Genomic DNA, 72089 nt, shown 5'->3' with positions numbered 1-72089 from the left:
TTGTTTTGAAACGTTTAAGTTAACGATCTCAATTAATGTTGTTAACCCATTGTTTATTATATCTAATGAGATGTTAAATTATTATATTATCATGATATTATGATATATTAATATATCTTAATATGATATATATACATTTAAATGTCGTTACAACGATAATCGTTACATATATGTCTCGTTTCGAAATCCTTAAGTTAGTAGTCTTGTTTATATGTATATAACTCATTGTTAATATACTTATAGAGATACTTACTTATCATAATCTCATGTTAACCATATGTATATCCATATATATATCGTCATGTCGTTTTTACAAGTTTTAACGTTCGTGAATCGCCGGTCAACTTGGGTGGTCAATTGTCTATATGAAACATATTTCAATTAATCAAGTCTTAACAAGTTTGAATGCTTAACATGTTGGAAACATTTAATCATGTAAATATCAATCTCAATTAATATATATAAACATGGAAAATTTCGGGTCACTACAGTACCTACCCGTTAAATAAATTTCGTCCCGAAATTTTAAGCTGTTGAAGGTGTTGACGAATCTTCTGGAAATAGATGCGGGTATTTCTTCTTCATCTGATCTTCACGCTCCCAGGTGAACTCAGGTCCTCTACAAGCATTCCATCGAACCTTAACAATTGGTATCTTGTTTTGCTTAAGTCTTTTAACCTCACGATCCATTATTTCGAAGGGTTCTTCGATGAATTAGAGTTTTTCGTTGATTTGGATTTCATCTAATGGAATAGTGAGATCTTCTTTAGTAAAACATTTCTTCAAATTCGAGACGTGGAAAGTGTTATGTACAGCCGCGAGTTGTTGAGGTAACTCAAGTCGGTAAGCTACTGGTCCGACACGATCAATAATCTTGAATGGTCCAATATACCTTGGATTTAATTTCCCTCGTTTACCAAATCGAACAACGCCTTTCCAAGGTGCAACTTTAAGCATGACCATCTCTCCAATTTCAAATTCTATATCTTTTCTTTTAATGTCAGCGTAGCTCTTTTGTCGACTTTGGGCGGTTTTCAATCGTTGTTGAATTTGGATGATCTTCTCGGTAGTTTCTTGTATAATCTCCGGACCCGTAATCTGTCTATCCCCCACTTCACTCCAACAAATCGAAGACCTGCACTTTCTACCATAAAGTGCTTCAAACGGCGCCATCTCAATGCTTGAATGGTAGCTGTTGTTGTAGGAAAATTATGCTAACGGTAGATGTCGATCCCAACTGTTTCCGAAATCAATAACACATGCTCGTAGCATGTCTTCAAGCATTTGTATCGTCCTTTCGCTCTACCCATCAGTTTGTGGATGATAGGCAGTACTCATGTCTAGACGAGTTCCTAATGCTTGCTGTAATGTCTGCCAGAATCTTGAAATAAATCTGCCATCCCTATCAGAGATAATAGAGATTGGTATTCCATGTCTGGAGATGACTTCTTTCAAATACATTCGTGCTAACTTCTCCGTCTTGTCATCTTCTCTTATTGGCAGGAAGTGTGCTGATTTGGTGAGACGATCAACTATTACCCAAATAGTATCAAAACCACTTGCAGTCCTTGGTAATTTAGTGATGAAATCCATGGTAATGTTTTCTCATTTCCATTCTGGGATTTCGGGTTGTTGAAGTAGACCTGATGGTTTCTGATGCTCAGCTTTGACCTTAAAACACGTCAAACATTCTCCTACATATTTAGCAACATCGGCTTTCATACCCGGCCACCAAAAATGTTTCTTGAGATCCTTGTACATCTTCCTCGTTCCAGGATGTATTGAGTATCTGGTTTTATGAGCTTCTCTAAGTACCATTTCTCTCATATCTCCAAATTTTGGTACCCAAATCCTTTCAGCCCTATACCGGGTTCCGTCTTCCCGAATATTAAGATGCTACTCCGATCCTTTGGGTATTTCATCCTTTAAATTTTCTTCTTTTAAAACTCCTTGTTGCGCCTCCTTTATTTGAGTAGTAAGGTTATTATGAATCATTATATTCATAGATTTTACTCGAATGGGTTCTCTGTCCTTCCTGCTCAAGGCATCGGCTACCACATTTGCCTTCCCCGGGTGGTAACGAATCTCAAAGTCGTAATCATTCAACAATTCAATCCACCTACGCTGCCTCATATTCAGTTGTTTCTGATTAAATATGTGTTGAAGACTTTTGTGGTCGGTATATATAATACTTTTGACCCCATATAAGTAGTGCCTCCAAGTCTTTAATGCAAAAACAACCGCGCCTAATTCCAAATCATGCGTCGTATAATTTTGTTCGTGAATCTTCAATTGTCTAGACGCATAAGCAATCACCTTCATTCGTTGCATTAATACACAACCGAGACCTTGCTTTGATGCGTCACAATAAATCACAAAATCATCATTCCCTTCAGGCAATGACAATATAGCTGCCGTAGTTAGCTTTTTCTTCAATAACTGAAACGCTTTCTCTTGTTCATCATTCCATTCAAATTTCTTCCCTTTATGCGTTAATGCAGTCAAGGGTTTTGCTATTCTGGAAAAGTCTTGGATGAACCTTTTGTAGTAACCAGCTAGTCCTAAAAACTGGCATATGTGTTTCGGAGTTTTCGGGGTTTCCCACTTTTTAACAGTTTCTATCTTTGCCGGATCCACCTTAATACCTTCTTTGTTCACTATGTGACCGAGGAATTGAACTTCTTCCAACCAAAATGCACACTTTGAAAACTTAGCGTACAATTCTTCCTTCCTCAATACTTCTAACACCTTTCTCAAATGTTCACCGTGTTCTTGGTCATTCTTTGAGTAAATAAGTATGTCATCAATGAAAACAATGACAAACTTGTCAAGGTATGGTCCACACACTCGGTTCATAAGGTCCATGAATACAGCTGGTGCATTAGTTAAACCAAATGGCATGACCATAAACTCGTAATGACCGTAACGTGTTCTGAAAGCAGTCTTTGGAATATCATCTTCTTTCACCCGCATTTGATGATACCCGGAACGTAAGTCAATCTTTGAATAAACAGACGAGCCTTGTTGTTGATCAAATAAGTGGTTGATTCTCGGTAGTGGGTAGCGGTTCTTGATGGTAAGTTTGTTCAACTCTCGGTAGTCGATACACAACCTGAATGTACCATCTTTCTTCTTGACAAACAAAACAGGAGCTCCCCACGGTGATGTGCTTGGTTGAATGAAACCACGCTCTAAAAGTTCTTGTAATTGGCTTTGCAGTTCTTTCATCTCGCTGGGTGCGAGTCTGTAAGGAGCACGAGCTATTGGTGCAGCTCCTGGTACAAGATCTATTTGAAATTCAACGGATCGATGTGGGGGTAATCCCGGTAATTCTTTCGGAAATACATCGGGAAATTCTTTTGCGACGGGAACATCATTGACGCTCTTTTCTTCAGTTTGTACTTCCTCGACGTGTGCTAGAACAGCATAGCAACCTTTTCTTATTAGTTTTTGTGCCTTCAAATTACTAATAAGATGTAGCTTCGTGTTGCCCTTTTCTCCGTACACCATTAAGGGTTTTCCTTTTTCTCGTATAATGCGAATTGCATTTTTGTAACAAACGATCTCTGCTTTCACTTCTTTCAACCAGTCCATACCGATTATCACATCAAAACTCCCTAACTCTACTGGTATCAAATCAATCTTAAATGTTTTGCTAACTAGTTTAATTTCTCGATTCCGACATATATTATCTGCTGAAATTAATTTACCATTTGCTAATTTGAGTAAAAATTTACTATCCAAAGGCGTCAATGGACAACTTAATTTAGCACAAAAATCTCTACTCATATAGGTTCTATCCGCACCCGAATCAAATAAAACGTAAGCAGAATTATTGTCAATAAGAAACGTACCCGTAACAAGCTCCGGGTCTTCCTGTGCCACTGCCGCATTAATATTGAAAACTCTTCCGCGGCCTTGTCCATTCGTGTTCTCCTGGTTCGGGCAATTTCTAATAATGTGGCCCGGTTTTCCACATTTATAACAAACTACATTGGCATAACTTGCTCCGACACTACTTGCTCCGCCATTACTCGTTCCGACACCATTTGTTCCTTTCGTTCTATTAACCCCTGGTCCGTAGACCTCACACTTCACCGCGCTATGACCATTTCTTTTACACTTGTTGCAAAATTTGGTGCAGAACCCCGAGTGATACTTTTCACACCTTTGGCATAGCTGCTTCTGATTGTTGTTGTTGTTGCGGTTATTATTGTTGTTGGGATGATTGTTGTAGTTGCTGTTGTTGTTGTTGTTGTTGTTGTTGTTGTTGGGCCGTTTGTTGTAGTTGCGATTGATGTTGCGATTGTTGGGATAATTGTTGCGATTATTGTTGTAATTGCTGTTGTTGTTGTATTGGTGATTCTTATCACCGTTTTCCTCCCACTTTCTTTTGACTTGCTTCACATTGGCCTCTTCAGTAGTCTGTTCTTTAATTCTTTCTTCAATCTGGTTCACTAGTTTGTGAGCCATTCTACATGCCTGTTGTATGGAGGCGGGCTCGTGTGAACTTATATCTTCTTGGATTCTTTCCGGTAATCCTTTCACAAATGCGTCGATCTTTTCTTCCTCATCTTCGAATGCTCCCGGACACAATAGGCACTATTCTGTGAATCGTCTTTCGTACGTGGTAATATCAAATCCTTGGGTTCGTAACCCTCAAAGTTCTGTCTTGAGCTTATTGACCTCGGTTCTGGGACGGTACTTCTCGTTCATCAAGTGCTTGAATGCTGACCACGGTAGTGCGTACGCATCGTCTTGTCCCACTTGCTCTAGATAGGTATTCCACCATGTTAACGCAGAACCTGTGAAGGTATGCGTAGCGTACTTCACTTTGTCCTCTTCAGTACACTTACTTATGGCAAACACCGATTCGACTTTCTCGGTCCACCGTTTCAATCCGAGCGGTCCTTCGGTTCCATCAAATTCCAAAGGTTTGTAGGCAGTAAATTCTTTGTAGGTGCATCCTACACGATTTCCTGTACTGCTAGATCCAAGATTATTATTGGTATGTAGCGCAGCCTGTACTGCGGCTATGTTTGAAGCTAGAAAAGTACGGAATTCCTCTTCATTCATATTCACGTTGTGTCGAGTAGTCGGTGCCATTTCCTTCAAAATAGTCAACTGGAACAAGTTAATCATACAGAATATCAAGAGTAGTTAATAGTATTTCGTAGCATAATATGAACTCATTTATAAAAGCTTTTTCTTCATATTAGCGTTTTATAAGTTTAAATTCGGGTAGTACCTACCCATTAAGTTCATACTTAGTAGCTAATATATACAATTCAACTACTACAATTCTATATGAAAAACTGATTATAATAATATTCCGCGTTCAAACTTTTATACAATATTTTACAAACTTACAATACCGCTTATTTTACATAAAGCATGAAATATAGCACACAATAACTTTGATACAAGATAGTTGTGAAGATAATTCTAGCTAGTACACAAGTCGTTCAGCAAAGGCAATAAAGACACGTAATTCATACGTCCAGAAACAAGTCATGCATTCTGGTTTTACTAGGACTACTTCCCATCCTTGGTCTTGTGGAACATAACCGTTATGACCGTTGATAAGACAGCGTGTTGTAACGTCGTCAAAGGGACGAGGGTTACGTAATGACCAACAGTCTCGTAATAACCTAAAAACCTCATTTCTTACCCCAATTACCGACTCCGTCACTTGTGGGAACGTTTTGTTTAATAGCTGTAGCCCGATGTTCTTTTTCTCACTTTGGTGAGAAGCAAACATTACTAACCCGTAAGCATAGCATGCTTCTTTATGTTGCATGTTAGCCGCTTTTTCTAAATCATGAAGTCCTATATTCGGATACATTGATTCAAAATAATTTCTTAACCCGTTGCGTAAAATAGCATTTGGGTTCCCCGCAATATATGCATCAAAGTAAACACATCGTAACTTATGGGTTTCCCAATGTGATATCCCCCATCTTTCAAACGAAAGTCTCTTATAAACCAAGACATTCTTGGAACGTTCTTCGAATGTCTTACAAACTGATCTCGCCTTAAATAGTTGTGCCGAGGAATTCTGACCGACTCTAGACAAGATTTCATCAATCATGTCTCCGGGTAGGTCTCTTAAAATATTAGGTTGTCTATCCATTTTGTGTTTTTATACTGTAAAATAGACAAGAGTTAGATTCATAAAAAAAAAATACTTATTAATACAAGCAATTTTTACATATATCATAAAGCATAAGCACACTATATTACATATATTACACCACACGAATACAACTATCTTATTCTGACTCGCTTGTTTCTTCTTCTTCGGTTTTGGTTCGTTTTGCCAAGTTTCTAGGGATATATGATGTTCCCCTAATATGAGCTGTCGTTTTCCACATTGGTTTAGAAAAACCTGGTGGTTTAGAGGTTCCCGGGTCATTGTTACAACTTAAGGACTTCGGGGGTTGACGATACATATAAAGTTCATCGGGGTTGGAATTAGATTTCTCTATTTTTATGCCCTTTCCCTTATTATTTTTTTTTTGCCTTTTTAAATTCAGTTGGGGTAATTTCTATAACATCATCGGAATTCTCGTCGTAATCCGATTCTTCGGAGAATTGGTAATCCTCCCAATATTTTGCTTCCTTGGCGGAAACACCATTGACCATAATTAACCTTGGTCGGTTGGTTGAGGATTTTCTTTTACTTAACCGTTTTATTATTTCCCCCACCGGTTCTATTTCTTCATCCGGTTCCGATTCTTCTTCCGGTTCCGATTCTTCTTCCGGTTCCGACTCTTCTTCCGGTTCCTCTTCGGGAACTTGTGAATCAGTCCATGAATCATTCCAATTTACATTTGACTCTTCATTATTATTAGGTGAGTCAATGTGACTTGTTCTAGAGGTAGACATCTATCACATAATATCAAACGCGTTAAGAGATTAATATATCACATAATATACACATGTTAAAAATATATAGTTTCCAACAAAATTTGTTAAGCAATCATTTTTCAAGTAAACACGGTCGATGTCCAGACTCACTAATGCATCCTAACAAACTCGATAAGACACACTAATGCAAAATTCTGGTTCTCTAAGACCAACGCTCGGATACCAACTGAAATGTCCCGTTCTTATTGATTAAAAACGTTCCATATTAATTGATTTCGTTGCGAGGTTTTGACCTCTATATGAGACGTTTTTCAAAGACTGCATTCATTTTAAAACAAACCATAACCTTTATTTCATAAATAAAGGTTTAAAAAGCTTTATGTAGATTATCAAATAATCATAATCTAAAATATCATGTTTACACACGACCATTACATAATGGTTTACAATACAAATATGTTACATCGAAATCAGTTTCTTGAATGCAGTTTTTACACAATATCATACAAACATGGACTCCAAATCTTGTCCTTATTTTAGTATGCAACAGTGGAAGCTCTTAATATTCAACAGAGAATAAACATGCTTTAAACGTCAACAACAATGTTGGTGAGTTATAGGTTTAACCTATATATATCAAATCGTAACAATAGACCACAAGATTTCATATTTCAATACACATCCCATACATAGAGATAAAAATCATTCATATGGTGAACACCTGGTAACCGACATTAACAAGATGCATATATAAGAATATCTCCATCATTCCGGGATACCCTTCGGATATGATATAAATTTCGAAGTACTAAAGCATCCGGTACTTTGGATGGGGTTTGTTAGGCCCAATAGATCTATCTTTAGGATTCACGTCAATTAGGGTGTCTGTTCCCTAATTCTTAGATTACCAGACTTAATAAAAAGGGGCATATTCGATTTCGATAATTCAACCATAGAATGTAGTTTCACGTACTTGTGTCTATTTTGTAAATCATTTATAAAACCTGCATGTATTCTCATCCCAAAAATATTAGATTTTAAAAGTGGGACTATAACTCACTTTCACAGATTTTTACTTCGTCGAGAAGTAAGACTTGGCCACTGGTTGATTCACGAACCTATAACAATATATACATATATATCAAAGTATGTTCAAAATATATTTACAACACTTTTAATATATTTTGATGTTTTAAGTTTATTAAGTCAGCTGTCCTCGTTAGTAACCTATAACTAGTTGTCCACAGTTAGATGTACAGAAATAAATTGATAAATATTATCTTGAATCAATCCACGACCCAGTGTATACGTATCTCAGTATTGATCACAACTCAAAGTATATATATTTTGGAATCAACCTCAACCCTGTATAGCTAACTCCAACATTCACATATATAGTGTCTATGGTTGTTCCGAAATATATATAGATGTGTCGACATGATAGGTCGAAACATTGTATACGTGTCTATGGTATCTCAAGATTACATAATATACAATACAAGTTGATTAAGTTATGGTTGGAATAGATTTGTTACCAATTTTCACGTATCTAAAATGAGAAAAATTATCCAATCTTGTTTTACCCATAACTTCTTCATTTTAAATCCGTTTTGAGTGAATCAAATTGCTATGGTTTCATATTGAACTCTATTTTATGAATCTAAACAGAAAAAGTATAGGTTTATAGTCAGAAAAATAAGTTACAAGTCATTTTTGTAAAGGTAGTCATTTCAGTCGAAAGAACGACGTCTAGATGACCATTTTAGAAAACATACTTCCACTTTGAGTTTAACCATAATTTTTGGATATAGTTTCATGTTCATAATAAAAATCATTTTCTCAGAATAACAACTTTTAAATCAAAGTTTATCATAGTTTTTAGTTAACTAACCCAAAACAGCCCGCGGTGTTACTACGACGGCGTAAATCCGGTTTTACGGTGTTTTTCGTGTTTCCAGGTTTTAAATCATTAAGTTAGCATATCATATAGATATAGAACATGTGTTTAGTTAATTTTAAAAGTCAAGTTAGAAGGATTAACTTTTGTTTGCGAACAAGTTTAGAATTAACTAAACTATGTTCTAGTGATTACGAGTTTAAACCTTCGAATAAGATAGTTTTATATATATGAATCGAATGATGTTATGAACATCATTACTACCTCAAGTTTAGTAGGTAAACCCACTGGAAGTGAAAAGAAATGATCTAACTTCAAAGGATCTTGGATGGCTTGAAAGTTCTTGAAGTAGGATCATGACACAAAAACAAGTTCAAGTAAGATTTTTACTCGAATTAAGATAGTTTATAGTTATAGAAATCGAATCAAAGTTTGAATATGAATATTACCTTGAATAAGAAAGATAACCTACTGTATATAAAAAAGGTTTCTTGATCTTAGATGATTACTTGGAATGGATTAGAAAGCTTGGAAGTAAATTAGTAAACTTGAAGGGATTTTTGAAGTGTTCTTGAAGTGTTCTTCCTATGATGATTATAGCTTGATTCTTGAAGTGATTTTTGATGAAGATGATGATTAACTACTGGAAAAATACGTTCATAATAGTGTGGGTGTGTTGAGAGAGAATTAGAAAGAGAATTGGAAGTGAAATGGAGTGAATGATGAGTGGTAATTGGTGAGTGGTGAGTGGGGTTAAAAGGAGTTCTAGTTAGTTGACTAGCTCATGGTAGAAGTTAAAATTGATTAGTCATACATGACATAATCAAGAGTGGAATCCCATGCTAGTTCCTATTGGTATATACCTATAGTAAGTACGTTTTGAAGCTGTGTATAATACGAGTAAGAATACGACTAGAATTCTTGATGAAAGAAAAGAATGGGAAAGTAACTGTAACCATTTTCGTTAAGTATGAGTGTTTTGATATATGTCTTGAAGTCTTCCAAAAGTATTTTAATACATCTAAATACACTACATGTATATACATTTTAACTGAGTCGTTAAGTCATCGTTAGTCGTTACATGTAAGTGTTGTTTTAAAACCTTTAAGTTAACGATCTCAATTAATATTGTTAACCCATTGTTTATTATATCTAATGAGATGTTAAATTATTATATTATCATGATATTATGATATATTAATATATCTTAATATGATATATATACATTTAAATGTCGTTACAACGATAATCGTTACATATATGTCTCGTTTCGAAATCCTTAAGTTAGTAGTCTTGTTTATATGTATATAACTCATTGTTAATATACTTATAGAGATACTTACTTATCATAATCTCATGTTAACCATATGTATATCCATATATATATATCGTCATGTCGTTTTTACAAGTTTTAACGTTCGTGAATCGCCGGTCAACTTGGGTGGTCAATTGTCTATATGAAACATATTTCAATTAATCAAGTCTTAACAAGTTTGATTGCTTAACATGTTGGAAACATTTAATCATGTAAATATCAATCTCAATTAATATATATAAACATGGAAAAGTTCGGGTCACTACATATGGAGGTTATGGGTATGGTTCGGGAGTATTGCTCGTGAGTCAAACTAGTGTTTATCATCTCCGTTGCGTCTACGTACTTTTCCTACAATATTGAATCTCAATATTGATACGTGAGCACTCATAACTTAACTTTTATATATTATTAGTGTATCCCTGACTATTGCTCGAGTATATAGAATTATGCATGCTTATACGTCCGTTATTGTCATTAGATAGGTTATGTCGAATCTTGAATAAAATACATATGCTATTAAGATAAGGTATATGATATGCATGTCTTTGGAAAGCTAGCGAAAAATTGAGAACTTTTCATTTAGATATCGAATGGTTTCGATGAACGGTTTAGAAGTTATAGTCAATTGAATTTTTGTATTATTATTAAAAATGATTATTATTATCGTCGTTATTATCGTCGTTATAATCTAATTATTATTATTATTATTATTATTATTATTATTATTATTATTATTATTATTATTATTATTATTATTATTATTATTATTATATTATTATTATTAATATTATTATTATTATTATTATTATCATTGTCGTTATTAATAAAAGATATTGTTGTTATTTTTATTATTATTACTATCGTTATTATCGTTAAGGTTATAATTAGTATTATTATTATTATTATTATTATCATTCAAATAGTTATTAGTATTATCATTAATATTATTATTATTAGTATTATTATAATTAAAACTAATATTAGTAACATCTAATTATTATGATTACTATTATTATTATTAATATGAACGCGATATAAAAGACGACTAAAAGCTATTAAACGAAGCTATTAGGAAATAATGAGTATGAGTATCATGATGAAATTAAGATATTGATTTAAAGGAATAATATCGTTTTCATTATTTTACTATTATTATTATTATTATTAAAAGTATTATTAATATTAAAACTATCATTTTTACTAAAATTAATATTTTTAATAAAAATATCATTATTAATATGAAACATCGTTATTATTATCATTTTAGTACTATTGTTAATAAAAATTATCATTTTATCATTTTTAGAAAATATAATTATTGTTATTTTTATTAGTAGAATAATAATAATTATTACAAAATAATACAACTTTTACTTATTATTATTATTATCAATATTATTTTATCAAATAAATATGTGATACAAAGATATTTTACTACGTATAATAAAATTACATTAATAATTCCTATTATATTATTTTTATGATATTAAATGTACTTTATAAATTTTATTACTTAAGATATATAAAAGTATATTTTTATTATATAAATTTTAATATAAATTTGTATTTATTAATAAAAGAACTATATTATTTACTTTAATAAAATCTATTAAAAATATTTAAATAAATAAAACGACTATATTTAAACTATATAATAATCATGTATAAATTTTGGAAGACAATTTGCTCTATATGACTTTTGTTGACTTTTGCATATTTAGTCTCGAGCATTAGGATTGTGATACACTTCGACTTGACCTAAATTGTTAGACAGATATTGATCAAACATATAAATATATATAATTAATATAGGTTCGTGAATCCAAGGCAAACATTGCACTTGTTCAATGACGTCATATGTATTTTTACTACAAAATACAGTATTGTGAGTTATAGTCCCATTTTTTACTATCTAATATTTTTTTTGGATAAGCGAGGAAACCCTCCTATGAACGAGCACATTGGCTCCCCCATAGAAGGTAAAACCTCGGGTAATCAAGCCCCCCGAGCACGAGACCTGGTACCAGGTGAATTGCGCACTATGCTCACCCTCTAGTCATACTCCTTTTTTGAACAACTTGGCATGGCCTGGAATTGAACCCGGGTGGTGTGCTTCATTGGGCAACTCGGTGGCCACTCAGGAAAGCCTGAATGGTTACTATCTAATATTTTTGAAATGAGAATACATGCAGTTTTTTAAATGTTTTACAAAATAGACACAAGTACTTGAAACTACATTCTATGTTGGATTATGAATACCGAATATCGCCCTTTTTAGCTTGGTAACCTAAGAATTAGGGAACAGTACCCCTAATTGACGCGAATCCTAAAGATAGATCTATGGGCCTAACAAACCCCATCCGAGGTACGAATGCTTTAGTACTTCAATTTTTATACAGATGAGAGGATTCTGTTTTGGGGATATTCTATATGAATCTTGTTAATGTTGGTTACCAGGTGTTCACCATATGAATGGTTTTACCTTAATGCAGACGAGAGGATTCTGCTTGAGGATTATGTTTATGAAAAATGAAAATCTTGTGGTTTATTATATTATTGGAAATGAATTTACCTTTATGCAGACGAGAGGATTCTGCTATTGGAATTATGTTTAATAAAAATCTTGTGGTTTATTAAAATAATAGAAATGAATGATTATGATAAACTAATGAACTCACCAACCTTTTGGTTGACACTTGAAAGCATGTTTATTCTCAGGTTTGAAAAAAATCTTTCGCTGTACATTAGCTCATTTTAAGGATATTACTTGGAGTCATTCATGGCATATTTCGAAAGACGTTGCATTCGAGTCATTGAGTTCATCAAGATTATTATTAAGTCAATTATAGTTGGATGTATTATGAAATGGTATGCATGCCGTCAACTTTAGATCTGAATAAAGTTTGTTTTTTAAAAACGAATGCAATGTTTGTAAAATGTATCATATAGAGGTCAAATACCTCACGATGTAATCAACTATTGTGAATCATTTATAATGTATATGAACGAGTCCTTTCAGTAAGGTCTGTGAACCATCATCACATTCCATTAGAAATTCAGCATGACTTACTGTAATATAATCACGTTGGTCAGGTGTCATTATATTATACTAACTTATGCTTCAACTCCCAACATTTCTCCAGAAATCATTCATAATTTAAACTCAAATTTTACAGAATATAGAAACTAAAAATAGTTTATTTTATGATGTAACATAGATAGCACGAGGAGATAGATAATTTCGGACAAAGATATTTATGAAGGTATCTTCAAAAATATCGAGGATATTTATATCAATAGATAAAATGATATCTTAGAGTTTCTAAGCTTGAAAGATGATGAAGAAAATTTTTCTGCAAGATTTTAGATTAAATAAGGAACAAGGTATTCGCTAAAGATTTCATCAGATATTGAATAATCTAGATTCGGTAAGTACAGGTTTAGTTCTTGTGATTTGTCCACAACCTCCTTCATGGTTTGCTCAATCCGTTTTTCTGTTCCAAATCTGAGATTTTTCAACACACCATTATTTAGTATCAAGCTTCTGGTCATTAAGACCATCTATAGCTTTCGCTGCTTCATCAGCATTCTCATATCTGAATCATTGGTTATCAATCCAAGGTGTTTTAAGAATTTTGAAGGCTTTGAATGAAGATTTTATTTGTCAAGATACAAATGATGTTTAAGATGGAATCAAGTGGAAAACTTGAAGAAATGTTTAACTGTAAAAGATGTAACTTATTAATGATATTTTAAATCAAAATGTGTTATAATTAATATTTCCTAGTCTTTTAATACTTTTTAATTGTCCAAAGTTAGTAGTCCAATAGTCCAATATATAATCGTAGAATTAATCGACGTATTGTGTACATGTGTCCCGATTTATTTGACGATATTTAAAGTGCGTAAAATAAATAACAGTATTTAAATGACGATAATTAAAATTTAGAGTATTAAAGTTTCGATAATTAAAATGACAATAAATAAATTCTAATAAGGAAATAGTCATAACGGGTATAGGAACAGTTAGCTAGGATTTGGTTAGTATAGATTTAAGATTTTACGTAGTTAATTAATTGGTTACTAATCAATTTTATTTTGTCCATTATTTTCTTCATTATGCCACTTGTCAAATCTTGACTTGGATTCTGATTGGTAAAAATTCGTATATGAAATTGAATTGGAATGAAAATGGTTATTCGTGGATGAACGGATACGTATATCTGTGGTTGTAAGTAGGATAGTAAATGACTGTTGAATCGGATTTGAAGAATGTACAGTGTGACATATTAATGTGAAACCTAAATATTTCTCGGGTATTACCTACCCGTTAAAATATTTTCACCATTAACATTTTGTACGAAATTTTTTTTAATTACAATCTTTATGAAATATACTTACATATATATTTTCTTTAGATTAAATCATGGATTTAATGGGTTCATATAACATTAACCTCATTTGATTTACTGTTAGAACTAGAATATATAATCTCTAAAACATTAGAGATTACATAATCGCCATGTGGAACGAAGATAAATGATGTAGAACAACATGTAGAACGATGATTATGCTCAAGGTATAGATTGTGAATGTTGAGGCGTGTGATGTTGAGGCTGTTGATGTCGGTGATGCTGCTGGTGCTTGTGGTATTGAGACTTGCGATGTGGATATTGTTGGTGGTACTGGTGCTGTTGCAGGTGCTTGTAATCTTTGCACCATATTCTCCAAAGTCACTACTCGAGTGCGAAGCTCATTGACTTCTTCTATTACTCCGGGATGATTGGCGGTTTGAACAAGGGAATGAATAAGGTTTTGAATTTGAGATAGTATATAATCATGGCGAGATATTCAGGAAATGAGGATGAAAATGGTGTTTTGGACTGGTTCTCCGGTAAGTGCTTTAGGTTCTTCGCCTAGAGTGCAGGTTGTTGGGTGGAAAGGATCACCTTCTTCTTGTCCCCAATGATTAAGTAAATTACGAACCCACCCCCAATTCATCCAGAATTGATGATGGCTGATTGGTTGCTCCATCCCGGTTACACCGCCTTTGGAGTTCGAGTGGAAATCAATATCGGAATAGATATCGAAATCCGAAGAACTCGAACTGGTTGTGGGATCCATCTTGCATGGTCAGATAGAGGATTTTTCGATATGAAATGATTTTCGGATATCAGATAATATAGAATAACTATATAGTAGGGAGGGAATTAAGGAAACGTGTCAGATATGGTCTAATGTGATGGAATATGAATTCGTCTGTATACCATCTATGCAATAATTGCAATAAGACGTGTCGAGATTGAAAATGATAAGTAGATATTTTTCGATAAGGAATGATATGCAAAACTTTTGACATGCAGACAAGGTCCAAGTCTAGACTCATTAATGCATCCTAACAACTACTAGGTCGAAGTTCAGACTCACTAATGCATCCTAACAACTATCAGTTAGACACACTAATGCAAGACCTGGTTCGCTAAGACCACCGCTCTGATACCACCTGTAAAGACCCGTCCTAATCCACCAGGACGAAGTCTCCAACATTTGGTCCCATTGCGAGGTACTGACCTCTATATGCCATGAATGACTCCAAGTAATATCTTTAAATTGAGCAAATGCACAGTGGAAGATTTCTTTCGTACCTGAGAATAAACATGCTTAAAAGTGTCAACCAAAATGTTGGTGAGTTCATAGGTTTATCATAATCATTCATTTCCATAATTTTAATAGACCACAAGATTTCATTTTTCTATAAATATACATCTCATATCAGGCATTTCGCAAACTGCATAGAGATAAAAATTATTCATATGGTGAACGCTTGATAACCGAACTAACAGGATGCATATAGAATATCTCCATCATTCCAGGACTCTCATCGGATATGATAATCGAAATACTAAAGCATTCGTAACCCGAATGGGATGTGTCAAGCTCCATAGATCTATCTTTAGGATTCGCATCAATTATAGGCCATTTCCCTAATTCTTAGGCTACCAAGCTAAAAAGGGGCATATTCAATTTCGATAATCCAACCATAGAATGTAGTTTCGATTACTTGTGTCTATTACGTCAATCATTTATAAAAGCAGCGCATGTATCCTCAGTCCCAAAAATATATATTGCAAAAGCATTTTAAAAGGGAGCAAATGAAACTCACAATACGATATTTTGTAGTAAAATGTGCATACGACGGAACTGAACAACGCATGGTTGGCCTCGGATTCACGAACATATATCAAGTATATATATATATATATATATATATATATATATATATATATATATATATATATATATATATATATATATATATATATATATATATATATATATATTAACACATTTAATTGTAATCGAACAGATTTATATATTATTAGTGATATAAATGTTATCTTAATAAATTATGTGTTTCATTAATAACTTAATTAAATATATTTATTTTATATAATTTAAATAAATAATTATAAAAATACTAATATAGTTTCTATGTAATAACTATATTTTTATATAAATCTTTTGTTTGTAAAATTAATAACTATAATAATACTAAAATAATAATATTAATAATAATTATTATATTTGGTAATGATATTGAATATAATAATTTTGTTACTAATGTTAATCATTATATTTGTTTGTTAATAATAATAATAATGATAATAAATATAATACTTGATTAAGTTTTATGATTATAACTTATAACATTCCTTTTTATCATGTCTATATAATAATAATATCGTTCTGAATACTTAGTGTCTTAATTGTATCATTAAGTGTAATCATAACCATGTTACTCTTATATATGTCATCAACGTTTTCATGAGCGTATCAAGTTTATATCTATCTTTATCAATGCCTTATAATTACATTACATATGTAATTATTTTATATTCTTTTATCATATTTTACTTAATCATAAACCTAACCTTACTTATATTATTCATAATCATTAATTATAATTCATGATCATAACCATATCTACTTTCATCTTAATATTTCTTAATTTATATTTTCTTTTATATCATAATAATTAATAGTCATAATAATAATAATAATAATAATAACAATAATAATAATAATAATAATAATAATAATAATAATAATAATAATAATAATAATAATAATTAAAATAATATAATAATGTTAATAATAACAAATAGAATAATAATACTACCTCCAAGTAATGAGCTCTTAAAAAGAAAATAAACACCGCTATTCGGGCTTGAACACGTGACCTCCCGCTCACCCGAGAACTCCTCTAACCATTCAGCCATTTCTGTTTTTCTGATTTAAACCCAAGCAAATTAAATATAACTCGTATTTTCTTTTTATTGTAAATCATCATATATCATCGTGGCTAACTTCCAATTGTCATCACTTCTCCTCATCGATCATTTCGCTAACAATTCAGCCCAAAACAATAAACTAGATTTATGGCCCAACAACACAGCCCACTAATATAACAAGGTGACGGTTCAACAACAAAAACAAAAGAAAAAGAAACGGGTGGCAAATCAAATAATTAGATCATCTCGGCCCTTTGGAATATAACAGTTCACAAGGTTTGTATTACGGGTTTGCTGTACACGTTGATCACCAAACAGAAAATTCAAATGGCAGCTGAAATTACTGTTCATCGTCACTTTTATTACCATTACCTTTTATCGTAACAGTGATAACGAGTGGTTTATGGTGGTGGTTTAACTAAGAATATAAAACATCGAGCATCAATAGTATATCAAGCTTTAGTCGTATAACATGGTGATTGATAAGGGGTTTCTAAACATGAAACATAAAATCACAAAAGTAGCAGTCACTTGGTTTCGATGGCTCGTATCATCAGCCATTAGCAGACAATCAACGAGCTGTTACTTATCGACAGAACAGACAAGTAGGAGAGTGCAGTAGCGGATCGTAGCAGTGATTTTTGATTGAAACATAAAAACACAACTGCATTTTTACATTTTGGAATTTGAATCGAAATTGAGTTTTTGCCAAAACAATTGAAGAACAGAGGTATTATTGAATTTATTTCTGTGTTTTGGTTTAATTCCATTACAATCTACAGTAGGATATACGTAAGGAATGATTTTAGCTGTTAGTGGTGATTGATAAAGACTGGTAACAAAATCCCGACAGAAACAAAACTGCAAATGCTCGATGGTGAATTAAAAAAAAAAACAGATTTCGTACGAGCTTGCTGTATATATGTTGAATTTAGCAGGTAATAAAGTAGATCAGATGTTGACATAGAACAGAATATGATTCCTCATTTATTTATATATATGTAATTAATACTAAATAATATTAATACATATTAATAATAATCATTAGTAATAACACTAGTAATAAACTTAATTATAATGATATTAATAACAATAATATTAACAATAATAAATTAAATGTATCATCTTCATATTTGTATATTATAAGTTATAATAATATTAATAATACAAATAACTAATATTAATATTAATAACAATAATAAGAATAATAATAATAATAATAACATAACAATTATATTAACCTTGCATATTATTAATTATGTACACTTATTTTATACATGTAACATATTTGAATATTTAATATTTATATATTTTATATTTATTATAATATATTAATACTTATTAATAGAAATCATATATAGATTTATAATAAGACCATATATATATATATATATATATATATATATATATATATATATATATATATATATATATATATATATATATATATATATATATATATTCGTTTTAATAGTTTAATCATTCTAATTATTATTTTACATTTTTAATTCCACTTGATCAAAGTATACCTGATTAATTCAAGATGTTTATATACATATATATTTTTATTTATATTTATATATATTTACATATTTATTTACACACAATTGTTCGTGAATCGTCAGGCATAGTCAAAGGCTAATTGAATTCATATAAATAGTTAAAAAAAATTTGAGACCCATTATTACAGTCTTTGCTTATCGTGTCGGAATCATGTAAAGATTTAAGTTTAAATTTGGTCGAAAATTTTCGGGTCGTCACAGTACCTACCCGTTAAAGAAATTTTGTCCCGAAATTTGAGTGTGGTTGTCATAGTTAACAATAAATATGTTTTCATGACGAATATGACTGATAAATAGAGTTTTATTACTGTTGAGTAATATGTATAAGATAATTCGACTGCTCGAAAAGTACGAGTGAAGCTATCACAAAAGAATGAAATGAATAAATGCAAGTTCGACTTAACCGGTTATGTATTCACGGTTGATTTCCGAAAATCAAGGAATTTAGAGGAAATCTTCGTAATAAGATTTGGTTCTTCGATAATTAAGGAAATTAGGATCATCTTTGGTTAGACGCAAAAATCTGTTTTGATTTTTCTGTTGGATATTTCAATATTAATCCACTCCTTTCGTGTCCTTTATAGTTCGGAGTTCCATCCCTTTTGTTTCTTATTCTCGACTTTAAGTCAAACTAATAATGGTTCAGAATTCGTAGGTATGGAATTCGAAATGAACATAAGTAACGTTCTAAGAGAGAAATTGTAATAGCACAATCCTGATTTGTTAATTACCAGAATTCCAGAGGAAAGATAAGACTATCAAGAAAATATGTCCTTGATGTGTTTATAGATGAGATAGAATGTAAGAGTCGTGTAAAATAGCACATGATGACATTATGATCTGTGAATCATCACGTTTCATTAGAAACTCAGCATGACTTACTGTAATATAATCACGTTGATCAAGTGTCATTATATTATACTAATTCATGCATCAATTTCCAACACTACTTCAAAATCATTCATAATTCAAACTCAAATTTTAAAGAAATTTAGACAATAAAGTAGTTTCCTTTATGATGTAATATAGATAGCACGAAGAGATAAATAATTTCGGACGAGAATATTTATGAAAATATCTTAAGAAATATCGAAGATATTTATGATGATATTTTGGAATTTCTAAGTTCGGTGGTTGATGAAGAAGGATTTTTCGCAAGATTTTAACATGAGTACGAAGCAAGATATTCGTTGAAGGTTTCATCGGATCCAGAATTACCTCGATTCTTTGATTATATGGTATGGTCCTTGTATTTGGCATTGGTCTCCTTCATGGTTTGCTCAATCTGTTTTTTTTCAGTACCAAATTTTCTATCGAGCATTCCTAACACTCTCTTCTTTATCATCAAACTTTTGGCCGTTTAGTCCATCTACAATTTTCCTGTTTCCTCTGTATTTAATGCTACCATACCTGAATTATCAGTTATCAATCCGAGGTGGTTTCAAGAGAATTGTGTTTTTAGATGATTAAACGCTGATGGTAATATGGTGGAATATAAAAGGTTCTCCGGTAACGAAGGCGAAAAGACAACATATATATCAAGGTTATAATAAGGCTAGTCCGACTGAAAAAGTCAAAGTTGACTTGCTGGAGCTGTGATAAAATTGGCTACTTTAGAAAGGGGTTGCAAAGTTATTTTCGGTAATAACAATGCCAAAGGAGCTATCACAGATACTTGTTAACATTTACTCAGTTTTCGAGAGTTTTTCAGGTGCATAACTATATGCATCAATCTTTTCTTCCGTAGATGATGTGCGGTTGGTTCATCTTCTTGATTGAGGTGTTTTCAAGAATCATGAAAGGTTTGAACGCATATTGTAATCGTCAAGATACAAATGAGGTTTAGGATGAAATCAAGTGGCAAGCTTGAAGAATTGTTTAGTTTCATATGTTATAATCAGTATTTTAATTCATTTTAATTGTCCAATGTTAGTAGTCCACAGTTGATAGTCCACATTTAACAGTCCAATAATTCATATATAGCTTAATATATAATATTCGAATTAATTAATACGTATCGTGACCCGTGTACATGTCTCAGACTCGATCACAACTCAAAGTATATATATTATTGTAGAATCAACCTCAACCCTGTATAGCTAACTCAAACATTACTGCATATAGAGTGTCTATGGTTATTCCAAATAATATATATAGATGCGTCGATATGATATGTTAAAACCTTGTATACGTGTCCCGATATTTAAAGTGCGTAAAATAAATAACAGAAATTAAATGATGATAAATAAAGTGCGTAAAGTAAATAACAGAAATTAAATGACGATAAATAAAATTGCGATAACTAAATTGCGATAAATAAACTGCAATAAATTAAATATAATCAGTTAGCTAGGAATAGTTAGCTGGAAACAGTTAGCGTGGATTCTTAACAAAATTTTTCTCATAGTTAATTCGTTTGTTTCTAACAAATTTTATTTTGTCAAATGTTTTCTTTATTATGCCACTTGTTGGATTCTGATAGGTCAAAATCCAAATATGAAATTGAATAAAAATGGTTATTCTGCGGTGAACGGATACGTATATCGGTGGTTGTAAGCAGAATAGTAAATGACTTTTGAATCAGATTTGAAAGAATGTACAGTGTAACTTATTAACGTGAAATCTAAATATTCCTCGGGTATTACTTACCCGTTAAAATATTTTCACCATTAACAGTTTGTACAAAAGAATTTTTAATTACAATCTTTATGAAAATATATATACATATATATTTTCTTCAGATATAATTATGGATTTAATGAGTTAATATGCTATTAAACTCATTTGAGTTATCGTTAGAACTAGAATACATTATCTCTCAAATGATAGAGATTACATCATCGCCATGAAACACAAAGATAATGATGTAGAACGATACGTAGAACGAAGATAATACTCGAGGTACAGAATGAGATGTTGAGGCATGGATTATTGATTGTACTGGTGCTGTTACTGATGGTACTGTTGGTGCCGGTGATGTTGCTGAAGCTGGTACATTTTGCACCATATTCTCCAAATTAATTACTCGAGCGCGAAGTTCGTTGACTTCTTTCATTACTCCAGGATGATTGTCGGTCGGAACGAGCGGATGAATAAGGTTCAGAATTGTGGATAGAATATATTCATGTCGAGCTGCTCTAGAAATGAGACTGGAAATGGTGTTTCGGATAGGTTCGTCAGTAAGTACTTCAGATTCTTCGTCAAGAGGTGAATTCGGTTGGTGGAAAGGATCACCTTCTTCTCGTCTCGATTGATTAAGTCGACTACGAACCCATCAGATGAATTGAGGATGGTTGATCGGTTGATTCATTTTGGTAACGCTGCTTTCGGAGCTTAGGTGAATATCCATGTCGGAATAGCTGTCGGAATAACTATCGGAATAGCTATCGAAATCTGAGGGACTCGAACTGGTTGAGGGATTCATCTCGTACGATCAGATGAAGGATTTTCGATAAGAAATAGATTATAAGATGTAGATTAGTGCTCTGCAATACATAATTTACATATGCATTTATAATACTAAAATTTCATAAGTTACGAAGGAATCTACGAAGGCTGTCAGGCAAAGGTAACACTAACAGATACGCTAAGATATGAATTTATCTATACACTGTCTATGCAATAGAAGCAGTAAGACGTGTCTAGACTTTAAGGATGATAAGCAAATAATTTTTGACACTAAATGATAAGAAAAACTTTTGACATGCAGACACGGTCGAAGTCCAGACCCACTAATGCATCTAAACAACTATCAGTTAGACACACTAATGCAAGACCTGGTTCGCTAAGACCACCGCTCTGATACCAACTGAAAGGACCCGTCCTAATCTATCTGAATGAATACATTACATTTGGTTACATCGCGAGGTACTTGACCTCTATATGATACATTTTACAAACATTGCATTCGTTTTTAAAAGACAAACTTTCATTACATCGACATTTGACGGCATGCATACCATTTCATAATATATCCAACTATAATTGACTTAGTAATAATCTTGATGAACTCAATGACTCGAATGCAACGTCTTTTGAAATATGTCATGAATGACTCCAAGTAATATCTCTAAATGAGCAAATGCACAACGGAAGATTTCTTTCATACCTGAGAATAAACATGCTTTCAAGTGTCAACCAAAAGGTTGGTGAGTTCATAAGTTTATCGTAAACAATAAAATTCATCATTTTGATAGACCAAAAGATTTAAATACATTACACCTATCTCGTGTACAAAACCATTTTCATAAATCTTAGTAACCGTACACATATCTCATGTACAAAAATATCATACACATAACCTGTGTATAAAATAATTCTCTCGATACATAACATTCACTTTTCATTCATTGCTTGGCTTAGTAACCGACCTTAACATATAATGCGCATCAATAATATTCCCAAAACAGAATATCTAGTCTGTATAATAATAATAAACCTCGAAGTACTAAACACCACGCCCACTAGCTCTTTCGTCTAGTGAATATTCTGGGTGGGGGTGTTAAACCCGGTAGCTACCTTTAGGATTCGTGTGAATTAGGGCCATACCCGATTCTAATTCTTAGGTTACCAAGCAATAATAATTAGGGGAAATATTCACAACAATTAGTGGCAATTATCACGTCCAACTAATTCAATAATAATCCACAGAACTTCTGTCTGCATAATAATTCATTCGAGGAATGTTTTGCTTGTGTCTATCTTGTCAAACATTTATAAAATCTGCGCATGTATTCTCAGTCCCAAAAATGTAAAGAGTAAAAGGGAATCAAATGAACTCACCTAATGTATTTTGTAGTAAAAATACATATGACTATATTGAATAATGCAGGGTTGGCCTTGGATTCACGAACCTATATCATTTGTACATCTATTAATACATATAGTGTAAATCACAAAATTTCATTTATTATTATGTGTTATTTATATATTTATAGCTATATGGAATTTATGCTAAATTTCATTTTGAAACGTATACTTATATTATATTTTATATTACATTGTATATATATATATATATATATATATATATATATATATTGATTTTGTGTATATATACTTATAAGGGTTAATATTTATACATTTAGTTATATTAATATACCTATATATCTATATATGTGCTTAGTATTGTACTCATGAAATATCATTAGTTTGTTATATGAAAAATTAATATAACCCTAGTATATGTAATAAGTATATATATAATACACAAAAGATTTATTTGCTAAAATGATAGTTTCACTAGTAATGTAAAAATGATAGTTTTAGTAAAAATAATATTTTTAATGATAGTAGTAGTTTAATAATAATTTTAGTCTCATTAGATATTTTAAGAGATCATATTAGCAATAATAAAATCAGTATGATATTAGTAATAATAATGATAGTAATAATATTACTAAAAATTATAAATTGATACTAGTAATACTTAATACTAGTAATAACAATAATAATAATAATAATAATAATAATAATAATAATAATAATAATAATAATAATAATAATAATAATAATAATAATAATAATAATAATAATCCTAATCATAATAATACATATCAATATTAATAATACTAATAATAACACTAATATTACTTATTGATGGTACTTAGTAATAACAATAATATTAGTAATATCAATTATATTAATGATAATAATATTCGTATAATTAATACTAGTAATAATAATAATTTACATCACAACAACGATAATTATTAATAATGATAATAATAATCAATAACAATAACAATAATAATAATAATGATAATAATAATAATACTAATAATAATAATAATAAGAATAATAATAATAATAATAATAATAATAATAATAATAATAATAATAATAATAATAATAATAATAATAATAATAATAATAATAATAATAATAATAATAATAATAATAATAATAATAATAATAATAATAAAAATAAAAAGTTACAACCTTTGAAGAAAACAGGTTCCAAAAAAATACGCCACCGACGGGGCTCGAACCCAAAACCTCTTGTAAACCCGCTCACAACCTAGGCCATCCCTCCGTTTGTGTTCTTCTGCTTTAACTCTCCAATTTAATTTATATAACTCGTATTACTTATACCTTCTTCTTCATTTGATTAAAACTGGTCGACCAATACTTTAATTAACCAATCATCAAACTAATAAAAAGGTTTAAATTAAGTCTTCAAACTACCTGTAATTGATACACCGTTCAAATAAATAAATAAAAAAAAAATAAACAAAAAAAATGAAGAACAAGGCTGCTGTAGCGACGGGTTTAAAAATTTTTTTTTATTGATTTTGCAAACGAGAATATTATAGGCCATGAGTAAAACATAAAGTAGTTTGAAAATGTTTCATAAAAACTATTGGAACCCTCAATTCGACTTGAATCGACACGAGTAACACGAATTTGATTGAATAAAAAAGTTTGACTTTTAAAAATCAAAAGTTTGACTTCGAACTTTGAATTCGTTAGAAAGAGTTGGAACTTGAGATTTTACAGGGTGTTTGAGTGAAAGATTACAAACACAACTGCGTTTTTACATTTTGGAATTTGAATCGAAATCGAGTTTTTGCCAAAACAATTGAAGAACAGAGGTATTATTGAATTTATTTATGTGTTTTGGTTTAATTCCATTACAATCTGCAGTAGGATATATGTAAGGAATGATTTTAGCTGTTAGTGGTGATTGATAAAGACTGGTAACAAAATCCTGATAGAAACAAAACTGCAAAAGCTCGATGGTGAATTAAAAAAAACAGATTTCGTACGAGCTTGCTGTATATATGTTGAATTTAGCAGGTAATAAAGTAGATCAGATGCTGACATAGAACAGAATATGATTCCTCATTTATTTATATATATGTAATTAATACTAAAGAATATTAATACATATTAATAATAATCATTAATATTTATAACACTAAGGATAATAATAATAGAATTAATAGTAGTAATGATATCATAATAACACTAGTAATAAAATTAATTATAATGATATTAATAACAATAATATTAACAATAATAAATTAAATGTATCATCTTCATATTTGTATATTATAAGTTATAATAATATTAATAATACAAATAACTAATATTAATATTAATAACAATAATAAGAATAATAATAATAATAACATAACAATTATATTAACCTTACATATTATTAATTATGTACACTTATTTTATATATTTAAATATTTAATATTTATATATTTTATATTTATTATAATATATTAATACTTATTAATAGAAATAATATATAGATTTATAATAAGACCATATATATATATATATATATATATATATATATATATATATATATATATATATATATATATATATATATATATATATTCGTTTTAATAGTTTAATCATTCTAATTATTATTTTACATTTTTAATTCCACTTGATCAAAGTATACCTGATTAATTCAAGATATTTATATACATATATATTTTTATTTTTATTTATATATATTTACATATTTATTTATACACAATTGTTCGTGAATCGTCGGGCATAGTCAAAGGCTAATTGAATTCATATAAATAGTTAAAAAAAATTTTGAGACCCATTATTACAGACTTTGCTTATTGTGTCGGAATCATGTAAAGATTTAAGTTTAAATTTGGTCGAAAATTTTCGGGTCTTCACAGATGGTTGTGAGTGTATTGCAAACGGGAATAGATAGCAAAGGTGGTAGATTGTTTCAGGTCACGGTGGGAATCCATGCGATGGTTAATGATGGATTTTTCAGAATCAAGACAAAGAAGATAGAAGTGGTATAGTTCTGGGTTTAAGTTGATGATTGTAAAAACATAAATGGAAACTGAAGTGGTGATGTGGGAGAAGAAGAAGAAAGGTGGGTGTGATTTTAAGTGAGACAAGGAGGTGACTCGTTGGTGGTGGTGATTCCGGTGATGGTGATAGTTTACCATGATAACGGTGGTGATCGTGGTTCTCAACAGAAAAACAAAGGAGAAGCTTGAGTAAGAATGGAAGAGAGGGAGATAGAGAGATAGAGAGAGAGAGAGAGAGAGGTGGTTCGAAGGTGGTTCTATGGTGGCGGTGTTGGTTGTATCCCGGTTCTAATAAGGAGACGGCTATAGTAGTAGTTTAAAAGGGGAAATGGGAATGAGATGGCAGATGGTTCTATGATTGATTTGTGAAATGAAGTGGTGCTCTCCTTTCAAATGCATCTGTATGTGGATATTTAAAAAGCTGAAAAGTGGTAGTCTAATATGCCTAATAACATGTGTAAATATAAAATTGTTTAGTGGTGAGATGAATCATGCCACAGTATAGCCATCGTTCCTTTGTCCATATTCTATCGACATCCAATAATCGATTTAAAACATTATCAATCAACAATAGTAATATTCAATCACTAATTTCATTCGGTTATATGTTTATATCAATTGAAAACTTAAAAAAAATATTTTAATAATAATATAATAATTATAATATAATTCATAATATAAATGTGTGATAAGTTAGCCGTCGCCTCTCACGGACTGAAATTCGTACTCCGTCATTGATCAGTAGTGAATAAAACTCTCCAGAAAAATTCCAAATTTTTACCTTAAATATCTTTATTTATTTTAGTCATTATGGTATAAAATTTGGTCATTAATTATTTAAATAAAATTAAATCACTGTCCACGCTCAATCCTGGGTAAAATATAAAAAGTGTTAAAATTTAATAATTAGATCCTAAATATACTTTTAATAAGCCTATTGATAGTGCTCCAAATGAACATATATTTAGTCACAATATCATCCCAATATGTAAAGTTTTTAGTTATAACTATTCTATTTTTAAGTTGTAATCGTTTAAATAAATAAATGTGAAGACGGAGCACGAAGATTAAAGAATTGAAGAAAAAGTGCCACTAAAGCTTGAAAAATGCCACTAAAGCCATAGTGCACTTAAAAGTGCCACTAAAAGTGAGATAAAGACTTGCGCGGATTTTGGGAGTTAAGGAAAATAATTTTTTGTGCAAATTACAAATTGCAAAACACAAAGTACAAGATATCTACGGGTACGAAAGGACGTTCGAAAATCCGGAACCGAGACATAAACCCACGTTTTAAAAGCAAAATATCTGAGTACAGCTGGGCATGCGATCGCATGGCCAGGAAGTAGAAAAAGCTTGCAATCGCATGGATTCAGAATCCTGGCCCAGTCTATAAATTCAGCAATTTTTGGACGAGTTTACACACCTCTTCACACCTTCATATATTTCTTTCTCTCTTATGTAATATAAATTTATATTATAGTTTTAATTTAAGTTAATTTTAATAATAAAGTTATGGTTTAGTTGAGTTATTGTAAGAAATGTTTTACGGGTTTTAAAGTCGAAACTCTGTCCGTGTAATGCTACATTATGATTACGTACAAAGGACAATTAACTCAGAGAAATAAATTAAAATCAAAACGTCAAACATTATGATTACGGAAGTTTAAATAAGCATAATTCTTTTATTGTATTTCTCATCATACTTTTAATTATTGTGATTTAATTTATCGCAATTTTATTTTACGCATTTTAATTATCGTCATTTATTTTTACGCTTAAAATTAAAAATCGACAAACCGGTCATTAAACGGTAAAACCCCCTTTTATAATATATATATATATATATATATATATATATATATATATATATATATATATATATATATATATATATATATATATATATATATATATATATATATATATATATATATATATATATATATATATTTATTAAAAATATAGTACGTAATCACTAGCTCCTTGTGGAACGAACCGGATTTACTAAAAACTACACTACTCTACGATTAGGTACACTGCCTATAAGTGTTGTAGCAAGGTTTAGGTATATCCCATCTATATAAATAAATAAAACTTGTGTAATTTCTTCGTATTTCATAGTAAACAATAATAGTATTTCGTATACCCCACCACTGCACACATAATGTTTTTGGTGCCGCTGCCAGGGACTCGGTGAAAAATGCTATATTTCTATTTTTTTTATATATGATTTAATTTTGTAACAATATTTTGTTTTAGTAATAAGTGTTAAAAAAATTTAAAATAAGAAAAGAAAAAATATATATATTTTTAAGAATTTATCTATATAAAGTATTTTAATTTAATTTATAAAATATAAATTTATTTTTATTATATATCTATTATTTTATAAATTAAAATAAAAAAATAACAAAAAGAATAAACAAATAAATAAAATAAATATATTTCTATATATATAATTGTATAAAAAGTTTATATTTTTTAAGCCAATTTTCTATTTTTACTATAAAATTAATAAATATTTTTATTTTTAGATTTCTTAAAATATAAATATATTTAAATTAATATAAATATTTTCTATAAAAAAAAGAGCCCGAACGAATTTAAGCCTGCAAATAATCTAAACCTACACGATCATGCGATCGCATGAGCTGTACACGTTAAATCCATGCATACGCATGGATTAGGCTGACAGACCCAAAACCTCGGACGTATTAAATATGATGTAGGGTTTATAATATAATTATTTCTAATTAGGGTTTATTTATTTAATTAATTTATATTTCTAGTTTTAATATTTATTTTGTAATATTTAGTTTTATTATTATTATTAATTATATAGATTAATATTTTTATGTAATAATAATATAAAAATAATATTTTTATAAAAAGTGTAATTTTATCATCTTTAGTCTTATTTTTATATTTTGTATCTTTTTATTCATGTATTTCGTAGTTTTTATATTTGTCATTCAAAGTAATTAGTTTTAAGATTAGTTTTGCCGTAGTTAATTTTAGATTCCTTGATTTTTAGGCTTTGCCGTAAAATCCCTTAAATGCTTTTCTTTAGATTAAGATTTAGGCACCCTTTAGAATTTTGCGACGTAGTTTTTTGTGCCTAATTAAGTTATTGTCGTTTTGGATATAGAGTTCCTTTTAAGCTTTAATACCTTTAGACGCAATTTTTAATTTTTAGTTTTTACACTTTTAAGTTTCGACGTTTTCCTTTCTTATTTTTATTTTGCGACGTTTTTCGACGTTCTTTTTCTTTCTCATTTCTACGCTCTAGTTTTTAGGACATAGAATTTTCTTTATTTTTTTTAAAGTTCGACGAAAAATTATAAAAAGTGATTAAATTGATAGACATCCAAAATTTTCTGGTTCGTAGTAATAGTTGGATTTGTTAGTGGTGAATTGTGGGCTTCCGATTTAAAGGGTCCTGGCTACCTGCTGCATCTATTGGCTATTCGAAACGTGGGCAAAATAAAAAAAGTCTATTAATTTGAAAACTTTAATAATTTTTATATTTATAACTAATAGGATATTCAGTGAATGCACCGAGCAAAACGTTCACCACCTTTCATACGTGGATTAATTCGAGATATTATATATTGATTTATTTCTGTACATCTAACTGTGGACAACTAGTTGTAGGTTACTAACGAGGACTGCTGACTTAACAAACTCAAATCATTAAAACGTAATAAAAATGTTGTAAATATATTTTGATCATACTTTGATATATATGTACATATTTGTTATAGGTTCGTGAATCAACCCGTGGCTAAGTCTTACTTCCCGACGAAGTAAAAATCTGTGAAAGTGAGTTATAGTCCCAATTTTAAAAATCTAATATTTTTGGGATGAGAATACATGCAATTTTATAAATGTTTACAAAATAGACACAAGTACGTGAAACTACTTTCTATGGTTGAATGATCGAAGCCGAATATGCCCCTTTTGCTTGGTAACCTAAGAATTAGTAAACCAGTCTACTAATTGACGCAAATCCTAAAGATAGATCTATTGGGCCCAACAAACCCCATCCGTTGTAGCGGATGCTTTAGTACTTCGAGTTTTTATATCATGTCCGATGGATGTCCCGGAATGATGGGGATATTCTTATATGCATCTTGTTAATGTCGGTTACCAGGTGTTCACCATATAAATGATTTTTATCTCTATGTATGGGATGATGTTTATGAAAAATGAAAATATGAAATCTTGTGGTCTATTATTACGATTGATAAATATATAGGTTAAACCTATAACTCACCAAAATTTTTGTTGATGTTTTAAGCATGTTTATTCTCAGGTAATTGTTAAGAGCTTCCACTATTGCACACTAAATTAAGGACAAGATTTGGAGTCCATGCTTGTATAGTATTGTTTGAAAACTGCATTCGAAGACATATATTGTTGTGTAATATTATTGTAAACCATTATGTAATGGTCGTGTGAAAACGCTATAATTTTGATTATCATTTTTAAACCTTTATCGATAAAATAAAGGTTATGGTTTGTTTTAAAATCGAATACAGTCTTTGAAAAACGTCTCATATAGAGGTCAAAACCTCGCAACGAAATCAATTAATATGGAACGTTTATAATCAATATGAATGGGACATTTCAGTTGGTATCTGAGCGTTGGTCTTAGAGAAACAGAAAATTGCATTAGTGTGTCTTACCGAGTTTGTTAGGATGCATTAGTGAGTCTGGACTTCGACCGTGTTTTCTTTAAAAATGATTGCTGAACACTTTTTGTTGGAAACTATATATTATTAACATGTAAATATTATGTGATATATTAATCTCTTAACATGTTTGATATTGTGTGATAGATGTCGAACTCTAGTACAAATCCCATCGACTCACCTAATAATAATGAAGAGTCGAATATATTTTGGGAAGATTCACCAATTCCCGAGGAAGAACCAGAAGAGGAAGAACCGGAAGAGGAGGAATCGGAAGAGGAGGAACCGGAAAAAGAGGAACCGGAAGAAGAAGAGGTTTCGGAGGATGAAATATTAATACCTACAGTAAAACGATTAAATAAAAGAAGATCATCAACCAATGGACCAAAGTTAAAAATGGTCAATGGTGTTTCCTCCAAGGAAGCGAAATATTGGGAAAATTACCAATTTTCTGATGAATCGGATCCCGACGAGGATTTCTATGATGTTATAGAAATTACCCCAACTCAATTTAATAAGGCAAAAGAGAATAATAAGGGAAAGGGCATCAAAATAGAGAAACCTGATTCTGACCCCGATGAACTTTATGTGTATCGTAAACGCCCGTATTTTTTAGATTTTAACAATAATCCGGGAACATCTAGGCCACCAGGTTTTTCTAAACCATTTGTGAAAATGACAGCTCGTATTAGAGGATTACCATGTATCCCTAGGAAATTAGCCAAACGAACTAAGTCTGAAGAAGAAGAAACGAGTGAGTCGGAATAAAGAGTTGTAATCATGCTGTGTAATATATGTATTGTAGTGTGTTTGTATTTTTATGTTATATGTAAAATTGCTTGTATTATTTGTTAATTATCTTTTACGAATCTAATCCTTGTTTATTTTACAGTATAAAAACAAAAATGGACGTTAAGGATAGACAACCAAAAATTTTAGAAGACCTACCAGGGGATATGATTGATGAAATCTTGTCTAGAGTCGGGCAGAATACATCAGCATAATTATTTACAGCAAAATTAGTTTGTCGAACGTTTGAAAGACATTTCAGGCATGCCTTAGTATATAAAAGGCTTTCCTTTGAAAGATGGGGTATATCACATTGGGGAGACTTTAAGTTACGTCAAATTTTCTTTAAGGCATTTAGTGCGGGAAACCCAGATGCAATTTTACGCTACGGGTTACGAACCTATTTTGACTCAACATATCCCAACATAGGACTCCGTTCTTTAGAAAGAGCTTCTAACATGCAACATAAAGAAACATGTTATGCTTACGGGTTAATAATGTTCGCTTCTCACCAAATTGAGAAAAAGAACATTGGGTTGCACCTTTTAAATAAAACATTCCCACAAGTGACGGACTAGGTAGTTGAGGTGAGAAACAAGGTTTTTAGATTGTTACGGGGCTGTTGGGCATTACGTAACCCTTATCCTTTTGATGACATTACAACATGCAGCCTGGTCAATGGTCACAACGGTTATTTTCGACAAGATCAAGGATGGGAAATAGTCTTAGTAAAACCAGAATGCATGACTTGTTACTGGACTTATGAATTACGTGTCTTTATTGCCTTTGTTGAACGACTTGCGTATTAACTAGAATTGCCTTTATAGTTGCCGTGTAGCAAAGTTATTATGTGCTATATTTCATCCTATATGTATAATAGTGGTATTGTATATTTGTAAAATATTGTATAAAAGTTTGAACGCGAAATATTATTGTAATAAGTTTTTCATATAGAATCGTAGTAGTTGAATTGTATAGTAGCTACTAAGCATGAACTTAACGGGTAGGTACTACCCGAATTAAAACTATAAAATGCTAATATGAAGAAAAAGCTTTTATAAATAAGTTCATATTATGCTATGAAATACTATTGACTACTCTTAAATTCTATATGATTAACTCAATTATTTTGGCTATTTTTGAAGGAAATGGCACCGACGACTCGTCAGAACTTGAACATGAGTGAGGAAGACTTTTGTGTTTTCCTTGCTGCGAACATAGCCGCAGTGCAGGCCGCAATGCAAAATAACAAAAATAACTCTGGTTCTAGCAGTGGAACAAATTCCACAAGAAATCGTGTAGGATGCTCCTACAAAGAATTCACTGCCTGCAAACCTTTGGAATTTAATGGAACCGAGGGTCCAATCGGATTGAAACGGTGGACCGAGAAGGTTGAATCGGTGTTTTCCATAAGTAAATATACTGAAGAAGACAAAGTAAAGTACGCTACGCATACCTTCATAGGTACGACGTTAACATGGTGGAATACCTATCTCGAACAGGTAGGACAAGATGATGCTTATGCACTACCGTGGTCAACATTCAAGCAATTGATGTACGAGCAGTATCATCCCAGAAACGAGGTCAATAAGCTCAAGGTAGAGCTTAGAGGATTACGAACGCAAGGTTTCGATATCACCACGTACGAACGACAATTCACAGAGTTGTGCCTATTGTGTCCAAGAACGTTCGAAGACAAAGGAGAGAAGATCGACGCATTTGTAAAAGGGTTACCAAAAAGAATTCAAGAAGATGTGAGTTCACACGAGCCCGCCTCCATACAAAAGGCAAGTCGAATGGCTCACAAACTAGTGAACCAGATCGAAGGAAGGATTAAAGAGTAGGTGGCCGAAGAGGCTAACATGAAACAAGTCAAGAGAAAGTGGAAAGAAACCAGTGACAAGAGTCACCAACACAACAACAACAATCACAACCACAATCGCAATAACTATCCCAACAACCGCAACATCAATTGCAACAACAACTTAAACAAACGTCCCAACAACAACTACAATAACCATCCCGATAACAATAACAACAACAACAATAACAATCCCAACAACAATCTCAATAACAACAATGGCAACAAAAACCAAAAACAGCCATGCCAAAGGTGTGAAGAGCATCACCCAGGGTTCTGGATGTGGAAAACCGGGCCACTTTAGTAGGAATTGCCCGAATCAGGGGAATACTAATGGGTAGGGTCGCAAAAGAGTTTTCAATATTAATACGGCAGAAGCGCAGGAAGACCCGAAGCTTGTTACGGGTACATTTCTTATTGACAATAAATCTGCTTATGTTTTATTTGATTCGGGTGCGGATAGAAGATATATGAGTAGAGATTTTTGTCCTAAAATAAGTTGCCCACCGACGCCCTTGGATAATAAATTTTTACTCGAATTAGGAAACGGAAAATTAATTACAGCAGATAATATATGTCGGAATCGAGAAATTAAACTGTTAGCGAAACATTTAAGATTGACTTGATACCAGTTGAGTTAGGGAGTTTTGATGTGATAATTGGTATGGACTGGTTGAAAGAAGTGAAAGCAGAGATCATTTGTTACAAAAATGTAATTCGCATTATACGAGAAAAAGGATAACCCTTAATGGTGTATGGAGAAAAGAGCAACGCGAAGTTAAATCTTATTAGTAACCTGAAGGCGCAAAAACTAATAAGAAAAGGTTGCTATGCTGTGCTAGCACACATCCAGAAAGTCAATTCCGAAGAAAAGAACATCAATGATGTTCCCGTCGCAAAAGAATTTCCCGATATATTTCCGAAAGAATTACCGGGACTACCTCCACACCGATCTGTTGAATTTCAAATAGACCTTGTACCGGGAGCTGCACCAATAGCTCGTGCTCCATACAGACTCGCACCCAGCGAAATGAAGGAACTTCAGAGCCAATTACAAGAACTTTTAGAGCGTGGTTTCATTCGACCAAGCACATCACCGTGGGGAGCTCCTGTTTTGTTTGTCAAAAAGAAAGATGGTACATTTTGATTATGTATCAACTATAGAGAGTTGAACAAACATACCATCAAGAACCATTATCCATTACCGAGAATCGATGATTTATTTGATCAACTACAAGGATCGTCGGTTTATTCGAAGATCGATTTACGTTAAAGGTATCATCAAATGCGAGTGAAGGAGGATGACATTCCGAAGACTGCTTTTAGGACGCGTTACGGTCATTATGAGTTTAAGGTTATGACGTTTGGATTGACTAACGCACCAAATGTGTTCATGGACATCATGAACCGAGTGTGTGGGCCATATCTTGAAAGGTTTGTCATTGTTTTTATCGATGACATACTTATTTACTCGAAGAATGATCAAGAGCACGAAGAACATTTGAGAAAAGTGCAAGAATTGCTGAGAAAAGAAAAATTGTACGCTAAGTTTTCAAAGTGTGCATTTTGGTTGGAAGAAGTTCAATTCCTCGGTCATATAGTGAACAAAGAAGTTATTCAGGTGGATCCGGCAAAGATTGAAACTGTTGAAAAGTGAGAAACCCCGAAAAACCCGAAACACATACACCAATTTTTAGGGTTGGCTGGTTATTACAGGAGATTCATCCAAGATTTTTCAAAAATAGCAAAACCCTTGACTGCATTAACGCATAAAGGGAAGAAATTTGAATGGAAGGATGAGCAGGAGATAGCGTTTCAATTGTTGAAGAAAAAGTTAACTACGACACCTATATTGTCATTACCTGAAGGGAATGATGATTTTGTGATATATTGTGACGCCTCAAAGCAAGGTCTCGGTTGTGTATTAATGCAACGAACGAAGGTAATTGCTTATGCGTCTAGATAATTGAAAATTCACGAACAGAATTATACGACGCATGATTTGGAATTAGGCGCGGTTGTTTTTGCATTAAAGACTTGGAGGCACTACTTATATGGGGTCAAAAATATTATATATACCGACCATAAAAGTCTTCAACACATATTTAATCAGAAACAACTGAACATGAGGCAGCGTAGGTAGATTGAATTGTTAAATGATTATGACTTTGAGATTCGTTACCACCCGGGAAAGGCAAATGTGGTAGCCGACGCTTTGAGTAGAAAGGACAGAGAACCTATATGGGTAAAAGCCATGAATATAATTATTCGTACTAACCTTACTACTCAAATAAAGGAGGCGCAACAAGGAGTTGTAAAAGAAGGAAATTTAAAGGATGAAATACCCAAAGGATCAGAGAAACATCTTAATATTCGGGAAGACGGAACCCGGTATAGGGATGACAGAATTTGGGTACCAAAGTTTGGGGATGTGAGAGAAATGGTACTTGGGGAAGCACATAAAACGAGATATTCAATACATCCCAGAGCGGGAAAAATGTACAAAGATCTCAAGAAGCACTTTTGGTGGCCGGGTATGAAAGCCGATATTGCTAGATATGTGAGAGAATGTTTGACCTGTTCTAAGGTCAAAGCTGAACATCAAAAACCATCAGGTCTACTTCAACAACCTGAAATCCCAGAATGGAAATGGGAAAACATTACCATGGATTTCATTACTAAATTGCCAAGGACTGCAAGTGGTTATGATACTATTTGGGTAATAGTCGATCGTCTCATCAAATCAGCACATTTTCTACCAATGAGAGAAGATGACTAAATGGAGAAGTTAGCGTGATTATACTTGAAAGAAGTTGTCTCCAGACATGGAATACCAATCTCTATTATCTCTGATAGGGATGGCAGATTTGTTTCAAGGTCTTGGCAGACATTACAGCAAGCATTAGGAACTCGTCTAGACATGAGTACTGCCTATCATCCACAGACTGATGGGCAGAGCGAAAGGACGATTCAAATTCTTAAAGACATGCTACGAGCATGTGTTATTGACTTTGGAAACAGCTGGGATCGACACCTACCGTTAGCAGAATTTTCCTACAACAACAGTTATCACTCAACTATCGAGATGGCACTGTTTGAGGCACTTTATGGTAGAAAGTGCAGGTCTCCGATTTGTTGGAGTGAAGTTGGGGATAGACAAATTACGGGTCCGGAGATAATTCAAGAAACTACCGAGAAAATCATCCAAATTCAACAACGGTTGAAAATCGCTCAGAGTCGTCAAAAGAGCTACGCGGACCTTAAAAGGAAAGATATAGAATTTGAAATTAGAGAGATGGTCATGCTTAAGGTTTCGCCTTGGAAAGGCGTTGTTCGATTTGGTAAACGGGGGAAACTAAATCCAAGATACATTGGACCATTCACGATTTTAGATCGTGTCGGACCAGTAGCCTAGCGACTTGAATTACCTCAACAACTCGCCAATGTACATAATACCTTTCACGTCTCAAATCTGAAGAAGTGCTTAGCTAAAGAAGATCTCACTATTCCTTTAGACGAAATTAAAATCAACGAAAAACTACAATTCGTTGAAGAACCCGTCGAGATAATGGATCGTGAGGTTAAAAGGCTCAAGCAAAATAAGATACCAATCGTCAAGGTTCGATGGAATACTCGTAGGGGACCCGAGTTCACATGGGAGCGTGAAGATCAAATGAAGCTGAAATACCCGTACCTATTTCCAGAAGATTCGTCAACATCTTCAACAGCTTAAAATTTCGGGAAGACATTTATTTAACGGGTAGGTACTGTAGTGACCCGAACTTTTCCATGTTTATATATATATATATATATATATATAATGAAAATGGTAAAAAAGAACAAATAATTTTGGAACAAATAACACCGCCATAGTTTGTTATGGATGTGGAAAACCGGGCCACTTTAGTAGGAATTGCCCGAATCAGGGCCGCGGAAGAGTTTTCAATATTAATACGGCAGAAGCGCAGGAAGAGTTTTCAACCGTTGTTGAATTTGGATGATTTTCTCGGTAGTTTCTTGAATTATCTCCGGACCCGTAACGGGTAGGTACTGTAGTGACCCGAACTTTTCCATGTTTATATATATATATATAATGAAATTGGTATAAAAGAATGTAACAACCCAACCCGTTAACCAACCAAAAATGCGGAAATAAAAAAAATTAAAACTGGGCTGACCAGATGAGGTGCACGGCGTGCACACTCACCTGTGCGCGGCGCGCACAGGGCCTGGCAGCCCGCTGTCCAAAAATTCCGTTTTACGCGAAAAGATCTTCGACTTCCCGACACATTTAGACCAAACGCTTTTCACAACATTTTATATTAGTTAAAACTAACACGTTCCAATAATAAAATGAGTTTTACGAGACCGGGTCCACATCGACCGTTTTACGACTTTCGTACAAAATACAAGTTTTCGACCACACAACTTCTAATACAAAATAAAGCCGAGCATGGCGATTGGGGATACGCTACCCAATCCTAATCAATCCAAAAGCAAGATCTTCTAAAGCAACTATGCGAGTCCACTAGTCCCCACGCTTGCCCGAGCCACCGTCTCCAAGCAAATCTATAAAAATGTAAACAACGAGAGGGTAAGCTAACGCTTAGTGAGTGAAAATATACTACATACATATATATGCATAAAATGGACACGCCACACAAATAATCAAATAGCGCATACCGAAGCATCCAAGCATAAAGGCAAGCTAGTCTAAGCATACCGTACGATCACAAAGTAACAAGCAAAATATGCATCAACAAACATAAGTTCACCAACGACGATGTGAACAACGCCAAGAAGCTACACCCGGAGGGTTAGCTACATCACGACAATACAACAATATATATATATATATATATATATATATATATATATATATATATATATATATATATATATATATATATATATATATATATATATATATATATATATATAAACGAATAAGGGTAACCCCTTAACCCATTACCGAATACCAAACACCACAATGAAGATTGGCCGAACAACCCGAGCCTTAGTGAATTCGCACAACCCGATATTCACTTCTTCACCAATTCAACATCCAAGGTTGGCCGAACTACCCGAGCCTTGGTGAATTTGCACAACCCGAGATTCACTACCTCATCACAAGATGACCGAACAACCCGAGTCATCATGAATCCGCACTACCCGAGATTCACTTCTCAACATCAAACCCACGGTCACGGGATTATAAAATCCACCACATCGGGGTTATCCACATCACAACAATATCAACCCTTCGCCTTTGGGGTTATAACATCCAAATCACAACCACGTGTGATAACGTACACACAAACGTGTACCTCGCCAAAGGTAATCAACCAAAACGCACAACCTTGCCAATTGGACCTATACACAAGTCCATCAAATCCACCTATATGTGAAGTGAGCTCTATAACCGAGAACCACTTCACCCGACCCGCACCCATCCTACACATACATATGCATATAGGATATTAACACTCACCTTGTCGTCTTGATGAAATGCTTCCAAGTAATCCGCAACACGTCAATGGAAAATACCTAATCAATTCATCACAAATACAACAACACACTTAGAGTGGATTTACAACCAACTCAATTCGACACTTAGTGCAAATTCGACCAATCGCACTCATAACCACAACGCATCCAAACTAACCAATAATTACTAATACTAGTGACAATGGTCCTAATAAACCAAATGAACCCAATCTTAAGTGTTAAACACTTATCAATCTCAAAATTACCCATAAACCATAATTTTGACTCAATTCCAAAATTAGTCTTTCAAATACATAAAACGGGTTCTAACACTTTCATAATCACTAAACCTAGTGATTAAACCCAAATTCAAGTTCTAATAATAGCCAATTTGTTCACCAACCCAAAATCCACCAACAATAACAATAAACCCGATTACAAGCAACACTAAACTCACTTCATGAGTTTAAATGGGTTTATCAACAATTTAAGTTCAAACCCTAACTTGAATATCAAAATCAAACAATGAAATTTGGAGTTAGAACATACTATAACAACCAAAACAAAGCTAGGAACGAGGTGAACAACTTTAACACTCGAGACTTTGATCAATTCAAGCTCCTTCTTCACCAAAACCCCAAATCTCTCTCTAGATTTCTCCCTCTCTCTCTAGAATAGTTTGAGAGTGTTTATGGATGTGAAATGTGATCCAAAACTAAACCAACCAGCTGATATGGCCTCACATCCGGCCTCAAGTGAAAAGACCAAAAAGCCCCTCATTAAACTCAAAATAGAAAAAGCCGGATTCTGTCGCTGGGCTAGTGCGCGGCGCGCACACCTTATGGTGCGCGGCGCGCACACCTTATGGTGCGCGGCGCGCACCCATGTCTTGGCAGAATCTGAACTTTGTTTAATTACACAATGCTTCCTGCACTCTATGTAGCATAATTACACTTTCGTACAATAAATATTCGGGTCTTACAAAGAACAAATAATTTCGAAACAAATAACACCGCCATAGTTTGTTATGGATGTGGAAAACCGGGCCACTTTAGTAGGAATTGCCCGAATTAGGTTAATACTAATGGGCAGGGCCGCAGAAGAGTTTTCAATATTAATACGGCAGAAGCGCAGGAAGACTTTTCAACCGTTGTTAAATTTGGATGATTTTCTCGGTAGTTTCTTGAATTATCTCCGGACCCGTTATTTGTCTATCCCCAACTTCACTCCAACAAATCGGAGACTTGCACTTTCTACCATAAAGTGCCTCAAACGGTGCCATCTCGATACTTGAGTGATAACTGTTGTTGTAGGAAAATTCTGCTAATGGTAGGTGTCGATCCCAGCTATTTCCAAAGTCAATAACACATGCTCGTAGCATGTCTTCAAGCATTTTTATCGTCCTTTCGCTCTGCCCATCAGTCTGTGGATGATAGGCAGTACTCATGTCTAGACGAGTTCCTAATGCTTGCTGTAATGTCTGCCAAAACCTTTAAACAAATCTGCCATCCCTATCTGAGATAATAGAGATTGGTATTCCATGTCTGGAGACAACTTCTTTCAAGTATAATCGCGCTAACTTCTCCACTTTGTCATCTTCTCTCATTGGCAGAAAATGTGCTGATTTGGTGAGACGATCGAGTATTACCCAAATAGTATCATAACCACTTGCAGTTCTTGGAAATTTAGTAAAGAAATCCATGGTAATGTTTTCCCATTTCCATTCTGGGATTGCAGGTTGTTGATGTAGACCTGATGGTTTCTGATGTTCAGCTTTGACCTTAGAACAGGTCAAACATTCTCCCACATATCTAGCAATATCGGCTTTCATACCCGGCCACCAAAAGTGCTTCTTGAGATCTTTGTACATTTTTCCCGCTCTAGGATGTATTGAATATCTCATTTTATGTGCTTCCCCAAGTACCATTTCTCTCACATCCCCAAACTTTGGTACCCAAATTCTGTCATCCCTATACCGGGTTTCGTCTTCCCGAATATTAAGATGTTTCTCTGATCCTTTGGGTATTTCATCCTTTAAATTTCCTTCTTTTACAACTCCCTGTTGTGCCTCCTTTATTTGAGTAGTAAGGTTAGTATGAATAATTATATTCATGGCTTTTACCCGTATAGGTTCTCTGTCCATTCTACTCAAAGCGTCGGCTACCACATTCGCCTTTCCTGGGTGGTAACGAATCTCAAAGTCATAATCATTTAACAATTTAATCCACCTACGCTGCCTCATGTTCAGTTGTTTCTGATTAAATATGTGTTGAAGACTTTTATGGTCGGTATATATAATACTTTTGACCCCATATAAGTAGCGCCTCCAAGTATTTAATGCAAAAACAACCGCGCCTAATTCCAAATCATGCCTCGTATAATTCTGTTAGTGAATTTTCAATTGTCTAGAGGCATAAGCAATTACCTTCGTTCGTTGCATTAATACACAACCGAGACCTTGCTTTGAGGCGTCACAATATATCACAAAATCATCATTCCCTTCAGGTAATGACAATATAGGTGCCGTAGTTAAGTTTTCTTCAACAATTGAAACGCTTTCTCCTGCTCATCCTTCCATTCAAATTTCTTCCCTTTATGCGTTAATGCAGTCAAGGGTTTTGCTATTTTTGAAAAATCTTGGATGAATCTCCTGTAATAACCAGCCAACCCTAAAAATTGGCGTATGTGTTTCAGAGTTTTTGGGGTTTCCCACTTTTCACCGGTTTCAATCTTTACCGGATCCACCTGAATACCTTCTTTGTTCACTATGTGACCGAGGAATTGAACTTCTTCCAACCAAAATGCACACTTTGAAAACTTAGCGTACAATTTTTCTTTTCTCAGCAATTCTAGCACTTTTCTCAAATGTTCTTCGTGCTCTTGATCATTCTTCTAGTAAATAAGTATGTCATCGATAAAAACAATGACAAACTTTTCAAGATATGGCCCACACACTCGGTTCATGAGGTCCATGAACACAGCTGGTGTGTTAGTCAATCCAAACGGCATAACCATAAACTCATAATGACCGTAGCGCGGCCTAAAAGCAGTCTTCGGAATGTCATCCTCCTTCACTCGCATTTGATGATACCTAGAACGTAAATCGATCTTCGAATAAATCGACGATCCTTGTAGTTGATCAAATAAATCATCGATTCTCGATAATGGATAACGGTTCTTGATGGTAAGTTTGTTCAACTCTCTATAGTCGATACATAATCTAAATGTACCATCTTTCTTTTTGACAAACAAAACAGGAGCTCCCCACGGTGATGTGCTTGGTCGAATGAAACCACGCTCTAAAAGTTCTTGTAATTGGCTCTGAAGTTCCTTCATTTCGCTGGGTGCGATTCTGTATAGAGCACGAGCTATTGGTGCAGCTCCCGGTACAAGGTCTATTTGAAATTCAACAGATCGGTGTGGAGGTAGTCCCGGTAATTCTTTCGAAAATATATCGGGAAATTCTTTTGCGACGGGAACATCATTGATGTTCTTTTCTTCAGAATTGACTTTCTCGACGTGTGCTAGCACAGCATAGCAACCTTTTCTTATTAGTTTTTTCGCCTTCAGGTTACTAATAAGATTTAACTTTGCATTGCTCTTTTCTCCGTACACCATTAAGGGTTTTTCTTTTTCTCGTATAATGCGAATTGCATTTTTATAACAAATGATCTCTGCTTCACTTCTTTCAACCAGTCCATACCGATTATCACATCAAAACTCCCTAACTCAACTGGTATCAAGTCAATCTTAAATATTTCGCTAACCAGTTTAATTTCTCGATTTCGACATATATTATCTGCTGTAATTAATTTACCATTTACTAATTCGAGTAAAAATTTATTATCCAAGGGCGTCGGTGGGCAACTTAGTTTAGCACAAAAATCTCTACTCATATAGCTTCTATCCACACCCGAATCAAATAAAATATAAGCAGATTTATTGTCAATAAGAAATGTACCCGTAACAAGCTCCGGGTCTTCCTGCGCTTCTGCCGTATTAATATTGAGAACTCTTCCGCGGCCCTGCCCATTAGTATTCCTCTGATTCGGGAAATTCCTACTAAAGTGGCCCGGTTTTTCACATCCATAACAAACTATGGCGGTGTTATTTGTTTCGAAATCAATTAATATGGAACGTTTATAATCAATATGAATGGGATATTTCAGCACTGGCCAAGGACATGCCATTATTCAACCAGACATTAATGCGCCAGATTATGAAATCAAAGGACAAATCCTACACATGGTAACTAATCAATGCCAATATAGTGGTACGCCAAAAGAAGATCCAAACGAACATCTTCGAACCTTTAATAGGATCTGTACTCTATTCAAAATCAGAGAAGTTGAGGATGAACAGATCTATCTCATGTTGTTTCCCTGGACTTTAAAGGGAGAAGCCAAAGATTGGTTAGAATCATTACCTGAAGGAGCGATTGACACATGGGATGTCTTAGTTGAAAATTTTCTTAAAAGATTCTTTCCGGCATATAAAGCCGTGAGACTTCAAGGAGAAATTGTAACATTCGCGCAAAAGCCAAATGAAACATTATATGAGGCATGGACAAGATTCAGAAAGTTGTTGAGAGGATGTCCTCAACACGGTTTAGACACATATCAAATAGTACAAATATTCTACCAAGGTGTCGATGTTGCTACACGAAAAGACATCGACACAGCAGCTGGTGGTTCCATTATAAAGAAAATCGCAATCGAAGCTCACAAAATTATTGATAACACAGCCTCCCAATCACATGAGTGGCACCAGGAAAAAGATATTTTTCGTTCATCTAAAGCGGCTAGAGCCGATTCTAGCCATGACTTTGATTCCGTTTCCGCAAAAATAGATGCTTTCGAGAGACGAATGGAAAAGATACATAAAGATATTCACGCAAAACGAATCAGTTATGAGCAATGCGGAGGACCACACTTAACGAAAGATTGTCACATCGAGCAAATGATGGAACAACGTGAGAATGTTTCCTACATGAACCAAAGGCCGGGAAATAATTATCAACCGCCAAGGCCAAACTTTAATCGAAATTAAAACATTCTTTACAATCCAAATGGACCCAAGAATAACTCGTATAACCAACAAGGTCCGAATAACCAACCAACTCAAAACAACACTTTTAATCAACAAAGACCTGGCTAATATAAACCACCACAACAAACCGAAGAGAAAAAGTCAAATCAATAAGAAATGATGGCAAAGCTAATGGAATCTCAAACACAATTTATTACATCTTAAACCCAAACAAATGAGAGGTTTGATCAGTAATTAAGAACTCAACAAGCTTCCATTTTAAATCTAGAAAAACACGTAGGTACTCTTGCTAGCATGATGAGTGAGAGGGAACAAGGAAAGCTACCGGGTGATACTGAAGTAAATCCTAGAAATGAAAATGTTAATATGGTGTCAACAAATTCTGAAAAACCAGCACCAGAAGTTGGAAAGGTTTTAGATGTGAGTAACAATGAAGAAGTTACAACACCACCACCCCCCGAGTATGTAAAGCCAGTGGTGGCACTATACAGACCACCCATCCCATTTCCAAGAAAAGGAGTTGAGTATGAGCAAGTGATAGGTAATAAATTTTGTGATACCTTTGGAAAGAAGAAGAAGAATAAGAAAGTGCAAGAAACAAAAATTGTAAAGATAAACCCGGTGAAAAGAGTTCCACCGAAACTTCCTCCCAGGTTGGGTGATCCGGGTGAATTTATTGTTCCTTGTCTACTTAGTGATTGTGTCATGTATGATGCACTAGCAGATTTAGGTGCATGTGTGAGTGTTATGCCTCTTTCATTATATAAGAGATTAGGAGTAGGTGAGTTAAGTCCAACGGAGATGAGTGTTCGACTCTTTGATCAAAACATTAGGCACCCAGTTGGAATTACTGACAACCTACCGGTTCAAGTAGGTAATTTAACCTTTCTAGTCGAATTTATTGTCATTGACATAGAAGAGGACTCAAACATTCCTCTAATTTTAGGTCGACCATTCTTAGCATCTACCGGGGCGTTATTTGATGTAAGAGAGGGTAGAATGACACTTAGTGATGGTGAAAAATCGGTCACCTTTGTGAATCGAAAGTCTAAATCTCCACCAACCAAAACCGTTGAACCAATAAAGACGATTGGTAAAAACCACATTGTTTTACCAACTCCAACGGTAGTGCTTAACAATAATAAAACGCCTAAGTGTGGGGAAAATGAAGTAACACCTAATGATGACCTGATAACAAAGAACCCTGTTGTTGATACGAAATTAAATGACCCCATTATTAATAGTTCAACGAAGAAACTTATTAAACAGATTCGCGATGCTAGAACCAAGGGGAATTTTAAGTTATGTAACCTGTTAGTATCCAATCTATCGCCTAAAGAAAAGGCAAAACTAGTTGAATTTGTGGATATTACACAGGAATCAGACCAATGGCTTAAAGCAAAAGTCACAGTTATGCAAGTTAATTATGGTCCAAGAGAAATTGACAATGAAGTTAATCACAAATTCGACACCACAGCTACTTAAGTGTGGGGAGATTCAAATGTTCTAAAAAAAATATTTTCTAGAGTTAGTTGTTCTGTTCTCGTGTAGTTCCGAGAATGGAATCCGATTGGTCTTTTCCACTAGCAGACACTAAAGAACTAGTTTTCTTCCCCGATTCTGAATTTTTTTTTTTTTGTAGGTTTTGTATGAAATTAATACGCTTTTTAAATTTATGTTTTGTGTGAATTTAAAAACAAAATAAACTTTATTTCATTAAGTTTAAAAAATGATTTCTAAAATTCGTCGTAAGTTAAAGACTAGGTCATGGAACCGAAATTCCTTTACCCGAGGGCGGGACGAAAAATTTTGTTATCATTATTTTAAATTTTATTGATTTAAAGTATGCCAAAGATATTATATGAACGTGGGGTTATATACCAAACTTCAAAAATATGTATATATATGTTTGTATTTTATGTTATCTACAAAACAGGGTAAAACAGCGCACTTTCAAAGACTGGCATTAAGTTCAGCAAATGCTATTAATTTTGATGACAAGACGCAAAATATCAAATGTGATATAATAACTGCAGGAATGAGCAAATGACGTGCACCATTTATCATTCGAACAAACAATATGTTTGCAAACTCGGTATTTTTAATCATTTTTCTACGCTAATCACCCTCATGAATTTAAATTTTTACTGATTTCTTGCAAATGAGGGCATTGCAAGATCTCAAGTGTGGGGAAGAGTTATAAATTCTCTCGGGTTTACACTTGGTTTAATTGCTAAATTTTGTGAAAATTTGAAAAAATTTCAACTAAATGAATTCAAGATCATGTTTATACATATTTATGAACTGTAAAACTAGGTTTTATTACCGAAATTATTGTTACCTTGGAGAGGACATAAATTGAAAACACCCCAAAACGCTTGAATTCATTTAAAATAGAAAAGAGGAGAATAAAAAGGCAAAGAAAAAAATAAAATAAAAGCTAAGTGTGGGAAGAATTTACCAAGTTATTTAAAACATATATCACATATTTTTTGTACAGATTATTACAGGTACTTTTGCTTTAGACTAAACTAATCAGTTTTACCCGATTTACTGTAATATATTTGAAAGAAAGATGGATCTATATGATGAATCAATTCCATCATTAAAAGGAAGTAAAGTCTTCCAAAAAAGACACGCGCTTCTTGATTTAGGTCAGGAAGTTGTCGTCCAGACCAGCTGTAGGTTGACGAAAAATCTAGAAAAGTCATCTCTAAAATCAGCAGGAAATCCACGGACCTCAGCATCAAACAGGGTCGCAAAGTGGTCAGACTTATCCTAACCATGAGAGGATCTGTCTCGTAAAATGGGGAGGGTGCCGTGCAAATTAGTTTTATAAGACTAATGAATCAGACCCCTAGAAAGGATAATCTCCTTAAAGATCAAAAATCAGCTTTTAAGCCTGATATTACTCAATCCTTGTGATTGAACTTAAAGATTGAGAATTACAAACTCATGGAATTCAATGATATCTAAACTCAAGCTTGAACGAGAAAATATTTTGATCAAATTAAAACCGATTTGTTTTCTGAAAAACCATCTTCAATGCGTTCATTACCATTGAACAAAAAATCCTAAGAATTCACCAGAATTCATTAGGTCACCTAAACCAAATCGGGTGTCAACCGTAAGAACGGTGGTTGCATAGCATGGTCGAAGACAGGACCTTGTGCCGGACCGAAAATTTATAGGGTGATCTTTACTATTTCTCCTACAAAGGATAGTAATTGCATCTGACACGTTGTGGACTATGAACATCTGCATGTCATTGGATATTGCCTTAACAGTTGCTTGTTCAACGCTTTTCTTTACAACCGGATGGTAGTTTACCGAAAGGTAATATACGGAGCAAGTATACTGGACGTGTTGCTTTCCTAATACAAGGTTAGCAAGTGGGTGACACAAAACCGCAAGTTTTGAGCTAAAATTTTCAAATCTAAAACCCACAAAAACATTTTGCAAATACCGGTGAAGGGTTATTCCGGAAAACGTATCTAGGGTAAAAGCTATAATTAATTTTCAAAAAATTAAATGTTTTCATAAAGATCCAATTTCTTTAAAGGATCTAAATTTTCATAGTCATGTGGGACTGTAAGCCACATCGTTACTATCATTGTTTAAACTGCCGTATCATAATCACTGATGTATAAAGTGTGAGAATAAAAAAGTAATTCGAGTGAAGTGTGATTTAATTACAAGTTCTGTATTGCTTGAGAACAAGCAACGTTCAACTGTGGGGATACTTGATAGTGCCCCAAATGAACATATATTTAGTCGCAATATCATCCCAATATGTAAATTTTTTAGTTATAATTATTCTATTTTTAAGTTGTAATCGTTTAAATAAATAAATGCGAAGACGGAGCATGAAGATTATAGAATTGAAGAAAAAGTGCCACTAAAGCTTGAAAAGTGCCACTAAAGCCATAGTGCACTCAAAAGTGCCACTAAAAGTGAGTTAAAGACTTGTCCGGATTTTGAGAGTTAAGGAGAATAATTTTTTGTGCAAAGTACAAATTGCAAAACGCAAAGTACAAGATATCTACGCTTACGAAAGGACGTTTAGAAATCCGGAACCGAGACATAAACCGAGCATCAACGCGCGAGACAACGGACCTAAAATTACAAGTCTACTATGCACAAGAATATAATATAATATATATAATTATATAAATTTATATATATTATATTATATATATTAAATAATCGAGCAGCCCACCTTTTAAAAGCAAAATATCTGAGTACAGCTGGCCATGGGATCGCATGGCCAGGAAGAAGAAAAAGCATGCGATCACATGGCTTCAGAATCCTGGCCAAGTCTATAAATTCAGCAATTTTCGGACGAGTTTACATACCTCTTCACACCTTCATATATTTCTTTCTCTCTTATGTAATATATATTTATATAATAATTTTAATTTAAATTAATTTTAATAATAAAGTTACGGTTTAGTTGGGTTATTGTAAGAAATATTTTACGGGTTTTAAAGTCGGAACTCTGTCCGTGTAACACTACGCGATAAATAATCACTGTAAGCTATGTTCTTCCTTTTTAAATTAATGTCTCGTAAACTAAGTTATTATTATGATTATTTAAGCCAAAGTAATCGTGATGTTAGACTAAATATTAAAGACGGGGTTATTGGATTTTGTACCATAATTAGGGTTTGGACAAAAGACCGACACTTGTGAACATTAGACTATTGACTATTAATAGGTGGGGGGTATTGTATAATTGAATGACAACTCATTGGAACCTGTCGAACCTATCTTCAAATTAGTTAATCTAATAATTATTAAAATGATTAAGAATGTCCTATTTAGTGACGTTTATACGACATCGTTTACAATCATTTAATTAATCAATTAGATTGGGTAATTGATTATTCATTTTGGCTAAGTGGATAAATTAATATATCATGGACTAATTAAAATAGGGGTGGATTACATACAAGGGTAATTGGTGTAATTGTTAACAAAGTATATTAAAACCTTAGATTACACGCAGTCGATAACCTGGTGTAATTATTAACAAAGTATTAAACCTTGTTACAGTTCAAATCCCCAATTAGTTGAAATATTTGACTTCGGGACTATTATTGACAAAAACCAGATAGGTATCAAATAAACCAGGACAAAGGACAATTAACCCAGAGAAATAAATTAAAACCAAAACATCAAACATTATGATTACGAAAGTTTAAATATGCATAATTCTTTTATTGTATTTCTCATCGTACTTTTAATTATTGTCATTTAATTTATCGCAATTTTATTTTACCCATTTTAATTATCGTCATTTACCTTTACGCTTAAAATTAAAAATCGACAAACCGGTCATTAAACGGTAAAACCCCCCTTTTATAATAATACTACTTATATATATATATATATATATATATATATAGTTGTTAAAAATATAGTACGTAATCACTAGCTCCCTGTGGAACGAACCAGACTTACTAAAAACTACACTACTCTACGATTAGGTACACTGCCTGTAAGTGTTGTAGCAAGGTTAAGGTATATCCCATCTATATAAATAAATAAAACTTGTGTAATTTCGTCGTATTTCGTAGTAAACAATAATAGTATTTCGTACACCCCACCGCTGCACACATCACCTATAATTTATATAACTCATTTTTCGGATCGCCGTTTATTTTTAAATTATATAAGTTTGAATTTGACTTGCTTAATATCAATCGGAACATCAAACGAGTATTACAATCATTTAATATTTATTTTTAATATACCTTTATTTATATATAGATATGTTTTTAAATAATAATTATTATAATATTATATTTCATTTTATTTTACATAAATTACTTTTAATAACAACAACATTTAGTATTTCAAATTATACATGCAATTATTATTTATATATATACACACATATCTATTTACAAATAGTTGTTCGTGAATCGTCGTGAATCATCGGGAATGGTCGAAGGTCAATAGAATATATGAAACAGTTAAAAAATTTTGAGACTCAACCTAACAGACTTATCGTGTCAAAAATATTATATCGTATCGAGAGTTTGGGTTAAAATTAGTCGAAATTTTTCGGGTCGTCACATTAGGATTGTTAGATTACCTTAGAATTAGAATAGATTACTTTAGACTACCTTAGATTACCTTAGATTACCTTAGGCTACCTTAGATTACCTTAGATTGCTTTAGACTAAAATAGGAACTTAGCTTATCTGCTTAAAATTAAAAACAAAAAAGGCATATGTATGACCCAAACTCGATCTAGACCAGGGCTGTTGTTATTCGTACCTGATCTAGACACAATAATCTCTAAAGCACGCAAGGAAGCACAAATCAAAAATCAAATGGCGTTACGCATTACTTTAGCATAAAACACTAAACCTTCGATTGAAGGTCGATGAGGACCTATCAGATTCCCAGAGATTCAAGGACACTCGTTCGAGTAAAACCATCACATCATACATCTCATCCAAAATAGCTGTCAATTTCATGGATTACCGAATGATGATCCTGATTCCCACATGGATAAATTCATATCTCTTTCGATCTCCTACAAACACCCAGGGGTAGGACAAGATATAGTCCGGCTATACTTGTTCCCCTATTCTCTCACTCATGATACACAAACATGGTTTGAAGGATTGGAAAAAGATTCCATCACGTCATGGACGGAGATGGCTACTAAATTCCTAACCAAATATTTCCCTCCTTCTAAACAAACCAAACTTAAGAATGACATCATTAACTTTAAACAAAGTTATGATGAATCTCTTTACAGTGCATGGGAGCGATTCAAAACCCTGCTGAAGAAATGCCCTAATCACCAGTTAGAACAGTCAGCCCAAATATGTACCTTCTACAATGGTCTTACGGTAAATCATAGGACAACGATCGATGCCGCAGTTCAAGGAAATCTGATGAACCAAACTGCAGAAGAAGCATGGGAGTTGCTCGAGAACATGATAATGCATCATCATGACTAGAACAGTGATGAAACAACTTCATCATCTGCACCACTCTCCGCACTTAATAATCAAACAGAGGCTATCAAATCTCTCATAGACAAGATGGAATCTCTTACCAAACATCTCGGAGAATTGATTACGCAGCCGCAGCAAGTTAACCAGGTGCAGGCATGTGTCAATTGTACCAACCCGTAACCCACTGAAGAATATCAAGTTGAGTACGAGAACCTTGACGGTTCAGTCTGTTACGTTCAATACCCAGCTCGTCAATCAAATCCTGGATTCAATCAACAAACTAGGGTTAACCAATTCCAAAGAAACAATCAGCCTTTTCATTATCGTTACCCACCTTATCCACCCCAACAATCTCAATTGACCTACGATCAACCACTTCCACTCACTGGTCCACCAGCTGAGGAAAATTCCCTAACCACCCAAATTACGAAAGTAACCAACCCTACCGATGATCAGTTAACTCAGTTCATCCAAGGACAACAACAGCTAAATCAGATAACTGCATCCAGATAAGGCCAGACAGAGATACTAATGACAAATCAATTAGCTATGCTCAAAAGTCTAGAAACGCAGCTCGGACAGTTATCATAATGTAGTGACCCGAACTTTTCCATGTTTATATATATTAAATGAAATTCTTATTTACATGATTAAGTGTTTCCAACATGTTAATCAATAAAACTTGTTAAGACTTGATTAATTGAAATAGGTTTCATATAGACAATTGACCACCCAAGTTGACCGGTGATTCAGGAACGTTAAAACTTGTAAAAACTATATGATGTTATATATATGGATATATATATATATATATATATATATATATATATATATATATATATATATATATATATATATATATATATATATATATATATATATATAGTTAACATGTTATTATGATAAGTAAATATATCATTAAGTATATTAACAATGATCTACATATGTAAAAACTATATGATGTTATATATATGTAACAATTATCATTGTACCGACATTTAAATGTATATATATCATACTATGATATATTAATATATCATAATATCATGATAATATTATAATTTAACATCTCTTTAGATATAATAAACAATGGGTTAACAACATTTAACAAGATCGTTAACCTAAAGGTTTCAAAACAACACTTACATGTAACGACTAACGATGACTTAACGACTCAGTTAAAATGTATATACATGTAGTGTTTTAATATGTATTCATACACTTTTGAAATACTTCAAGACACTTATCAAAATACTTCTACTTAACAAAAATGCTTACAATTACATCCTCGTTTAGTTTCATCAACAATTCTACTCGTATGCACCCGTATTCGTACTCGTACGATACACAGCTTTTGGATGTATGTACTATTGGTATATACACTCCAATGATTAGATCTTAGCAGCCCATATGAGTCACCTAACACATGTGGGAACCATCATTTGACAACTAGCATGAAATATCTCATAAAATTACAAAAATATTAGTAATCATTCATGACTTATTTACATGTAAACAAAATTACACATCCTTTATATCTAATCCATATACCAACGACCAAAAACACCTATAAACACTTTCATTCTTCAATTTTCTTCATCTAATTGATCTCTCTCAAGTTATATCTTCAATTTCTAAGTGTTCTTCATAAATTCTGTAAGTTCTAGTTTCATAAAATCAAGAATACTTCCAAGTTTGCTAGCTTACTTCCAATCTTGTAAAGTGATCATCCAACCTCAAGAAATCTTTCTTATTTACAGTAAGATATCTTTCTAATACAAGGTAATACTCATATTCAACCTTTGATTCAATTTCTATAACTATAAAAATCTTATTTCGAGTAGAAATCTTACTTGAACTTGTTTTCGTGTCATGATTATGCTTTAAGAACTTTTAAGCCATCCAAGGATCCTTTGAAGCTAGATCTATTTTTCTCATTTCCAGTAGGTTTATCCACAAAACCTGAGGTAGTAATGATGTTCATAACATCATTCAATTCATATATATAAAACTACCTTATTCGAAGGTTTAAACTTGAAATCACTAGAACATAGTTTAGTTAATTCTAAACGTGTTCGCAAACAAAAGTTAATCCTTCCAACTTGACTTTTAAAATTAACTAAACACATGTTCTATATCTATATGATATGCTAACTTAATGATTTAAAACCTGGAAACACGAAAAACACCGTAATACCGGATATACGCCGTCGTAGTAACACCGCGGGCTGTTTTGGGTTTGATAATTAAAAACTATGATAAACTTTGATTTAAAAGTTGTTCTTATGAGAAAATGATTTTTATTATGAACATGAAACTATATCTAAAAATCATGGTTAAACTCAAAGTGGAAGTATGTTTTTCAAAATGGTCATCAAGACGTCGTTCTTTTGACTGAAATGACTACCTCTTACAAAAATGACTTGTAACTTATATTTCCAACTATAAACCTATACTTTTTATATTTAGATTCATAAAATATAGTTTAATGTGAAACCATAGCAATTTGATTCACTCAAAACGGATTTAAAACGAAAAAGTTATGGGTAAAACAAGATTGGATATTTTTTGATTGTTGTAGCTACGGGAAATATTGTAACAATACTATACAAATCATATCTTAGCTAACTTATATTGTATTAGACATGTATTCTAATATAATATGTAATCTTGGGATACCATAGACACATGCAAATATTTTGACATATCATATCGACCCATGTATATATATTATTTGGAACAACCATAGACACTCTATATGCAGTAATGTTGGAGTTAGCTATACAGGGTTGAGGTTGATTCCAAAAATATATATACTTTGAGTTGTGATCTAGCCTGAGACGTGTATACACTGGGTCGTGGATTGATCCAAGATAATATATATCGATTTATTTCTGTACATCTAACTATGGACAACTAGTTGTAGGTTACTAACTAGGACAACTGACTTAATATACTTAAAATATTAAAACGTATTAAAAATGTTATAAATATATTTTGAACATACTTTGATATATATGTACATATTTGTTATAGGTTCGTGAATCGACCAGTGGTCAAGTCTTACTTCCCGACGAAGTAAAAATATGTGAAAGTGAGTTATAGTCCCACTTTTAAAATCTAATATTTTGGGATGAGAATACATGCAAATTTTATAAATATTTTACAAAATAGACACAAGTAAATGAAACTACATTATATGGGTGAATGATCGAAGCTGAATATGCCCCTTTTTAGCTTGGTAGCCTAAGAATTTGGGAACAGACCCCCAAATTGACGCGAATCCTAAAGATAGATCTATCGGGCCCAACAAGCCCCATTCTGGAATTTTGAATGCTTTAGTACTTTGAAATTATCATGTCCGATGGGTGTTCCGGAATGATGGGGATATTCTATATGCATCTTGTTAATGTCGGTTACCAGGTGTTCACCATATGAATGAATTTTATCTCTATGTATGGGATGTATATTGAAATATGAAATCTTGTGGTTTATTATTATGATTTGATAATATATAGGTTAAACCTATAACTCACCAACATTTTTGTTGACGTTTTAAGCATGCTTATTCTCAGGTGATTATTAAGAGCTTCCGATGTTGCATACTAAAATAAGGACAAGATTTGGAGTCCATGCTTGTTTGATATTGTGTAAAAACTGCATTCAAGAAACTTATTTTTGATGTAATATATTCTTAATGTAAACCATTATGTAATGGTCGTGTGTTATCGGTATATTTTAGATTATCATTATTTGATAATCAATGTAATGCTTTTTTTTAAAACCTTTATCGATAAAATAAAGGTTATGGTTATTTTAAAAATGAATGCTGTCTTTGAAAAACGTCTCATATAGAGGTCAAAAACCTTGCGACGAAATCAATTAATATGGAACGTTTATAATCAATATGAACGGGACATTTCAGTTGGTATCCGAGCGTTGGTCTTAGAGAACCAGAAATTTGAATTAGTGTGTCTTATCGAGTTTGTTAGGATACATTAGTGAGTCTGGACTTCGACCGTGTTTTCTTTAAAAACGACTGCTTAACACTTTTGTTGGAAACTATATATTATTAACATGTAAATATTATGTGATATATTAACCTCTTAATGTGTTTGATATTGTGTGATAGATGTCTACCACTAGCACAAATCCCATCGAGTCACCTAATAATAATGAAGAGTCGAATATAATTTGGGAAGATTCACAAATTCCCGAAGAGGAACCGGAAGAAGAGGAATCAGAAGAGAAGGAACCGGAAGAGGAGGAACCGGAAGAAGAAGAGGTTCCGGAGGAAGAAATATTGATACCTACAGTAAATCAATTAAATAAAACAAAATCATCAACCAACGGACCAAAGTTAAAAATGGTCAATGGTGTTTCCGCCGAGGAAGCAAAATATTGGGAAGATTACCAATTTTCCGATGAATCGGATCCCGATGAGGATTCCGATGATGTTATAGAAATTACCTCGACCCAATTTAATATGGCAAAAGAAAATAATAAGGGAAAAGGTATAAAAATAGAGAAACCTGATTCCAACCCCGATGAACTTTATATGTATCGGCAACGTCCGTATTTCCTAAATTGTAACAATAACCCGGGAACCTCTAAACCACCAGGTTTTTCTAAACCATTGTGGAAGACGACGGCTCGTATTAGAGGAACATCATATATCCCTAGAAAATTAGGAAAACGAACCAAGTCCGAAGAAGAAGAAACCAGTGATTCAGATTAGAGGTATGTAATCATGTTGTGTATTATATGTATTGTAGTGTGCTTGTACTTTTATGTTCTATGTAAAAATTTCTTGTATTGTTTGTTAATTATCTTTTATGAATCTAATCATTGTCTATTTTACAGTATAAAAACACAAAAAGGAAGTTAAGGATAGAAAACCAAAAATTTTAGAAGACCTACCAGGAGATATGATTGATGAAATCTTGTCTAGAGTCGGGCAGAATTCATCAGCACAACTAATTACGGCACAATTAGTTTGTCAAACGTTTGAATGACATTCCAGGCATGCCTTAGTATATAAAAGGCTTTCCTTTGAAAGATGGGGTATATCACATTGGGGAGACTTTAAGTTACGCCAAGTTTTCTTTAAGGCATTTAGTGCGGGAAACCCAGATGCAATTTTTCGCTACGGGTTACGAACCTATTTTGACTCAACATATCCCAACATAGGACTCCGTTCTTTAGAAAGAGCTTCTAACATGCAACATAAAGAAGCATGTTATGTTTACGGGTTAATAATGTTCGCTTCTCATAAAATGGAGAAAAAGAACATTGGATTGAAACTTTTAAATAAAACATTTTCACAAGTGACGGACTCAGTAGTTGGGGTAAGAAACAAGGTTTTTAGATTGCTACGAGGCTGCTGGGCATTACGAACCCTCGTCCTTTTGACCACATAACAACATGCTGCCTAGCCAATGGTCATAACGGTTACTTTCCACAAGATCAAGGATGGGAAGTCGTCTTAGTAAAACCAGAATGCATGACTTGTTTCTGGACTTATGAATTACGTGTCTTTATTTGTTTTGCTGAACAACTTGCGTATTAACTAGAATTGCCTTTATAGCTACCGGGTAGCAAAGTTATTATGTGCTATATTTCATCCTATATGTATAATAGCGGTATTGTAAGTTTGTAATATTTTGTAAAAAGTTTGAAAGCGAAATATTATTGTAATAAGTTTTTCATATAGAAGCGTAGTAGTTGAGTTGTATAGTAGCTAATAAGTATGAACTTAACGGGTAGGTATTACCCCAATTAAAATGATAAAATGCTAATATGAAGAAAAAGCTTTTATAAATAAGTTCATATAATGCTACGAGATACTAATGACTACTCTTAAATTCTATATGATTAACTCAATTCTTTTGGCTATTTTTGAAGGAAATGGTACCAGCGACTCGTCAGAATTTGAACATGAGCGAGGAAGACTTCCGTGCTTTCCTTGCAGCAAACATAGTCGCAGTACAGGCTCCGATGCAAAATAACAATAACTCTGGATCTAGCAGTGGAACTAATTCCACAAGAAATTGTGTAAGATGCTCCTCCAAAGAATTCATTGCCTGCAAACCTTTCGAATTTGATGGAACTGAAGTACCAATTGGATTGAAACAGTGGACCGAGAAAGTCAGATCGGTGTTTGCCATAAGTAAGTGTACTGAAGAGGACAAAGTTAAGTACGCTACGCATACCTTCACAGGTACTGCGTTAACGTGGTGGAACACCTATCTTGAACAGGTAGGATAAAATGCTGCTTACGCACTACCGTGGTCGGCATTCAAGCAATTGATGAACAAGAAGTATCGTCCTAGAAACGAAGTCAATAAGCTCAAAGTAGAGCTTAGAGAGTTACGAAAACAAGGGTTCGACATTACCACATATGAACGACGATTCACAGAGTTGTGCCTATTATGTCCAGGAATGTTCGAAGATGAAGAAGAGAAGATCGACGCGTTTATAAAAGGGTTACCAGTAAGGATTCAAGAAGATGTGAGTTCACACGAGCCCGCTTCCATACAAAAGGCAAGTCGAATGGCTCATAAACTCATAAATCAGATTGAGGGAAAAATTTAAGAGCAGGCGGCCGAAGAAGCCCACACGAAACAACTCAAGAGAAAGTGGGAAGAAACCTGTGACAAGGGTCACCAATACAACAACAACAACAACAACAATTACAACCACAATCGCAACAACTATCACAACAACCGCAACAACAATCGCAACAATAACCGCAATCCTAACAATAACTACAACAAACATCCCAACAACAACAACAACAACAACAACTACAACAACCATTCCAACAACAATAACAATCCCAACAACAACCTCAATAACAACAACGGCAACAAAAACCAAAAATGCCAAAGGTGTGAAGAGTACCATCAGAATGGGTTCTGCACGATATTTTGCACCAAGTATAAAAGAACTGGCCATGGTGCGAAAAAGTGTGAGGTCTACGGACCAAAGTTTAACAGAACTAAAGGAACAAATAGTGGCGAAACAAGTAATGCCGCCTTTGTTTGTTATGGATGTGGAAAACCGGGCCACATTAGAAGTAATTGCCCGAACCAGGGGAATACTAATGGGCAGGGCCGCGGAAGAGTTTTTAATATTAATACGACAGAAGCACAGGAAGACCCGGAGCTTGTTACGGGTACGTTTCTTATTGATAATAAATCTGCTTATGTTTTCTTTGATTCGGGTGCGGATAGAAGCTATATGAGTAGAGATTTTTGTGCTAAGTTAAGTTGCCCATTGATGCCTTTGGATAGTAACTTTTTACTCGAATTAGCAAACGGTAAATTAATTTCAGCAGATAATATATGTCGAGATAGAGAAATTAAACTGGGGGATGAAACGTTTAAAATTGATTTAATACCAGTCGAGTTAGGGAGTTTTGATGTAATAATTGATATGGACTGGTTGAAAAAGGTGTGAGCAGAGGTCATTTGTTACAAAAATGCGATTCGCATTATGCGTGAAAAAGGAAAACCTTTAATGGTGTACGGAGAGAGGAACAATGCGAAATTAAATCTTATTAGTAGTTTGAAGGTGCAAAAACTAATAAGAAAAGGTTGTTACGTCATTCTAGCACACATCAAGGAAGTTAAACCTGAAGAAAAGAACATCAGTGATGTTCCTGTCGTAAAAGAATTTCCCGATGTATTTCCGAAAGAATTACCGGGATTACCCTCACATCGATTCGTTGAATTTCAAATAGACCTTGTACCAGGAGCTACACCAATAGCTCGTACTCCATACAGACTCGCACCCAGCGAAATGAAAGAATTACAAAGTCAATTACAGGAACTGTTAGAGCGTAGTTTCATTCGACCAAGTACATCACCATGGGGAGCTCCTGTTCTGTTTGTCAAGAAGAAAGATGGTACATTCAGGTTGTGTATCGAATACCGAGAGTTGAACAAACTTACCATCAAGAACCGTTACCCACTACCGAGAATCGACGACTTATTTGATCAACTACAAGGCTCGTCAGTTTATTCGAAGATTGATTTACGTTCTGGGTATCATCAAATGCGGGTGAAGGAGGATGATATTCCAAAGACTGCTTTTAGGATGCATTACAGTCATTACGAGTTTATAGTTATGCTGTTTGGGTTGACTAACGCACCAGCTGTGTTCATGGACCTCATGAACCAAGTGTGTGGACCATACCTTGAAAAGTTTGTCATTGTTTTCATTGATGACATACTTATTTACTCAAAGAATGACCAAGAGCATGAAGAACATTTGAGAAAAGTTCTAGAGTTGTTAAGAAAAGAAAAACTGTACGCTAAGTTTTCAAAGTGTGCATTTTGGTTGGAAGAAGTTCAATTCCTCGGTCATATAGTGAACAAAGAAGGTATTCAGGTGGATCCATCAAAGATTGAAACTGTTGAAAAGTGAGAAACCCCGAAAACTCCAAAACACATACGCCAATTTTTAGGGCTAGCTGGTTATTACAGGAGATTCATCCAAGATTTTTCCAAAATAGCAAAACCCTTGACTGCATTAACGCATAAAGGGAGGAAATTTGAATGGAAGGATGAACAAGAAAAAATTGTTTCAATTGTTAAAGAAAAAGTTAACTACAACACCTATATTGTCATTACCTGAAGGGAATGATGATTTTGTGATATATTGTGATGCCTCAAAGCAAGGTTTCAGTTGTGTATTAATGCAACGAGCGAAGGTAATTGCTTATGCGTCTAGACAATTGAAGATTCACGAGCAGAATTATACGAAGCATGATTTGGAATTAGGCGCGGTTGTTTTTGTATTAAAGACTTGGAGGCACTACTTATATGGGGTCAAAAGTATTATATATACCGACCACAAAAGTCTTCAACACATATTTAATCAGAAACAACTGAACATGAGGCAGCGCAGGTGGATTGAATTATTGAATGATTACGACTTTGAGATTTGTTATCACCCGGGGAAGGAAAATGTGGTAGCCGACGCCTTGAGCAGAAAGGACAGAGAACCCATTCGAGTTAAAGCTATGAATATCATGATTCACACTAACCTTACTACTCAAATAAAGGAGGCGCAACAAGGAGTTTTAAAAGAGGGAAATTTAAAGGATGAAATACCCAAAGGATCGAAGAAGCATCTTAATATTCGGGAAGATGGAACTCGGTATAGGGCTGAAAGGATTTGGGTACCAAAATTTGGAGATATGAGAGAAATGGTACTTAGAGAAGCTCATAAAACCAGATACTCAATACATCCTGGAACGGGGAAGATGTACAAGGATCTCAAGAAACATTTTTGGTGGCCGGGTATGAAAGCTGATGTTGCTAAATACGTAGGAGAATGTTTGACGTGTTCTAAGGTCAAAGCTGAGCATCAGAAACCATCAGGTCTACTTCAACAACCCGAAATCCCGGAATGCAAATGGGAAAACATTACCCTGGATTTCATCACTAAATTGCCAAGGACTGCAAGTAGTTTTGATACTATTTGGGTAATAGTTGATCGTCTCACCAAATCAGCACACTTCCTGCCAATAAGAGAAGATGACAAAATGGAGAAGTTAGCAAGACTGTATTTGAAGGAAGTCGTCTCCAGACATGGAATACCAATCTCTATTATCTCTGATAGGGATGGCATATTTATTTCAAGATTCTGGCAGACATTACAGCAAGCATTAGGAACTCTTCTAGACATGAGTACTGCCTATCATCCACAAACTGATGGGCGGAGCAAAAGTACGATACAAACGCTTAAAGACATGCTACGAGCATGTGTTATTGATTTCGGAAACAGTTGTGATAGACACCTTCCGTTAGCAGAATTTTCCTACAACAACAGCTACCATTCAAGCATTGAGATGGCACCGTTTGAAGCACTTTATGGTAGAAAGTGCAGATTTTCGATTTGTTGGAGTGAAGTGGGGGATAGACAGATTACGGGTCCAGAGATAATACAAGAAACTACAGAGAAGATCATCCAAATTCAACAACGGTTGAAAACCGCCCAAAGTTGACAAAAGAGCTATGCTGACATTAAAAGAAAAGATATAGAATTTGAAATTGGAGAGATGGTCATGCTTAAAGTTGCACCTTGGAAAGGTGTTGTTCAATTTGGTCAACGAGGGAAATTAAATCCAAGGTATATTGGACCATTCAAGATTATTGATCGTGTAGGACCAGTTGCTTACCGACTTGAATTACCACAACAACTCGCGGCTGTACATAACACTTTCCACGTCTCAAATTTGAAGAAATGTTTTGCTAAAGAAGATCTCACTATTCCGTTAGACGAAATCCAAATCAACGAAAAACTTCAATTCGTCGAAGAACCCGTCGAAATAATGGATCGTGAGGTTAAAAGACTTAAGCAAAATAAGATACCAATTGTTAAAGTTCGATGGAATGCTCGTAGAGGACCCGAGTTCACCTGGGAACGAGAAGATTAGATGAAGAAGAAATACCCGCACTTATTTCCAGAAGATACGTCAACACCTCCAACTGCTTAAAATTTCGGGACGAAATTTATTTAACGGGTAGGTACTGTAGTGACCCGAACTTTTCCATGTTTATATATATTAAATGAAATTGTTATTTACATGATTAAGTGCTTCCAAATTGTTAAGCAATCAAACTTGTTAAGACTTGATTAATTGAAATAGGTTTCATATAGACAATTGACCACCTAAGTTGAGCGGTGATTCACGAACGTTAAAACTTGTAAAAACTATATGATGTTATATATATGGATATATATATATATATATATATATATATATATATATATATATATATATATATATATATATAGTTAACATGTTATTATGATAAGTAAATATATGATTAAGTATATTAACAATGATCTACATATGTAAAAACTAGACTACTAACTTAAGGATTTTGAAACGAGACATATATGTAACAATTATCGTTGTAACGACATTTAAATGTATATATATCATACTATGATATATTAATATATCATAATATCATGATAATATTATAATTTAATATCTCTTTAGATATAATAAACAATGGGTTAATAACATTTAACAAGATCGTTAACCAAAAGGTTTCAAAACAACACTTACATGTAACGACTAACGATGACTTAACGACTCAGTTAAAATGTATATACATGTAGTGTTTTAATATGTATTCATACACTTTTAAAAGACTTCAAGACACTTATCAAAATACTTCTACTTAACAAAAATTCTTACAATTACATCCTCGTTCAGTTCCATCAACAATTCTACTCGTATGCACCCGTATTCGTACTCGTACAATACACAGCTTTTAGATGTATGTACTATTAGTATATACACTCAAATAATTAGCTCTTAGCAGCCCATTTGAGTCACCTAAGACATGTGGGAACCATCATTTGGCAACTAGCATGAAATATCTCATAAAATTACAAAAATATTAGTAATCATTCATGACTTATTTACATGTAAACAAAATTACACATCCTTTATATCTAATCCATATACCAACGACCAAAAACACCTAAAAACAATTTCATTCTTCAATTTTCTTCATCTAATTGATCTCTCTCAAATTCTATCTTCAAGTTCTAAGTGTTCTTCATAAATTCTATAAGTTCTAGTTTCATAAAATCAAGAATAATTCCAAGTTTGCTAGCTTAATTCCAATCTTGTAAAGTGATCATCCAACCTCAAGAAATCTTTCTTATTTATAGTAAGATATCTTTCTAATACAATTTAATACTCATATTCAAACTTTGATTCAATTTCTATAACTATAACAATCTTATTTCGAGTGGAAATCTTACTTGAACTTGTTTTCGTGTCATGATTCTGCTTCAAGAACTTTCAAGCCATCCAAGGATCCTTTAAAGCTAGATCTATTTTTCTCATTTCCAGTAGGTTTATCCACAAAACCTGAGGTAGTAATGATGTTCATAACATCATTCGATTCATATATATAAAACTACCTTATTCGAAGGTTTAAACTTGAAATCACTAGAACATAGCTTAGTTAATTCTAAACTTGTTCGCAAACAAAAGTTAATCCTTCTAACTTGACTTTTAAAATCAACTAAATACATGTTCTATATCTATATGATATGCTAACTTAATGATTTAAAACCTGGAAACACGAAAAACACCGTAAAACAGGATATACGCCGTCGTATTAACACCGCGGGCTGTTTTGGGTTTGATAATTAAAAACTATGATAAACTTTGATTTAAAAGTTGTTCTTCTGGGAAAATTTTTTTCTTATGAACATGAAACTATATCCAAAAATCATGGTTAAACTCAAAGTAGAAGTATGTTTTTCAAAATGGTCATCAAGACGTCGTTGTTTCGACTAAAATGACTACCTCGTATAAAAACGACTTGTAACTTATATTTACAACTATAAACCTATACTTTTTCTGTTTAAATTCATAAAATAGAGTTCAATATGAAACCATAGCAATTTGATTCACTCAAAACGGATTTAAAACGAAGAAGTTATGGGTAAAACAAGATTGGATATTTTTTGATTGTTGTAGCTACGGGAAATATTGTAACAATTCTATACAAATCATATCTTAGCTAACTTATATTGTATTATACATGTATCCTAATATATTATGTAATCTTGGGATACCATAGACACGTATGCAAATGTTTTAACATATCACACCGACCCATGTATATAGATTATTTGGAACAACCATAGACACTCTATATGCAGTAATGTTGGAGTTAGCTATACAGTGTTGAGGTTGATTCCAAAAATATATATACTTTGAGTTGTGATCTAGCCTGAGACGTGTATACACTGGGTCGTGGATTGATCCAAGATAATATATAAATCGATTTATTTCTGTACATCTAACTATGGACAACTAGTTGTAGGTTACTAACAAGGACAGCTGACTTAATAAACTTAAAATATTAAAACGTATTAAAAATGTTGTAAATATATTTTGAACATAGTTTGATATATATGTACATATTTGTTATAGGTTCGTGAATCGACCAGTGGCCAAGTCTTACTTCCCGACGAACTATAAATCTGTGAAAGTGAGTTATAGTCCCACTTTTAAAATCTAATATTTTGGGATGAGAATACAAGCAAATTTTATAAGTGTTTTACGAAATAGACAGAAGTAATGAAACTACATTATATGGGTGAATGATCGAAGCCGAATACGCCCCTTTTTAGCTTGGTAGCCTAAGAATTTGGGAACAGACCTCCAAATTGACGTGAATCCTAAAGATAGATCTATCGGGCCTAACAAGCCCCATTTTGGAATTTGGAATGCTTTAGTACTTCGAAATTATCATGTCCGATGGGTGTCCCGGAATGATGGGGAAATTCTATATGCATCTTCTTAATGTCGGTTACCAGGTGTTCACCATATGAATGAATTTTATCTCTATGTATGGGATGTATATTGAAGTATGAAATCTTGTGGTCTATTATTATAATTTGATAATATATAGGTTAAACCTATAACTCACCAACATTTTTGTTGACGTTTTAAGCATGTTTATTCGCAGGTGATTATTAAGAGCTTCCCTTATTGCATACTAAAATAAGGATAAGATTTGGAGTCCATGCTTGTTTGATATTGTGTAAAAACTGCATTCAAGAAACTTATTTTTGATGTAATATATTCTTAATGTAAACCATTATGTAATGGTCGTGTGTAAACGGTATATTTTAGATTATCATTATTTGATAATCTATGTAATGCTTTTTTTTTAAAACCGTTATCGATAAAATAAAGGTTATGGTTGTTTTAAAAATGAATGCAGTCTTTGAAAAATGTCTCATATAGAGGTCAAAACCTCGCGATGAAATAAATTAATATGGAACGTTTATAATAAATATGAACGGGACATTTCACATAACGCCTTGAAACTCGACCACAAGGAAGATTACCTAGTAATACTATCCAAAATCCCCACATAGAGGAGGCTAGCAGATGGATTCCGTAATCCCAGAGGAAAAACCACGGAGAAGGTCAACTAGGCTCAAGAACAAATCAACATATACTCAGAAGCTGTCTACTGCAACTCTAGTTAGTGTACCTTACCCTGAAAGGCTACAGGAGGAACGTTACAAGCTTGATTCTTTCAAACTTGATGGAAGATTCCTGGACGCCATGTCCAAAGTTCCCAACCAGAAGAGATACATCCGCAGGCTTCTCTCCACAAAGGAAAGGATACCAGATTCTAACAAAATTCCACTGAGTGAAGAATGCTCGGCATTACTCAGAAACTCTCTATTGCAGAAGCTAGGAGATACGGGACGACTCATTTTCCCATGTTCAATATACCAATCTAGAACCATTCATGCGCTAGCAGATTTAGGAGTAAGTATCAACCTAATCCCCTATACTCTCTACAAGAGATTGGAGTTGGGGGACTTGTCACCAACTAAAATGACAATCCAACTTGCCGATCACACAATTCGATATCCTAAGGGCATAGCTGAGAACGTCTTGGTGAAAGTTGACAAATTCTTGTACCCTACGGATTTTGTAGTGATGGACATTCAGGAAGACCTACACACACCAATATTATTAGGAAGACCTTTCATGACTACAGCAAGGACTGTCATTGATGTGTACAATCAAACCTTGATCTTACGATCACATGGGGAGAGGATCTGGACAGGCAGAGATGTTTGCTATTCCCACCAGACGGATCACTTCCGATGATGAGTCCCCACCACCTGCCGATGATATTGAGATGGGTGTCGAATCACAGTCTGTTGATGTGACGACCCGAAAATTTCCGATCAAATTTAAACTTTAATCTTTATATTATTCCGACACGATAAGCAAAGTTTGTTAAGTTAAATCTCAAGAATTTTAAACTGTGTTCATACATTCATTATAACCTCGACCAAATTCCGACGATTCACGAACCGTTATATATAAATAGATATGTATATGTATATATATATATTATAACTTGAGAATATTAATAAAGTATTAAACGTATAATACCTTACACGAACGTATTTGTTTCAATATGATTTTCGATGAAATTAAAAAATATATTAAATGATTGAATTATCAGAAACATTGAATTATGATTACAAGTCTCTGTTGAGAGGTCCACTATGATTTGAGAAAATCTATTCCTCTTAACGATATTCAGAATAATTTGTAAAGCTATTTATAAATAAAAACAAAAAGTGTAATTTACGAAAGTTAGACAAAAGTTAGTGGAGAATTGGTTTCCATAATATTCTATTAATTTACTTTCAAAAGTACAAAAAACGTTTTCAGTTTAAAAAGAACTTTATTATTAAAACGTATATATCTTTTATAAATATCTAGAACCACTTTTGACAACTCATTACTTAACAAGTATGATAAAGATAACGATATTTATATTTTATTTTATTAAATATATATAACGATTTAAATTAATATTATATATACTTATACGCGTATTATACGTATATAGTTTTATACTTTTACTATACTTTAACTTTACCTTTACTTTACTTTTATTTTACTTTAACTTTAATAATTCATACTTTAATAATTCACTTTAATAATTCATACTTTAATAATTCACTTTAATAATTCACTTTAATAATTCATACTTTAATAATTCATACTTTAATAATTCACTTTAATAATTCATATTTTAATAATTCACTTTAATAATTCAAAAATCTGTTATAAATAGAATTCAATAGGTTTCATTATTTCATAGAAACTTGAAAATATATTTCTCTAAACTCTCTCAATCGAATTACATATATATATTTTCTTTGTATTATTTCAAGATATTATTAGTATACATAAAATATTACGACGGAGTGGTGTCCGAGTGATTTCAAAATAGTTTTTTTGAATGAGTCGAAGCTAAGGAAATTATGGGTTATAGCTATGGAGGTGATGAGTATGGTTCATGGGTATGCTCGTGAGGTCAATCTAGTGTTTATCATCTCTGTTGCGTCTACGTACTTTCCTGCAATATTGAATCTAAATATTGTTACGTTCGTGAATCCGAGGCCAACCTTGCACTTGTTAAATAACGTTATATCTATTTTAACTACGAAATACAGTATTGTGAGTTTCATTTGCTCCCTTTTTAATTGCTTTTGCAATATATATTTTTGGGCTGAGAATACATGCGCTGTTTTATAAATGTTTTACGAAATAGGCACAAGTACTAAAACTAATTCTACGTGGGTTTAAACCAGAAATATACCCTTAGCTTGGTAACATTAAACTACTTGTCTATGTACGGTAGGCGCGAATCCTAAAGATAGATCTATTGGGCCTGACAAACCCCATCCTGACTATGGGATGCTTTAGTATTTCGAGGTTATTTTAAACACACCTGATCTGGTGTACTTCAGAGGGTAAAACATGAACGTTAAGGCTTGTTACCGAGTGCCTACAACTTATAGAATACTTTTATACACTTGCGAGTGTACATATATTTATAAACGGAAATCTTGTGGTCTATTAATATATTGAAATGATTGTTATGATAAACCTATGAACTCACCAATCTTTTGGTTGACACTTTAAAGCATGTTTATTCTCAGGTATTAAAGAAATCTTCCGTTGTGCATTAGCTCATTTTAAGGATATTACTTGGAGTCATTCATGGCATATTTTGAAAGACGTTGCATTCGAGTCATTGAGTTCATCAAAATTATTATTAAGCCAATTATAGTTGGATGTATTATGAAATGGTGTGCATGCCGTCAAATTTCGTTGTAAAGAAATTTTGTCTTTTAAAAACGAATGCAATGTTTGTAAAATGTATCATATAGAGGTCAAATACCTCGCGATGTAATCAACTATTGTGAATCGTTTATAATGTATATGAATGGGTCCTTTCAGTTGGTATCAGAGCGGTGGTCTTAGCGAACCAGGTCTGCATTAGTGTGTCTAACTGATAGTCGTTAGGATGCATTAGTGAGTCTGGACTTCGACCGTGTCTGCATGTCAAAAGTATTGCTCATCATTTTTGTCGGAAATTATCTGCTTATCATTCTTAGTCTAGACACATCTTATTGCATTGATTGCATGAATAGTGTATAGACAAAATTCATATCTTAGCGTATCTGCTAATTCATATCTTAGCGTATCTGTTACTGTAAACTTTGCCTGACATATTCCGTAAATTCCTCCGTAATCTACGAAACCTTTTGCTCTATATAATTAGAATACCACCTGATAGCCGGAAAATCATTTCATATCGAAAAATTCTTTATTCAATCGTACGAAATGAAATTCGTCATTAGTTCAAGTCCCTCGGATTCTGAAATGGAATCCCACTCAAGTTCTGAAAGCAGTGTGACCGGAATGGATCAACCAATTAGTCATCATCTATTCTGGATGAATTGGGGATGGGTTCGTAGCCTCCTTAATCATTGGAGACAAGAAGAAGGTGATCCCTTCCATCCACCACATTGCCCTCTTGGCGAAGAACCTGAAGCACTTACCGGCGAACCTATTCGAAACACCATTTTATCTCTCATTTCCAGAGTATCTCGTCATGATTATATACTACACCAAATTCTAGATCTTATTTATCCGCTCGTCCGAACCGACAATCACCCCGGTGTAATAGAAGAAGTCAACGAGCTTCGCGCTCGGGTAGTGGCTTTGGAGAATATGGTGCAAAGGTTACAAACACCAGCAGCAGCACCAACAACATAACCAGTACCACCATCAACAACATCAACAGTACCATTACCACCACCAACAACAGCCGCATCGCAAACCTCAACTTCACAATCTGTCCCATGAGCATCGACGTCATACGCCCTGTAGATACTAAGGAATACCACAACGATGAAGTATTGATTCATAACTTCATTGGGAAAACATTCTATGACGATTATGTAATTTCTAAAGTTTAGAAATTATCTATCCTAGCCTTAACCATAAATTAAGTGAGTTTAATTTAATATTAACTCATTAAATCAATATTACATCTGAAGAAATATACACATATATTTCCATAAAGACTGTAATAAAATTATTTTGTACAAAATATTAATTGTGACAATTTTTTTTAACGGGTAGGTAATACCCGAGAGATATATAAATTCACAATTAATATGTTACATTCTTCGAATCTGATTCAGCAAATCATCCATTATACTCCCTACTTTCACAACAATATACATTCTTTTATAGAAATCAAAACAACCATACTCATTCAAAAATCTAATTACATATTCTGATTTTGAAATCGCCGAATTCAATTCAAGTTATAACCGGTATCATCACTCTTAGATTCTTACATCTTTCAAAGCTATACTTTAACTTCAAAACTGTGTTAGAACATCGTATGTATATTAACGATTATAATCTGTGTTCAAGCCCTTCGAAATACCTGAAGACACTTCAAATAATGAACAATCGAGATGATGATCCAACCACATGTTATCCACAGTTACGTACCTGAAAAACTCTTGAAACCAAAGTCATAATTTAACATGTATCCATGTCGGACCTTTTGGCATTTACTAGCTAAAATAACTTTTCAATCCCTTCTAAAAATAGACGGTTTTGTCACAGCTTCAGCAAACCAACTTCAATTGTTCAATCGAATAAGCCTTATTATAATGATTACCTCTTCATCAATATTACCGGGGAACCTTTCATATCTCGCCACATTAGCAGTAAACTTATTAATAACTTCATTGATCTTTGACTTTCCAAAAAATCTTTATATTTATCAAAACCCCATCATTTACTCATCTGCATCTTGTAACGAGAATTGCCATACGAATCATCGGAAATTAGCAATTAGTATTTTGAAATCTCGCAGCATGTCTACGCCAACAATTATATGTGTCTATCTTCTGGACTTATATACTTTGAATGTGAAGTTTCTGAAAAACACCCTAAACTGCGAACTAGTTCTCGAAATACTGATGAAGCAGCAAAAACTATAAACGACCTTAACAGTAAAAAGTTTGATGATCAAGAGTAGTGTGTTGGCAAAGCTCAGAAAAAGAGAATATTTGGTACTGAAAAATACGGATTGAGCAAACCATGAAGAAGGCTGTGGATAAATCACAAGGACGAAATCTACCTTCAAAGAATCCAAATGATTCCGTGTCTGCTGAAGTCATTATCGAATACCTTGCTCCTGACTCTAAACCCTTACGGACAATATTCTTCATCATCCTCTGATATTAGAAATTTTAAGATATCATCGTATCTTTCATTATAAACATCCTCCATATTTCTGAAGATATTTCCATAATTATTCTTATCTGAAATCATTTCTCTCTTCGTGTTGTCTATATTACATCATAAAAGAAACTATTTTAGTTTCTAAATTCTGAAACTTTCGAATTTAAAATAGGAATATTTTTGAAGTAGTGTTGTGAACTGAAGCATGAACTAGTATAATATAATGACACTTGATCAACGTGATTATATTACTGTAAGTCATGCTGAGTTTCTAAATGGAACGTGATGATTCACAGATCATAACGTCATCATGTGCTATGTTACACGACTCTTGTATTCTCTTTAACCTCTAAAATATCAAGAAAATATTTCTTGATGATTCGGCCTTTTTCGAGGTATTCTAGTAATTTGACAAGTCAAGATCGTGCCATTACAATTTTCTTCTTAGAACATTAACAATGTTCATTCCGAAATTCATATATGCGAATTATGGACCATTACAAGCGGTGCTTAATCGCAAGAAGAAGAAACGAAAGGACAAAACTCCAAAATAGAAATTGGGGTATAAATCGCAGCAAATAAAAGAGAGCATTAATTGGGGATGACAATGATTATAGAAGAAGCAAGGACTTTGAAATATAAGGGAAGGTATAAAACCCAACAACAACCCAGAAATCACAAACCGTATATATCAATGCATATAGCAATATAAAGACACGGGAGAACTAAAAACACTACAAAACCAAGAGTATAGTAGAAGTAAATAGATTTTTTCGGAGGCAGATGAAAAAGAAGAGCGACAGATATGAAAGTGAGGAGTATGTCAAGAATCAGCACTGGATGAAGCATATTGACAAATACTTTAAAATATGAGTTGAGAAGGTGTGAGTTGTAAGAAAACAAATGAGGTGGATTTATAGTGAAATATCCGACAGAGAAATCAAAATGGGTTATCGCATTAATTCGAAGAGGATCATAATTTCCTTAATCGCCGAATAATCAAATCCAATATAGATTACAAAGATTTTCTTTTCGGAGATCAATCGTGATGACGTCAAAAGATACGACGAATCAATATTATCTTATTTCATTCATTTACGATAACTTCACTCACACGTTTCTATTAATCGAATTATTTTATCCATTCTTCTTGAACATGATAAAACTCTATAATCGTTATAATAACATTCTCATTGTTAGTCATGACGACCTCTATCAAATTTCGGGGACGAAATTTCTTTAACGGGTAGGTACTGTGACGACCCGAAAATTTCCGACCAAATTTAAACTTTAATCTTTATATTATTCCGACACGATAAGCAAAGTTTGTTAAGTTAA

General features: G+C 33.2%; 2 non-coding genes across 2 annotated transcripts; both read right to left on the bottom strand.

Annotated features, from left to right (window-relative positions):
• Nucleotides 1-44072: 44072 nt before the first annotated feature.
• Nucleotides 44073-44179, bottom strand: LOC139887009 (small nucleolar RNA R71). Its single transcript, XR_011772864.1, has one exon. It is a non-coding gene; the product is annotated as a small nucleolar RNA R71 (small nucleolar RNA).
• A 7159-nt stretch (nt 44180-51338) lies between these two features.
• Nucleotides 51339-51444, bottom strand: LOC139886854 (small nucleolar RNA R71). Its single transcript, XR_011772715.1, has one exon. It is a non-coding gene; the product is annotated as a small nucleolar RNA R71 (small nucleolar RNA).
• Nucleotides 51445-72089: the final 20645 nt, after the last annotated feature.

Source organism: Rutidosis leptorrhynchoides, chromosome 1, assembly GCF_046630445.1.
Source record: "Rutidosis leptorrhynchoides isolate AG116_Rl617_1_P2 chromosome 1, CSIRO_AGI_Rlap_v1, whole genome shotgun sequence".
Lineage (NCBI taxonomy): Eukaryota > Viridiplantae > Streptophyta > Magnoliopsida > Asterales > Asteraceae > Rutidosis > Rutidosis leptorrhynchoides.
The sequence above is the reverse complement of the archived record's forward strand: the minus strand, read 5'-3'. Positions and strand labels throughout refer to the sequence as shown.